Source organism: Sapajus apella, unplaced genomic scaffold (genome assembly GCF_009761245.1).
Source record: "Sapajus apella isolate SASKATOON/1434 unplaced genomic scaffold, GSC_monkey_1.0 scaffold15, whole genome shotgun sequence".
NCBI classification, from domain to species: Eukaryota; Metazoa; Chordata; class Mammalia; order Primates; family Cebidae; genus Sapajus; species Sapajus apella.
Window position 1 is genome coordinate 753,892 of NW_022436955.1, and position 68,387 is coordinate 822,278.

The 68,387-nt window shown below is 48.3% G+C and overlaps 6 protein-coding genes across 11 annotated transcripts; all 6 read left to right on the forward strand.

Annotated features, from left to right (window-relative positions):
• The first annotated feature begins 11,923 nt into the window (after positions 1-11,923).
• Positions 11,924-13,672, forward strand: MT3 (metallothionein 3). The gene is made up of 3 exons (XM_032283923.1): positions 11,924-12,260; positions 12,511-12,576; positions 13,424-13,672. The coding sequence occupies exons 1-3, from the start codon at positions 12,230-12,232 to the stop codon at positions 13,531-13,533; spliced, it is 207 nt and encodes a 68-aa protein (XP_032139814.1). The 5' UTR covers positions 11,924-12,229; the 3' UTR covers positions 13,534-13,672.
• An 18,109-nt stretch (positions 13,673-31,781) lies between these two features.
• LOC116555423 (metallothionein-2) lies at positions 31,782-32,832 on the forward strand. The gene is made up of 3 exons (XM_032283930.1): positions 31,782-32,026; positions 32,326-32,391; positions 32,599-32,832. Exons 1-3 carry the CDS (start codon positions 31,999-32,001, stop codon positions 32,688-32,690), a joined length of 186 nt encoding a protein of 61 aa, XP_032139821.1. The 5' UTR covers positions 31,782-31,998; the 3' UTR covers positions 32,691-32,832.
• Positions 32,833-36,233: 3,401 nt separating this feature from the next.
• LOC116555419 (metallothionein-1L-like) lies at positions 36,234-37,931 on the forward strand. The gene is made up of 3 exons (XM_032283924.1): positions 36,234-36,434; positions 37,291-37,356; positions 37,704-37,931. The coding sequence occupies exons 1-3, from the start codon at positions 36,407-36,409 to the stop codon at positions 37,793-37,795; spliced, it is 186 nt and encodes a 61-aa protein (XP_032139815.1). The 5' UTR covers positions 36,234-36,406; the 3' UTR covers positions 37,796-37,931.
• Positions 37,932-40,318: 2,387 nt separating this feature from the next.
• Positions 40,319-47,146, forward strand: LOC116555422 (metallothionein-1E-like). Of its 6 annotated transcripts, none has more exons than XM_032283926.1 (4): positions 40,319-40,689; positions 41,224-41,277; positions 41,633-41,698; positions 46,916-47,146. In XM_032283926.1, the coding sequence occupies exons 2-4, from the start codon at positions 41,250-41,252 to the stop codon at positions 47,110-47,112; spliced, it is 291 nt and encodes a 96-aa protein (XP_032139817.1). In that variant the 5' UTR covers positions 40,319-40,689; positions 41,224-41,249; the 3' UTR covers positions 47,113-47,146. The 6 variants fall into 6 exon arrangements, 3 of the variants coding, with proteins under 3 accessions (XP_032139817.1, XP_032139820.1, XP_032139818.1); XM_032283929.1 differs by lacking the exon at positions 46,916-47,146 and adding an exon at positions 42,225-42,443; XR_004270530.1 differs by lacking the exon at positions 40,319-40,689 and having other exon boundaries at positions 40,703-41,277; positions 41,633-41,847; positions 46,916-47,001.
• Positions 47,147-55,184: 8,038 nt separating this feature from the next.
• On the forward strand, positions 55,185-56,565 carry LOC116555424 (metallothionein-1L). The gene is made up of 3 exons (XM_032283931.1): positions 55,185-55,337; positions 55,922-55,987; positions 56,332-56,565. The coding sequence occupies exons 1-3, from the start codon at positions 55,310-55,312 to the stop codon at positions 56,421-56,423; spliced, it is 186 nt and encodes a 61-aa protein (XP_032139822.1). The 5' UTR covers positions 55,185-55,309; the 3' UTR covers positions 56,424-56,565.
• An 8,682-nt stretch (positions 56,566-65,247) lies between these two features.
• On the forward strand, positions 65,248-67,043 carry LOC116555421 (metallothionein-1X-like). The gene is made up of 3 exons (XM_032283925.1): positions 65,248-65,449; positions 66,046-66,111; positions 66,821-67,043. Exons 1-3 carry the CDS (start codon positions 65,422-65,424, stop codon positions 66,910-66,912), a joined length of 186 nt encoding a protein of 61 aa, XP_032139816.1. The 5' UTR covers positions 65,248-65,421; the 3' UTR covers positions 66,913-67,043.
• Positions 67,044-68,387: the final 1,344 nt, after the last annotated feature.

Here is a 68,387-nt window from a genome sequence, read left to right on the forward strand (position 1 = left end):
AATTAATTATGCAGTAGTTTCCCAAAAAGAAGCCACATAGAATACAAAATACTGAAATGAAATATACTAAAATGTTAACAGGGATTGTGTTGAGATCATAGTAAAAGATCATTTTTTCTGTGAAAGATAGAATTTCCCAAAATTTACCAAAGTACTACGTTTTAAAATAAATACATTCTGAAAAGGAAAAAAAAATAGCATGTATCCTTTGAGCCAGAAATTTTACTTTAAGAAATGTTGTATGGAAAAGGGAAAAAAATCATGAATTATACACATACAAATGCTCCCAAGATGTTTATCACGGCATGAATTATAATAGTGAAGATTTGGAAACAATCAAAATGTCTCAAAGTAGGGTACTGGGTAACTCAATTATGGAATGAATCTATTAAAATTGTAGAAGTGAAATTCATGTCATTGATGTTCACAATCTACTGATATGCAAGGAAGAAAGTCATTTATAAATCAGCATGTACTGTGGGCTTCTAATTTTATATTTAAGGGAATTATATATGTACTTTTCATTTTTTCCAGAATTTTCTACAATCAACAAAGAAGGAAGAGGAACTGGGGAGAAGAGCTAGACCCAGGTGGGGAACTAGACCCAGGTGGGGAACTAGACGCAGGTGGAGACCCAGGTGTTTTTAAAATCTGAGGCACAGATGGGATGAATTATTAAATTTACTTTTGAAGACAAGGAAAGGGTAGAATATTGGAATTGAAACCATCTTGGAGAAGTTGGGCCATTTGACAAGAGATATAGGCTAAATGGAGGAGTCCCCCTTCTCTGTGCCCAGCCTTACTGTTCTCCTTCCCTTGCAAATTACTTCCCCAAGTGTTCTCCTTTGATTTGTCATATTTGAGCCCCCAAACACCTTTGTCAAGGAGGCAGGGGCAGTCCATGACACTCTGCATTTGATAGAGGCCAAACACGCAAGTTGGCGATGAGGCTGGGATTGTGAAGCAGGCCCTCTGATTCCCTTGGCTCCCTTCCCTACATGTTTGAGCTGCTAAAAATCAAGGCTAGGTTGTTGCAGTATAAAGTGGAGCAGGATGTCTCTGCTTTGGCAATATTGACATTTGGGGCCAGATGAACCTTGGTTTTGGGGGGTTATCCAGTGCCTTTCAGGATGTTTGGCAGTATCCCTGGCTTCCACCCATTAGACACCAGAAGCGCCACTACCCCCCAATCCTACCACTATCAAAAATGTTTCTGACAGGCCGGGCGCGGTGGCTCACGCCTGTAATCCCAGCACTTTGGGAGGCCGAGGCGGGTGGATCACGAGGTCAAGAGATCAAGACCATCCTGGTCAACAAGGTGAAACCCCGTCTCTACTAAAAACTACCAAAAATTAGCTGGGCATGGTGGCGCGTGCCTGTAATCCCAGCTACTCAGGAGGCTGAGGCAGGAGAATTGCCTGAACCCAGGAGGCGGAGGTTGCGGTGAGCCGAGATCGCGCCATTGCACTCCAGCCTGGGTAACAAGAGCGAAACTCCGTCTCAAAAAAAAAAAAAAAAATGTTTCTGACATTGCCAAATGACCTCTGGGGGCAAAACCACCCACAGTTGAGAACCACTGAGATAAAAGAGGTGCGAGAGGAATCTTTGGTGCCCCAATGTCATTCCTGGGAGAAGGCAATGCTGTCTGTTCCTGTACCTGGGAAGCTCTTTCTTTTATTTATTTATTTTTTTTGAGACAGAGTCTCACTTTGTCCCTCAGGCTGGAGTGCAGTGGCATGATCTTGGCTCACTGCAGCCTCAACCTCCTGGGCTCGAGTGATCCTTCCACCTCAGCCCCCCAAATGCCTGGGACCACAGGCACACACCACCATACCCAGTTAATTTTTTGTATTTTTTTGTAGAGATGGAGTTTCACCATATTTCCCAGGCTAGGATTACAGTTGTGAGACACCGCAACTGGCGCATGTGTTGATCTTTTATTAAACAGCTCTCTCCTCACCCAAGCTGTGGGTTCTTGAAGAAAGACATTATCTTACTCATCTTTATGGATGGCGTCCCTAACATAAAGTCTGGATTAAGGCGGTGCTCCATAGATGTTTGTGGTTTGAAACAAAATTCACCACCATGTTACTCTTTTAAGCCAAGCAGGATGGGGATGGGGTGGGCTACAGGGTAACTTCATGACTCCATATTTAACTAAGCCTGACTCTTCATGACTCAACCTTCAAGGGATCCCACAAAAAGAATTAGCCCAAGGTCAGAATCACTCAATTCTCTCAGGCATTCATTCATTCAACATTCAAAGGACATTTCAGGTGTGTAGGGAACTTTGCTAAGCACAGAAGTGGGAGGGGAAAGAATCATCCCTCTTAACCCCTCACCTTCGGGGACCTCAGAGTCTGTCATGGAGATGTCAGAATATCTTGTCTCCTCTCCTATAGTGGAGAATATATCTAGATAACCCCACAGAAGTGCCGAGGAGAGGAGGTTACAGATTGCTGCAGGCAGGAGTGAAGACTTCCTGGAGGACGTGATATTTGAGCAGGGCCTAAAAGGGTACGTAGTTTTTTGTTTGTTTTCTGAGACAGGGTCTCACTCTGTCTCCCAGGCTGGAGTTGAGTGGCAAAATCTCAGCTCACTGCAACCTCCATCTCCCAGGTTCACGTGATTCTCCTGCCTCAGCCTCCTGAGTAGCTGGGATTACAGTTAGCCTCCCAAAGTGCTGAGATTATGGACATGAGCCAATGCACCCAGCCTGAAATTTATTTTAAAAGGAAATCTTGCATCACTACTATAGAGGAGATGCTGAATCATTTGCCATAAACAGGAAGTAGCCATGGAGACAAAAACAGAGAACATAAAGCCAAGTTATTAAATGTCTAGCTAGGTACTGTGGCATGGTGGGGCTTCCCTGTTCTTTCCTGCATCCTCTGCTCATTCTCTGTTAAAAAGGAGAGCTGGGCCGGGGACGGTGGCTCACGCCTGTAATTCCAGCACTTTGAGAGGGTGAGGCAGGAGGATCATTTGAGCCCAGGAGTTCCAGACCACCCTGGGCAACATGGTGAAACCCTGACTCTACCAAAACAACAACAACAACAACAAACCCCCAAAACACACACACACACACACACACACACACACAAATTAACCAGGCGTGGTGGTATGTGCCTGTGGTCCCACCTACTTAGGAGGGACTTGAGGATCGCTTGAGCCAGGGAAGTCAAGCGTGCAGTGAGCCATGATTGTACCACTGCACTCCAGCCTGGGTGACAGAGCAAGACCCCATCAGAGAGAGAGAGAGAGAGAGAGAGAGAAGCTGGGCCAGTATAAGAGAGGCACTGAAGACATCTTAGCTCCAAGCTGAGTCTCTTTAGAGCAACCAGGAAGATTCATCAAGAACTGAAAAGACGGAGAGAGATCCAAGATGGCTGATCACTAGCAGCTCGGGATTGTAGCTCCCAGTGAAAGCGCAGAGAACGAGAGGACGCCACACTTTCAGATGAGTTTTTGTTGCTCACACACCGGGAGATTCCCAGCAGAGGAGCCCCACGGATCGCCGGCGGGACTCTTGGGGCGGTTTTGCCGAGGCCTTGGTGTGGCGGTTCTTGGTGCAGACTCAGAAAAGCACCATCAATCAAACGCCGCTGTTTTGGCCGGTGCAGTGGGTTGCTTAGATTTTAGCTCCGGGAATCAACAAGTTGGACATCCACTCAGAAACCCAATTATAAAGATGGTAATTATAAAGACCACAGATGGATAAATTTATAACGAAGGGAAGAAAGTCTAAAAAGGCTGAGAATACCCAAAATCAGAACACCTCTCCCTCTACAGGGGATCACAGTTCCTCATCAGCAACGGAACAAGGCCTGATGGAGAAAGACTGTGTTCCATTAACAGAAGCAGGCTTCAAAAGGTGGATGATAAGAAACTTCTGTGAATTAAAAGAACTTGTTCTAACCCAACGCAAAGAAACTAAGAACTTTGAAAAAAGGTTTGATGAAATGTTAACAAGAATACACAATTTAGATAGGAATATAAGTGAATTAATGGAGCTGAAAAACACAACACGAGAACTTCGCGAACTATGCACAAGTTTTAACAGCCGAATCAATCAAGCAGAAGAAAAGATATCAGAAGTCGAAGACCAACTTAATGGAATAAAACGAGAAGACAAGATTAGAGAAAAAAGGATAAAAAGGAACGAGCAAAGTCTCCAAGAAATATGGGACTATGTGAAAAGACCTAATCTACGCTTGATAGGTGTACCTGAATGTGACGAAGAGAATCAATCCAAGCTGGAAAATACGCTTCAGGATATTATTCAGGAAAACTTTCCCAACCTAGCAAGGCAGGACAATATTCACCTCCAGGTAATACAGAGAACACCACAAAGATATTCCTCAAGAAGACCAACCTCAAGGCACATAATCACCAGATTCACCAGGGTTGAAATGAAGGAGAAAATACTGAGGGCAGCCAGAGAGAAAGGTCAGGTTTACCCATAAAGGGAAGCCTATCAGACTCACAGCAGATCTCTCAGCAGAAACCCTACAAGCTAGAAGAGAGTGGGGGCCAATATTCAACATCCTTAAAGAAAAGGACTTTCAACCCAGAATTTTACATCCAGCCAAACTAAGCTTCATAAGCGAAGGAAAAATAAAATCTTTTGTGAACAAGCAAGCACTCAAAGATTTCATCACCACCAGGCCTGCTTTACAAGAGCTTCTGAAAGAACCACTACACATAGAAAGGAACAACCAGTATCAGCCTTTCTAAAAAATACCAAAAAGTAAAGAGCATCAGCATAATCAAGAATTTATATCAACTAATAGGCAAAACAGCCAGCTAACATTAAATGGCAGTATTAAACTCACATATATTAATTCTAAATTTTAACCGACTAAATCCCCCAATCCAAAGACACAGACAGGCAAAAAAAAGCCAAAACCCATCGGTATGCTGCATCCAGACCCATCTCACATGCAAGGATACACAAAGACTCAAAACAAAGGGATGGAGAAAAATTTACCAACCAAATGGAGAGCAAAAATAAATAAATAAATAAAAAGCAGGAGTTGCTTTAAAGCAACAAAGAGCAAAAGGAGCAAAGAAGGATATTACGTAACGATAAAAGGATCAATGCAACAAGAAGAGCTAAAGATCCTAAATATATACGCACCCAATACAGAAATACCCAGATATATAAGACTTATAAAGAGATTTAGACTCCCACACAATAATAGTGGGAGACTTCAACATCAATATTAGACAGATCAAGGAGACAGAAAATTAACAACGATATCCAGGATTTGAACTCAGATCCGGAACAAGTAAACTTAATTAACATTTATAGAACTCTCCACTTTAAATACACAAAATATACACTCTTATCAGTACCACATCACATCCATTTACAGGTTTAAGTGAAATATTGGTTGGCTGCTTGTTAGTTATTTTCTTCCCTCATTTTTTTTTCATGTCTCTATTATTAAGCACAATTATAGGCATACCCGTTTTTAGACTGCATTCTAGCCCAGGCAATAAAGCAACACCCCTGTTCTCTCTCCCTCTTCCTCTTTCTCTTTCTTCCTCTCCTTCATTCTTTTTTTATTATTATTCTTTTTTTCTTCTTTCTTTTTTTTTTTTTCTATTCCTCCTGGGCCTGCCTGCCCCCACCAGCTCACCCCACCTTAAAAAAAAAAAAAAAAAAAAACTGAAAAGAGAATAACTTTTAATTACAATCATCTCACTTTGGGAAGCTAGGCCAGTGGAATCAGAGTTGGAGTCAAGAGACATGGTTCAAGTTCTGGCTTCATTACAACTTTGCTGTGTGACTTTGGACAAAAGCTATGCTGTCTCTGAGTTTCTTCATCTGCTAAAATAACACAGATGGTACTCGTGGGATGAGTTTTCAGAAAGAATCTCAGGATCCCTACTCAAACTCTGGTGTAAGAGGAGCAAGGATGTCATAGGTGAGCAACAGCTATCTGCACCAGGGACACGGGGGTAAAGGAATTTACCAAGACAGTTGTAGATAAAGAAAGGCAGATTTATCAAAGAAAGTATGAAAATACTTGCCAGGGAGCAACTGGCAAAAGCAGCAGAAGAGGAGCCGGCTGCAAGGAAGCAAAGGCTTGCTGAGGATTTGACAGAATGGAATTGGGCTGACTGATAACACCAATGCAGGGGAGCTTACCTTGAATTCTTCCATCCCCAGAGGCATTTGATGGTAAGTGGGAAGCATGCAAGTTATGTATGTCATCTGCACAGGAGGCCCATAAATCCTGGGCCAAGGTAGGCCGTAGACCTAGAGCTCATTTGCTTTATCTCTTTGCTTTCCCCTGGTCCCACCAGTCTGACTCTTTTTCCCTAGTTAGGATTCCACAAAGGGTAAGACAGGGGAGGAGGGACATTTTGCCAACTTGAGGGTAAGATCCTGGTGCATCAATAATCCAGTGGCAATTGGGAAGCCAATGTCACAAAAGACTTAAAAGAATTTAGGTCTCCAGAAGCTAGTTCCTCCGGTGACTGCCCCAGGCACAAAGACTTGGTCTCCTTCAGGTAAGTGCTGGGCCCCCTGCTGTTGTAGAATAGAACTTGGGCCAGGCTAGGATCTGCTTGGAATGGAGAGTGTACCTTCACGGAGAGGTCTAAAGTCAGTGTGGTTTTTTGGGTTTTTTTTCCTGTTTTTCGTTTTTGTTCTTTTGCGATGGAGTCTCACTCTGTCACCCAGGCTGGCGGGCAATGGTGCGATCTCAGCTCACTGCAATGCCTCCCAGGTTCAAGTGATTCTCCTGCCTCAGCATCCCAGCGAGGCTGAGGATTACAGGCACTGGGATTACAGGCACCGCCACTGTGGATAGCTGGGATTACAGGCACCCACCACTGTGCCCGGGCTAATTTTGGTATATGTAGTAGAGACAAGGTTTTACTATGTTAACCAGGCTGGTCTTGAACTCCTGACCTCAGGTGATCCACCGACGTTGGCCTCCCAAAGGCTGGAATTACAGGTGTGTGCAAACAGGCCTGGCCTAAAGTCAGTGCTTTGATGTCCTCTTGTGTGGGAGACCATGTACACTATCATGGGCCAGGCTGTGGGCTGAGTCAGGACTGGTGCAGGTCATGTAGGGCCTGAATGGGGCATTTCCAGAAGTTGAGGACCTGCCTTGTGGGTAGAGAGAAAAGGCAGGATGACTTTCTTTGCTGCAGACCTGAAGTTGCTGCAATTCCATAAAGTTTACTTGGGGTATCAAAGCATTGTCAACTATCCAGGAGCCTAGCAAGTAGCATGCCTAATAAATAGAATTCATAGTGGACCGAATTAAAGACATCAGGGCCGTCTGAAGAATGCACTTAGGGCCAGAAGCAGTGGCTCATACCTGTAATCCGAGCACTTTGGGAAGCTGAGACCGGTGGATCACGTGGTCAGGAGATCGAGACCATCCTGGCCAACATGGTGAAACCCCGTCTCTACTAAAAGTGCAAACATTAGCTGGTCGTGTTGGTACACGCCTGTAGTCCTAGCTACTTGGGAGTCTGAGGCAGGAGAATCGCTTGAACCCAGTAAACAGTGGTTGCAGTGAGCCAAGATCACACCACTGTTCTCCAGCCTGGCAACAGGGCAAGACTTCGTCTCAAAAAAAAAAAAAAGAGTAATGCACTTATATTTAAGTCTAGGGTCTGCCTCCAGGACAAGCCACTGAATCTCTCTGAGCCTCAATTTCCTTCCCTACAAAACGGAGTTAACAATGCCTGCCACAGGGTAACTGGAAGGTGTCAATGAGCTAATATATGAAGAAGTCAGTAAGATAACATGAGAGTAGCTCCCCACGGTGCTCTACATGGTACCTGATACGGGGTAAACTCCCAGCAGGTAGAAGACATTGTCCATAGTAGGCATTAGCAGTCATCTGATCAACCCATGTGAAAAGTGGGGCACAAACTGGGGAGAGGGGTCCTTGAGTTCACTACACCACTTACTAGACAAGCTGAAACTGGAAACCACGGGACTCCCACACCCGTGCTCGTTCTCTAGCTTCAGCTGCCCTGTGCACAAAATTGTTCACTCAACATTCATTCTACTCATAAATCTGGATTTCTCCAATAAATGACTTTATTTATAGGTTTGCAATTGCAAACTCTCTTTGTATACTGTTCACCCAGGTTCCTAAAATACTAGCCAATTGTTCAGTCCCAGAATAGTAAATTGGGAAACTCTTTGAGAACAATGCAACAGTGAACAAAAACAATCAATGATCCTTGCTCTTTCCTGCTTAAATTCTTTTCCTTTTTTTCAGAGACAGAGTCTCATTCTGTTGCCTAGGCTGGAGTGCAGTGGCGCGATCTCGGCTCATGGCAACCTCTGCCTCCCAGGTTCAAGCGATTCTCCCTGCCTCAGCCTCCCAAGTGGCTGGGACTACAGGTGCATGCCACCACACCTAGCTAATTTTTTGTATTTTTAGTAGAGACGGGGTTTCACTGTGTTAGCCAGGAAGGTCCCGATCTCCTGACCTTGTGATCCACCTGCCTTGGCCTCCCAAAGTGCTAGAATTACAGGTGTGAGCCACTACACTGGGCCTCCCTGCTTAAATTCTAGCAGAAGGAGACAGACAACATATAATCATGACAATAAGTAAATTATTTAGTTTGCTTGTAAATGACAGAACAAGGTAAAGGAGATGAGAAGTACTGGGGCGTTGAGGCATGTGCTGCAGTTTACATAGTGTGATCATGATGGGCTTCACAGAGAAAGCAGATTTGAGAAAAGACTCAGAAGTAAGGAAAGAAGGGAGTGACTTGCATGGATATCTGCGGAAGGAGAATCACAAGCCACGGAAAAATAGACAAAATAACTTCGAGCAGTAAGAATTAACAAGAGGTCAGAGGGGATAGAGGTAGGGGAGAAAGGGCCCTCCTGGAGTGACATTCCTACACTGCATGCTCCCCGTGGAGGCTGAGAACTGAGGCCACGTGGAGGATGAGGGGGAGAGGGTATCAGAAAGATGCTGTGGTTTTCAGACCCCACTATATCCTTGCACTCTTGGGGCAGGAGGGAGGTTGCCACGGCAGGGCTGAAGCCTCAATCCCAAAGAAATCGGAGAGGCCTGAGGGAGATTGGGGGGAGGCAACTTCGGTAGACTGCACCCCAAGCGTGAATGTCTTAGATACAGAAGCCCTGAGGGTTTGGGCCTGAGGTTCAGGGCCTAGGCCAAGGAAATTAGAGGCCAGAGTGTAGCCGGGGAAGGTAGGGGCAGCGTCCGGAAGACACTCCCAACTCCCCAGGCCGAGGTCCTTGGCCTCTCTTACCCCAAAGAATGGGGAACGGGTACCCGGAGGCGCGGTGAGCTTACCGTTGGAATAAATATCGTGGATCCAAAGAGTTTTACAGAAGAAGCAATTTATTAGGCATAAAGAGGGAGAGAAAAAGAGAGAGCTCGCTCCCACGCTGTTGTGGAATGGGAATCCGGAGGGTATATCCGTATAGGTAAGGAGCAGTGGAGTTTTAACCCGCAACAGAGTCCCTTCCTCCCAGAGCTTTCCGCGGGCTTTTTGGACAAAAAAGCCCACCTGGATTCCTCTGCCTAGCCTGCGGAAAACCTAGACAAAGAACTTTACGTTCCTGGATGGGGGCGTGGATGGAGGTGTGGCGCTGGGAAACTCTTGCCTTTGAAACCACGCCCCTCGTGCACCGGGGAACAGACGATTTTTTCCTTAACACAGTCCCTCAAGAGTGCCCTTAGGCAAAATGAAAGCAAAGAAACGAGTGACTGGGTGATGCTAGAGTTGGCAGATTCTGAGATCTGATATTCCAGTCATTGAGACGTATAGCAAGGACACCAACTGTTCAGTGGCTGGAACCTCCGCTGTCATTGTGAGCCTGCACTTGAATACAGCCTCCAACTCTCCATACAGGTCTCAGTTTTGGACCTTGGTTAGCCTTGGTTGGCGTGGGTACCCCTCCCCTGTGATGGCACAGCATACAGCTGCTCTCGCCCTGCCTAGGGCTTTGCTTTAAAAACTCTCATTTCAGGATGAATTTCCTTATTAGGTTACTCAGGTGTGTCTAGTTCTTTGTCAAACACCTCCTCTGTCTCTGCCTTCATTTGGGGGCCATCTTTTTTGCCAGGGGGTGGGTACAGGGTCTTACTCTGTCATCCAGGCTGCAGTTCAGTGGTATGATCATAGCTCACTGCAGACTCAAACTCTCAGGCTCAAGCAATCCTCCCACCCCAGCCTCCAAAGTTGCTCGGGGTACATGTGCTCCCACCACTCCTGGCTAGTTTTTAAAATTTTTATTTTATTTTATTTTCATAGAGATGGGGTCTCACTATGTTGCCCAGGCTGGTCTCAAATTCCTGGCTTCAAGTGATTCTCGCCTTGACCTCCCAAAGCACGGGGATTACAGGCTTGAGCCACCGGCCTTGGGAGCCATCTTAATGCTGGGCTCCATCTACCCGGAAACACAACCCCTTCTCTGAAAGCATTGGCAAGCAAGGCAGATTTTCAGAAAGTCTCAGAGGGACAACAGAGACAGTGACAGTCTCACGCTTCACAGTAACATTTTTTTTTTTTTTTTTTTTGAGACAGAGTCTTGTTCTGTTGACCAGGCTGAGGTGCGGTGGTGCGATCTCGGTTCACTGCAACCTCCACCACCCAGGTTCAAAGCAATTCTCCTGCCTCAGCCTCCTGAGTAGCTGGGACTACAGGTGTGCGCCACCACGCCCTGCTAATTTTTTGTATTTTTAGTAAGAACAGCATTTCACCGTGTTAGCCAGAATGGTCTCCATCTCCTGACCTTGTGATCTGCCCACTTGGGCCTCGCAAAGTGCTGGGATTACAGGTGTGAATCACCGTGCCCGGCCCACAATAGCATTTTTTAAAATGCCTTTTACAGAGATCCTCTCCCAGCTCTGGTCCCTTCTTTGCTGTTCCCCAAACTTCATCTAGGTCCCTGAATGGCTCTCCCATTTGAAGAACAATGACCTCTCTCTTCTCCACTTCTTGGGGTCTCATTCTCACTTGCACTACCTGCTCAGTCACAAATGATTCTCCTTGGCAGCTTAGACCTCTTTTCCTTTCATTTTGCACCCAGATCCCTTATATTAATATAAGCACTGATTAATCTTATTTTACCTAGACGCTCTTTTCTTTTTGAGACAGAGTCTTGATCTGTGACCCAGGCTGAAGTGCAGTGGTGCGTTAAGGCTCACTGCAGCCTCATCAACTTCCTGGGCTCAAGCAACCCTCTTGCCTCAGCCTCCCAAGTAGCTGGGACTACAGGTGCATGCCATCACACCCAGCTGATTTTTTAAGTTTTATAAAAGCAAGTCTCACCATGTTGCCGAAGCTGATTCCAACTCCTGGGTTCAAGCAATCCTCGCGCCTGGGACTCCCAAAGTGTTGGGATTACAGGCGTGAGCCACCACTTCCAGCCTCCTTTTTATAAACAGAAAAATCTCACGGAGCTGCCCTGATTTTAACATGCCCCCCACTGACAATCCCTCTAGGTATCTGAGTTATGAGTTCTAGGCCTGGCGTGGCCACAGGCTCATTCTGGGACCTACCCACATCCCCGATTCTCTGGCCTCACTTTTTCTTATTTGTATAATGGAGGGATAGGAGTCAAGGATCTGAAGATGCCAAGCAGGGCAGCGGGGAAATGGAACACACCGGTTGCCAGTGGCACGTGGAGGATGCAAGAGTCAGTGTCAGGCTCAATGTGAAGGGGTTCTTTCTGCCCCCAGCTCAGCAACCCATTTGAACAGATCTGCCTCCCTGGAGAATTCTAGAATGAAGTCGATGAGAGTCAGCGAAGCGCTGGGAAATACGCAAAGCGCCTTTCCCTCCACTTTCGCGGATGGTACGTGCGCGCTCGCGGTGGCGGCTGCTGCAGCGACCACGTCCCCTGCGGGACCCACGCGGGGAGTGGGCTGGCAGCGCGCGGCAAATGGACCGTGGCGGCGGCAAATGGACCCTGCATGCGGCTGGGGGGTGGGAGTGGGGTACACGCGCAGGCGTGGGCGAGCGGGCCCCGGCTGTGCACACACACTGCGGGAGCGGGCAACAGATGCCGCAGTGCGTGCGGCGGGCCCGAGCGCACAAACGGAAGGAGCGGGCGCAGTGCGCAGGGGCGGGCGCCCCGCGGGCTTGGCATGCGCGCCCCCGCCCAGGGCTATAAAAGCCTCCCCACCTGCTTCCACTAGCCACGCCGCGCGTCCAGTTGCCTGGAGAAGCCCGTTCACCGCCTCTAGCGGCTGCTCGCCTCGACATGGACCCTGAGCCCTGTCCCTGCCCTTCTGGTGAGCCCCCGTCCCCGCTCCCATCCTGCGGCTCAGCGCGCCCTGTACCTGCAAAGAACTCCACGCCCTGCGGCTTCGCTCAAGGACACTTGGGGGAAGGGCTTCTGATTCCCTATTCTTCACCTTGTGAAGGGCGGGCATGCCTGTGTCGCGAAGACCAGGGAGACTTGGCACCCTATGTCCTCGTGACAGGCGTGGGGACCCCTAAGTTTGTCCACATTAACCCTTCCTGTGGCGTCGCCCTCTCTAGGTGGCTCCTGCACCTGCGCGGACTCCTGCAAGTGCGAGGGATGCAAATGCACCTCCTGCAAGAAGAGTGAGTTCGGGGACCCCCCCCCGCCGCCGCCCCCTCTGCTCTGCGGAATCGGTGTCTCACTACGCAGGATGCGGGCCCCGATCCTGTGGTTTCTGACTCTTGGTGGAACAGAACCACCTGGGCAGACCTTAAAATACAGATACCCCTGCCCCATTCCCAAAAATTGATGGCCTAGGCGTGGGAGGCTCTATAAATGGCAGCTGGGATTGAGGGCTACTACGCTTGTCCAGCCTTTCCTGCCCCACCCTTAAAACCCAGGGAAGCCATTAGTGAGGCTGGGGATCAGCTCCGGAGTTCCAGTCCCTTGGTCTTTCTCAGACCTTATGGATCCCCTCAATCTGACCTCCTCAAAATCTTCCCCAGCTCACAGCAGTGTAATATGCACAGGGTGTAAGAGGTGGGAGGAAGGCTCCCTTCTTGCCTATGTATAAGACTAGGCACAGGTCCCCACCCCATCCCCGAGGCTTTCCTGGGCCCCCTACACCTGCACCATATCTGCCCCTCCCAAGTTTATCCTTCAAGGCCCCTTTCAAGGCCGTTTACCCTGTGATGCTTTCTCCTTAAGGCCTAACCTGGGCTTAAGCCCAGCAGCCCCCAGGACTCCCTGGCATCCATCCAGAGGGCCCTGGTCTATTTCCCGGGTACCCCTCTCCTGCAGTGATGCAGCATGCCACTGCTGAGACACAGATGTTGAGTCAAAGCAGGTGTGAGACTAGGAAGGGGGCTGACACCAGCCCTGGCTGAATGAACGAGAATGATTCTCCACCCAGCACCCTTCCCTTCCCTTTGTTGGGGACGGATTGGAGGGGGTGTGCACCAGACTGGGCATCTCCCATTTTATCTGCAGGCTGCTGCTCCTGCTGCCCTGCGGAGTGTAAGAAGTGTGCCAAGGACTGTGTGTGCAAAGGTGGAGAGGGGGCCGAGGCAGAGGCAGAGAAGTGCAGCTGCTGCCAGTGAGGATGCACCCCTCCGTGCGGAGCACGTGGAGATAGTGCCAGGTGGCTCAGTGCCACCTATGACCGTGGTGAGGTGGGGCTGGTGTTCCCTTCCCCTGCTGACCCTGGGAGAGTGACAATAAATCCCATGAACAGCATGAGCAGAGGACTGGTCTCTTCTTTTTTTTTTCCCCCTCCCCTCCCTAAGGACCAGTCTCTTCTTAAATCAGGGAAGGATGTGGAGCAGTAGGGGAGCCTATTTCAAGGGAGCCAGCCAGTTAAGAGTGAAACCCTGGCTGGGTGTGGTGGCTCACATCTGTAATCCCAGCACTTTGGGAGGCTGAGGTGGGTGGATCACCTCAGATTAGGAGTTCGAGACCAGCCTGGCCAACATGGTGAAACCCTGTCTCTATTAAAAATACAAAAAATAGCCAGGCATGATGGTGTGTACATGTAAACCCAGCTACCCAGGAGGCTGAGGCAGAATTGCTTGAACCCAGGAAGTTGAGGTTGTAGTGAGATGGCACCACTACACTCCAGCCTGGGTGACACAGCAGGATTCGGTCTCAAAAAAAAAAAAAAAAAAAAAAGTGAAACCCTGAGACTTGACTGGTCTGTTTGGGGCTGGGGTGGAGCCCGGGGACACAATACATTCTCCCCGACTTTCATATGGCACCCCACCCTCCTGCTAAGTCAAATTCAAGTCTGGAGAAACAGAAGAGTTCAGGCTCATCTAGGTTTGTCCCTCTCCAACCTCCTAACCTCACTTTCTTTATCTGTATGTTGGAATTAGGGGGAGTTAAGGCCAGCTTCTAGCCTGTAGGGCCTGTGAATTAACTGTCTGCAAAAACTAAACTATAGGTTAGTTAAGACCAGCCCCTAGCCCATAGGGCCTGTGAATTTGGGGATTTTCTAGTTGCTCCCTGTTTTCAGAGTTACTGGAGGAGTCCAGGAGGCCCAGGGGCTTGTCTTGGCTGACTGTCAGCTGCATTCCCAAGGTCACCACCCTGAATAGTCTGTTTCCCCAAAGCACATTGTTCGGTTCCCTTTCAAATCTCATTTGGCAGTTTGTCTCCAGCCCCTCCTGTCTTCAAGGGGAAGTAGGGTAATAAGAGCTTATCCATTGTGCTGTGATCCAGTCCTTGATGAAAGAGAACACTCAGGTTTACCTGGGTGAGCTAAGAAGGGAGAAATGAATTCTGGGAGACAAAAGTTTCCCAGTAAGAGGATACAATGCTGTGAACACATCACTCCCTCCAAGTTAGTTTCTGCGGACAGTTAATGCAAAAGCTCACCAGGACTTTTTTTTTTTTTTTTTTTTTTTTTTTAACCTAACAGGCTGAGTTTAGAAAAAGAGAATGCAAGGAAAGCCAAGCCAGCTCTGAAAAGGAACAACAAAGGGAGCTTGCTCTAACCTGCTAGCACCACTCATTCCAAAACTCTGGAAAGTGGTGGAGGGTCAGGAATGGATCAACTGGACAGAGGACAGTCTGAAAACAAACTGCTGTGTTGCTAGAAGTAAGAGATGATCAAACCAGTGGGAAAGTACACACTACTTAGTGAAAGGTGTTGGAACAATTTACATGTCATATAAAGAATACATTGCAATTGGCATAAATGCCTAGGAGGAAAATTCAAAGCTATAAAATAATTTAGAAGAGGGAAAATAGGAGAATGTTTATTACTTTGGAATGGAAATAACCCTTTACATAAGAAACAAAACATTGATAAATTTGAGATTACCTTGTATGAAGTTTTTTTTAAGTTCATTATCTTACCTGAGCCTTACAACTCTCAGTGTGATTTCATTTATTTATTTTGAGACAATGTCTCACTCCATTGCCCAGGCTGGAGTGCAGTAGTGCAATCATGGCTCACTGTAGCCTTGACTTCCTGGGCTCAGGTGATCCTCCCACCTCAGCCTCCTGAGTAGCTGGAACTACAGGCATGCACCACCATGCCTGGCTAATTTTTGTAGAGATGGTGTTTCACCACGTTGCCCAGGCTAGTCTCGAACTCCTGAGCTTAAGCGATCCACTGGCCTCAGCCTCCCAAAGTGCTGGATTAGAGGCAGGGTTTTTTTTTTTTTCTCTGAGACTGGAGTGCAGTGGTGCCATCAGGGCAGTGTTGACCTCCGGGGTTCAAACAATCCTCTCACCTCAGCCTCCCGAGTAGCTGGGACTACAGGCGCATGCCACCATGCCCAGCTAATTTTGTTTTGTTTTGTTTTTGGTAGAGGCTGGGTTTTGCCGTGTTGCCAAGGCTATCAGTATGATTTTTAACTTTGTTTTACAGTTTTACAGATGGGGCAGTAGGAGTTGGGGAAATTTGCTTGAGGACACACAGCTAGAATGGTGTGGAATAGCCAGGATTTGAACATAGGCTGTCTAACTAACGGGTAGGCCCCTAAACTTAAGCATGCATTGTTTTCTTGCTTCTGGCTTGCCTTGTGTTACAAAAAGCATAAAAAAGCAAGGCAAAATCACCTCATATACGCTAAGATGGCTAATATCAGAAAAACAAAAAGTGTTGGCCAGAATATAGAGACAATGGAACCCTTGTACATTGCTGGTCGGAATGTAAAATGGTGCAGTGCTGTGGAAAAGTATATTTCTCAAAGAATTACATATGATTCAGCAATTCCACTTGCAGATATACCCCAAAGAATTGAAAGTAGAGTCTTGAAGAGATATTCTTATACACATGTTCATAGTAACATTATTTATAATTGCCAAAAAGTGGAAGCAACCCAAATGTCCATTGACAGAGGAATAAAGTGTGTTATATACATGCAATTGAATATTATTCAACCTTAAAAAGCAAGGAAATTTGACATATGCTACCATATGGATGGACCTTGAGGACATTATGCTGAGTGAAATAAACCAGTCACCCAAAGACAAATTCTGTATGATTCCATGCATATGAGGCACCAAGAGCAGTTATAGTCTATCTACATAGAGACAGGTGTAAGTGTAGGCTGGAAGTTGCCAGGGGCTGGAGGGAAGGGTGATGTGGTTTTGCTCTGTGTCCTCACCCAAAGCTCATCTCGAATTGTAATTCCCACGTGTCAGGGGAGGGACTGGTGAGAGGTGATTGAATCATGGGGACGGTTCCACCGGGCTGTTCTCATGATAATGAGTGAGTTCTCATGAGAGCTGATGGTTTTGTAAGCGTTTGGCAGTTCCCCCTCTGTTCTCTCTCTCTCCTGCCACCCTGTGAAGAAGGTGTTTGCTTTCCCTTTGCCTTCTGCCGTGATTGTAAATTTCCTGAGGCCTCCCCAGCCATTCGGAACTGTGAGTCAATTAAATCTTTTTTCTTTACAAATTATCCAGTCTCAGATAGTATCTTTATAGCAGCGTGAAAATAGACTAATGCAAGGTGGGAATGGAGAGCTGTTTAATGAGTATGGAGTTTCAGTTTTGCAAGATGAAAAGGGTTCTGGATATGGGTTGCAGACAATCTGAATATACTCATCATTACTGAACTGCACACTTAAAAATCCTTAAGATGGCAAATTTTATGTCATCGTATTTTACAATTAAAAGAATAAACAAAGCTAAATAATGAAAGACAATAGTTGTTATTAATATACTGTGTGCTGTGGATTTGTGTCCCCTCCACAAAATTCATGTTGAAGCCCAAACCCCCAATGTGACTGTATTTAGAGACAGGGCTTATAATGAGGTAATTAAGGTTAAATGAAGTCCCAGGGGTGGGGCCCTGGAACTATAGGATTAGTGTCCTTGTTGAAGAGTCACCAAGAACTCACTTGCTCATTCTCTCCTCTTGTGCACAAAGAAGAGGTCAAGTGAATACACCTCTTGTTTGTGAAGATGGTGAGATGGAGGCGGCCTATGAGCCGGGACAAGGAACTGACCAGGTTGACACCTTGATCATGGACTTCCAGCCTCTGGAACTGTGAACATATAAATGTCTGTTGTTCAAGCTGCCCAGTCTACAGTATTTTGTTATGGCAGCCTGAGCTAACTCATATAGTGCGTGTATATAGTTGTCCTCCCGTATCCACAGTTTCACTTTCCAGTTACCTACAATCAACCGCAGTCCAAAAATATTACACACAATAAGATGTTATGAGACAAGAGAGAGAAAGATCACATTTACGTAACTTTTATCACAGTATGTTGTTATAATTGTTCTATTAGTTGTTAATCACTTACTGTGCCTAATGTATACATTATACTTTATCATACGTATGAACACATAGGAAAAAACATAGTATATACAGGGTTCAGTACCATCCACAGCTTCAGGCATCTACTGGGGATCTTGAAAATATCCCCTGTGGATAAGGGGTACTAGTGTCTATGCACATATTGATATTTTGTACACATACACACACACGTTTGACAAAAGATCAGTATCTACAATATATAAATGGTTTCTACAAATTGATAAGAAACAGACAACAATTTAAAAATTAGGCAAAAGGCCGGGTGCAGTGGCTCATGCCTCTAATCCCAGCACTTTGGGAGGCCAAGGCAGATGGATCACATGAGGTCAGGAGTTTGAGCCAACATGGCAAAGCCCCATCTTGACTAAAAATGCAAAAATTAGCTAGGTGTGGTGGGATCACATGCCTGTAATCCCAGCTACTTGGGAAGCTGAGGCAGGAGAATCACTTGAACCTGGGAGGTGGAAGTTACTGTGAGCTGAGATCGCACCATTGCACTCCAGCCTGGGCCACAGAGTCAGACTCCATTTCAAAAAAAAATAAATAAATTAGGTAGATGATATAACCAGGCAATTCATGGAAAAATAAACTTGAAAGGCTAAAGAACAAATGAGATGAAATAGATGAATGTTTTACTTCATTTTATCAAGGAAATGGAGACTAAAATAACATTTTGTCATTCATTTGGCAAAATCATAAGGTTGTTATTTTGTATTAATAGTGAGGGCTGAGGGACTGGTTACATATCTCCCTCCCCTGCTGGAGTGTAAACAGGTACATCTACTTTGGGCTGTACCTATTTAACAGTAGTTACTCAAATTTTACAAGTATATACCTTCACCCAGGACCGTATTATCATCTGTATCAGCAGAAGTCTCAAAATAAGCTAAATATCCTTTAGTAGAGAAGTAGTTTTCAAAAATGATCATAATGGGCCAGGTGCAGTGGCTCCTGACTATAATCCCAGCATCTCAGGAAGCCGAAGCCGGTGGATGACAGAGGCCAGGAGTTTAAGACCAGCCTAACCAACAGGGCGAATCCCCATCTCTACTAAAAATACAAAAATTAGCTGGGTGGTGGCGCACATCTGTAATCCCAACTACTCAGGTGGCTGAGGCAGGAGAATTGCTTGAACCTGGAAGGTAGAGTCTGCAGTGAGCCAAGGTCATCCCACTGCACTGCAGCCTGGGCAGCAGCCTTTCTAAAAAAAAATAATAGTAATAGGTGGGTGTTGAGCAATGAGAACACATGGACACAGGGAGGGGAGCACTACACACTGGGGTCAGTTGGGGGGAATAGGGGAGGGACAGTCGGGGGTGGGGAGCTGGGGAGAGATAGCAAGGGGAGAGATGCCAGAGGTAGGTGATGGGGAGGAAGGCAGCAAATCACACTGCCATGTGTGTACCTATGCAACAATCTTGCATGTTCTTCACATGTACCCCAAAACCTAAAATGCAATAAAATAAATAAATAGAAAATATATATAATAATAATAATAATAATGAACATCTAATAGAAAGAATGAGGTAAGACTTGGATACTGCAGTGGAAAGATCTCCACAACTTACCATTAAGTGAAAAAATGAAGAGAAGAAGCTATAGAACAGTGTGTATCATACAGTGCTATACAACACAAATAGTATAAAGCTAATTATGTAAAAAGAGAAATAAACACTTCACATTTGTGTGTATGTGAATATAAATGTACAGAAAAAGAATGGAATTTTCCAGGAGAATCGAGCGGGTCTTTAACTTTTCACATATTAATGTTTCACTTCTGTTTGACTAATTTTTAAGCATGTGCCACAGAAAGCATCATGGAATGGTTATATCATAGTTCATTTTGCAACTGTCTTACAGACTGATTGATGAACATTTAGGTGCCTTCCACTTTTTTCAATATGCAGACTGCACCTGTGCCAGTGAGTTTCTCTGAGTTATAAGCTGAGATGTGTAATCACTGAGGCACAGGAAATAGCCCTTATTACTTTTCACATATCCTGCCAGAGAGCCCTCCACTGAGGCTGTTCCGATTTGCATTCCACCAGCAGTGTCTGAGAATTTTATGCTTTATCATTTCATTAGCCCTAGGTATTAACCTTGCATGTCGTTGACCCAGCAGGTGAAAAACGACATCCTAGGTTCTAAATTGCATCTTTCCTTCTAGCAGTAACGTTAAGCATTTTCCCACTGGTTTATTAGTTGTCATTTTCTGTGAACTGCTGTTTCATGTTCTTTGTCCTTTCTGTATTCAGTTATTTGTCATTTTCTTATTGATTTGTTGAAGCTCTTTATATATTATAGTCTCTGATCCTCTGTCTTCCATCTGCTTTTTGTTTTTCAAAAGTTTTCAAAGTTTCTGGCCTTCTTGGGTTATTCTTTTATTTTTTAACACCCTCATCAATGTATAGTTTACATGTCACAAAATTCACCCCGGTGAGGGTACACTCTAATGATACTAGCAAATTTTTAGAGTTGTGCAACCATCTCCACAATCCAGTTTTGAACATTTCCATCATCTAAAAGTTCCCCTGTGCTTACTTGTAGTTAATCCCTGCTCCCACCCACCCCCCAGGCAACCACTGACTTGCCTTCTGTTTCTATAGGTTTGCCTTTTCTAGACACTTTACATAAATGAAATCATACAATATATAGTATTTTGCATTTGGCTCCTTTCACTTAACATACTGTTTTTGAGATTCATTCCACTTTGTTGTATGTATTAGTAATTCATTCTTCCTTTACACTACTGAGTAGTTTTTAGATATTGTATTTTGTTTATTCACCAATTGATGGACTTTTGAGTTGCTGTCATTTTTTGCTATTTTGGATGATAGCTATGTTTATAAATGGCTGTAAACATTTGTGCATGAGTCTTTGTATGGAGATATACATATATATGTGTGTATATGTATACATATAGGTATGTATGTATATTTTAGAGATGGGAGTCTTGCTATGTTGCCAAGCTGGCCTTGAACTCCTAGGTTCAATTGATCTTTCTACCTCAGCATTCTGAGCAGCTGGGAGTACAGGTGCGTACCACTGTGCTCTGCTTTGCTATATATTTTTATTTCTCTTGGGTTGATAACTAGGAGTGGAATTGCTAAGTCATATGGTACTTCTGTGTTTAACTTTTGAAGAAATTGCAAAATTGCTTTTCAAAGTGGCTCTGCCACTTAACATCTCCACCAGCAATGCATAAGCATTCCAATTTCTGCACATTCTCACCAACACTTTGCTCTATATCTTTTTTATGATAGCCATTCTAGCAAGTATAAAGTAGTATCGCATTGTGGTTTTAATTTGCATTTCCTTAGTGACTAGTGACATTAAGTATCTTTTCATGCGCTTATCAACCATTCGTGTATTTTCTTTGGTGATAAGTTTATTAGACTATTATGCCCATTTTTCCCCTCTTTTTTGTTATGGTAAAATATACATAACACAAAAGGTACCATTTCTAAGTGTACAGTGCAGTGGCATTAAGTACGTTTACATTGTTGTGAACTGTCACCATCATCCATCTTCAGAACTTTTCCGTCTTGCCAAGTGAAACTCTATATCCGTAAAACATTGACTCCACCATTCCCCTGCCCAGCCCTGGGGCCACCATTCTACTGTCTGTCTCTGTGGATTAGACTACGCTACTTACTTTATATAAGTTGGAATCCTATAGTGTTTGCCCTTTTGTGTCTGGCTTATTTCATTTAGCATAATGTTTTTAAGGTTCCTATACGTTGTAGAACATGTTAAAATTCCATTCCCTTTTAAACGGAATAAATTTTCCAGTGCATGTATGTATCATACTTTGTTTATCCATTCATTCATCCATGGACATTCAGGCTGTTTCCACCTTTTGGTTATCATGTATAATGCTGCTACGGATATTGTTACACAAGTATCTATTTGAGTCCTTGCTTTCAATTATTTTGGGTACGTATTTTTGCCAGTTTACTTTTATTTTTTGACACCGAGTCTCGCTGTTGCTTAGGCTTGAGTGCAGTGATGTGATCTCTACTCACTGCAACCTCTGCCTCCCAGGCTTAAGCAATTCTGGTGACTCAGCCTCCCAAGTAGCTGGGACCACAGGTGCATGCTACCACATCTGGCTGATTTGTTTTTGTTTTCGAGATGGAGTCTTGCTCTGTTGCGCAGGCTGGAGTGCAGTGACATGATCTCGGCTCACTGCAAACTCTGCCTCCCAGATTCAAGCGATTCTCTTACCTTAGCCTCCTGAGTAGCTAGGATTACAGGTATGCACAAGCATGCCAGGCTAATTTTTGTGTTTTTTGTAGAGATGGGATTTTTGCCATTTTGGCCAAGCTGGTCTCAAACTCCTGATTTCAAATGATCCACCTACCTCAGCCTCCCAAAGTGTTGGGATTATAGGCGTTGCCCTTTTTAAAATTCAATTGTTTGTATTATTGAATTGTAAGAGTTCTTTATATATTCTGGATACCAGTCCCTAATCAGGTATATGCTTTGTAAATATTTTCTCCCAGTCTTCTGAGACTGTCTTCTGATTTTATTAATGATTTCTTTGAAGCACAAAAGTTTTTAATTTTAGGAAAGTCCAATTTATCAATTTTTTCCTTGATGAATTGTGATTATGGTATCATATCTAAGACCTCTTTGCTTAACCTAAGGTCGTAAAGATTTCTCCTATGCTTTCTTCTAGGTGTTCTATGTTCTATAGTTATAGCTCTTAAATTTAAGTCGATGATCCATTTTGAGTTAATTTTCATGTATAATTTGAGGTGAAAATCTAATTTCTTTCTTTCTTTTTCTTTCTTTCTTTCTTTTTTTTTTTTTGCATGTGGATATCCAGTAGTCTCAGTATCATTAGTTTAAAAATCTAAGGCTGGACGCTGTGGCTCACACCTGTAATCCTAGCACCTTGGGAGGCCGAGGTAGGTGGATCACCTGAGGTCAGGAGTTCAAGACCAGCCTGGCCAGCATGGTGAAATCCCATCTTAAAAAAAAAAAGAGGCCGGGCGCGGTGGCTCACGCTTGTAATCCCAGCACTTTGGGAGGCCGAGGCGGGTGGATCACGAGGTCAAGAGATCGAGACCATCCTGGTCAACATGGTGAAACCCTGTCTCTACTAAAACTACAAAACATTAGCTGGGCATGATGGTGTGTGCCTGTAATCCCAGCTACTCAGGAGGCTGAGGCAGGAAAATTGCTTGAACCCAGGAGGTGGATGTTGCGGTGAGCCGAGATCGCGCCATTGCACTCCAGCCTGGGTAACAAGAGCGAAACTCCATCTCAAAAAAAAAAAAAAAAAAAAAAAAAAAAGAAAGAAAAAACGACCCTTTCTCTATTGAATCATCTTGAGAACTTTGTCAAAAATCAATTGACCATACACGATTCCCTTTTAGACTTTCCATTCTGTTCCATCGATCTATGCCTGTCCTTGTAGCAATATCACACAGCCTTGATTACTGTGGCTTATTGTAACTTTTGGAATTGGAGAGTGTGAGTCCTCCAACTTTGTTCTTTTACTGGTTGGGTTCTTTTTTATCTCTCCACCCAGCCTTTTAATGAATGACCTTTTCTGGCTTTGCATGGGATTGAGCATGCACAGGAGGCATGCATATCCACTGAGTCTGCATCTCAACCCAGCCCTCCACACTGTTTCATCTCAAAAATACTTATGGATGTCCAAAAGTCACCATGCCCTCTGCTGGTCACTGGGGATACATGAAAAGAAACGGTCTCTGCCTTTCAGGGAGCTCACAGACTGATGGGGAGGATAAGACCATTGCAAGGACAACTTGAGTGGAATCCCAGATGCTTTAGAGCTGGAAAAAAAGTCCAGGCCAAGGCACGTAGGCTGTGTTCATTTGATAGATGGGAAGACTGCAGCTCAGGGAGGGAGGGGACATGCAGACCAAAATCTCTGGGGCCTTTAAGAAGGGAGAGATGTTTCAGGCACAGTGGCTCATGCCTGTAATTCCGGCACTTTGGGCGGCCAAGGTGGGAGGATCATTTGAGTCCAGGACTTTGAGACCAGCCTGGGCAACGTAGTAAGACCCCTGTCTCTACAAAAAGCCTTTAAAAATTAGCTGGGCATACTAGGGTATGCCTGTGGTCCCAGCTACCCGGGAGGCTGGGGCAGGAGGATTGCTTGAGCCTGGGAGGTTGATGCCATAGTAAACTAAGACAGCACCACTGCACTCCAGCCTGGGTGACAGAGTGAGACCCTGTCTCAGAAAAAAAAAAAAAAAAAGAAGGGAGGGATGTCATCAGGTTGGGGACTCAGAAAAGACTCCTTGGAGGAGGGGGCATTTGGGGGATGGTAGAAAAGGGGCAAAAACCTGGAGTGTGTGTTTGGAGAAGGGTGTGGCATGGCAGGGGCAACAGCAGAAGCATAGGGCTTGGGGACCGGTAAGACAGAGAAGGAAAGCTGAGGCCAGATGGGTGAGGAAGGGATGATGCAATAGGAATTTAGCTTCTCCCTGACTTCAGGTTTTCCAGGATGGCTCTCCCCAAGGCAGGCCTTGCCCTTCACAGAGTCTCCTTCCAGCTCCTGGCAGGATCTGATTATTTCCATTCCTCTGCATTATTAAGCACCCACCATGAGCCGGGCACAGTGCCAGGTGCCAGAGCTAGGACAGTGAACACAGCAGACACAGCCCACAGCCTCATAGGAAGACAAGGATTAAACAAAAGCCACACAGCACAGGCTGCAGGGAGAGGCTGAGAGGCAGAAGGCCACGCTCTCAGGCTCTGGAGCTCCACTGCCTGGTGTGGCCTTTTCCTAGTAAGTGACTGTGGCAGTGTTACTTAACCTCTCTGAACCTCAGTTCAAATGTGGATAATAAGAATCCCCATCTTTCAGGGCTAGCAAAAGGATGGAGTTCACATGTGCAAATAATTGAACACGTGATATTAAAAAGTGTTAGCAGGTGGGGTAGATTTGTGGTGATTCACACCTGTAAGCCCAGTGCTTTGGGAGGCCGAGGTGGGAGCATCGCTTAAGGCCAGACGTTCAAGACCAGCCTGGGTAACATAGCAAGACCCCATCTCTATTAAAAATAAATAAAAAGAAACGTGTTAACTGCTTTCCTACTAGCAAATGTAATTGCAATACATGCTACAAAGAAGGTATGTGCTTGTATCAGAGGGATTTGGCCTATTTGAGGTTCCAGGAAGGCTTCCCTGAGCTAATTGCCTTTAAACGGAGACCCAACAGATGAGGGAGAGAAAGGGTTAGGGACAGTATCCAAGACAAAGGAAACAGCACATACAAAGAGGCTGAAGTTACACACATACCAGCGCCTTTGCCCAGTGGTAGCCAGGCTTTGAAGATGGCCCCAGTGATGCCAGACTCCGGTATTCATGTCCTGGTGTGATCCCCTCCCCTTGAGTATGGCCCGGACCTAGTGACTTGTTTCTAATGAATGGGGTACTGAAACAGGGATGGAAGATCACTTCCGTGATTATGTAACAAAAGATGATGCCTTCTTAATTCAAATATTGGAAGAAAAAAAGAAGGAAGTTGTTTTCCAAATAATTTGGGAAAGGGAGAAATGCCTATTTTATGGAACAATGGAGAGTACTGAGAGAAGTGAAAATTTACAAAGAGGATTTCTACTTTATGGAAACAATCTTCTAGAATGAAAACCTTCATCTGGATTGACTATAGGTTGTCAATGGTATAATTTTTCTGATTATTTATTTATTTATTTTTGAGATGGAGATTTGCTCTTGTTGCCCAGGCTGGAGTGCAATGGCGCAATCTCAGCTCACCCCAACCTCCGCCTCACAGGTTCAAGTGATTCTCCTACCTCAGCCTCCTGAGTAGCTGGGATTACAGGCATGTGCCACCACGCCGGCTAGTTTTTTGTATTTTTAGTAGAGATGGTGTTTCTCCATGTTGGTTGGGCTGGTCTCAAACTCCCAACCTCAGATGATCTGCCCACCTTAGCCTCCCAAAGTGCTGGGATTACAGGTGTAGGCCATTGTGCCCAGCCTATTTTATTTATTTTTGAGGCAGAATCTTGCTCTGTTGCTCAGACTGGAGTGCAGTGGCACAATCTTGGCTCACTGCAACCTCTGCCTCCCCGGTTCAAACAATTCTCCTGCTTCCGCCTCCTAGGTTCAAGTGATTCTCCTGCCTCAACCTCCTGAGTATTTGGGATTACAGGCGCTACCACCATGCCTGGCTAATTTTTCTATTTTTAGTAGAGATGGGAGTTTCACCATGTTGGCCAGGCTGGTCTTGAACTCCTGACCTCAGGTGATCCACTCACTTTGGCCTCCCAAAGTGCTGGGATTACAGGTGTGAGCCACCACACTTAGCCTATTTATTTTATTTTATTTTTTTAATAGAGTAGAGTGCAGTGGCATAATCATAACTTACTGTAGCCTCAACCTCCTGGGCTCAAGCAATTTTCCCACCTCAGCCTTCCAAGTAGCCGAGACTACCGGTGCATACCACCACACCTGGCTACTTTTAAAAATTTTTTGTAGGGACGTGGGTTTCACTATGTTGCCCAGGCTGGTTTCAAACTCCTTGACCTCAAGCGTTCCTCCCGCCTCAGCCTCCCAGAATGCTGGGATTACAGGTGTGAGCCATCGTATCCGGTCTAATTTTTCTGATGTTTTAAAATGAAAAATTTCCTCTTCATTTCCTCCCCATATGGCAGGGAAGAGAAGGGGACAGTATCCTGCCCTGGGCTGCTATCATATTTCTATTTGGGGGCCATGTGATTGAGATCCCATGCCTTGGATGCCTCTTGAAAATTTTAGTATCATCTTTCGCTCAGAATGAACAAATAAAAGGCCATGACTATACAAAATTAGCCGGGCGTGGTGGCGCACGCCTGTAATCCCACCTACTGGGGAGGCTGAGTCAGGAGAATTGCTTGAATCCAGGAGGTGGAGATTGCAGCGAGCCCAGATCTTGCAATTGCACTCCGGCCCGGGCAACAAGAGCAAAACTCTGTCTCAAATAAATAAACATAAAAAAATAAAAGACCATGACTTCTCTTTTGCTCCCACCCTTGCTGCACTCTCTTTGGCCCTCTCGGTGGCTGTCCTGCTGTGAGATGCTCTGTGGAGGGGCCCACATGACTAGGAAGGAAGCCGCAGTACCATAGCCTACAAAGAACCAACTTCTGCCGACAACCACATGAGGGAGCTTGGAAGCAGATCCTGTCCCTGCTGACACTTGAGATGACCGCAGCCCTGGCTGCCACCTAGATTGCTATGAGGCATCCTGAGCCAGAGGGCCTAGATAACCCTTGTCTGCTTCCTGCCCACAGAAACTATGAAATAGTGCATGTGTGTTGTCTTAAGCTGCTAAGTAATTTGTAATGCAGCAAGATAACTAATACACCTCCAAAATGACAGCAGGGGCTATAGAAGGAAGAACAAAGAGCAGATTGATGGTATGTGTGATGGGAGCCACTGAGTCACAGAATCTCCTGGGGAAGAAGGAAACTAACCTCTTCCTGTCCTCCTATTTAATGCTAGAATCTGCTGGCCTTGGCTGTGATAACAGGGAACTATCTCCCAAGCTGTCCCTTCCACTCATAACCAACTCTACTTGCAAGAAAGCCCTTTTTGGCTGGGAGCAGCGGCTCACACCTATAATTCCAACACTTTGGGAGGCTGAAGCGGGATAATTGCTTGAGTCCAGGAGTTCGAGGCCAGCCTGGGCAGCATAGTGAGACCCCATCTCTGCAAAAAAACACACAAAAATTAGCCAAGTATGGTGACACACACCTATAGTGGCAGCTACTCAGGAGGGCTGAAGTGGGAGGATCCCTTAAGCCCAGGAGGTCAAGGCTGCAGTGAGCCATGATCATACCACTGTACTCCAGCCTGGGCAACAGAGCTGAGTCCCTGTCTTTAAAAAAAAGAAAGGAAAGGAAGGAGATGGGAGGAAAGGGGAGAGGAGGGGAGGGGAGGAGAGGGGAGGAGGGGAAAAACCCTTCTACCTGGAGCACAACCTTTATTCCTGTAACCTTACCCCACCCACTGTGATTGTCCTGATTCTGCCCTTAGGGCCACAGAAAGCAAGACTAATTTCCTCTTTTCAGCATGACAGCTCATGTAGGTATGGGTTCAAATCCCAGCTCTGCCACTTAAAAGCTGTGTTACCGTGAACAGATCCCATAACTCTTCAGTGCATCATCTGTAAAATGGAGAAAATAAGAGCATCTGCTTCATAGGGCGGTGTTAGGCTTTAAGTAAGATAAACTCATAGTGTTCTTAGTACAAGTCTTGACTCAGAGCAAGTGCTCAATGTTATTCTCCATGCCTACTACAGCGGATTAGACATGCCTGAAATTCGTTCACTCCTCCCTTCAAGACAGGGGGTCTTGGTTCCCTCCTTTTGAATCTGGGCAGGTTCTGCCACTGCTTGGCCAATAGAACGTGGTTCAAGTGACCTGTGCTAGTTTCAGGGTCCAGGGCTTAAAAGACTTGCAGCTACCCCTGTCATCTCTTGCGACGCTCACCTATGTGACCTGAGCCTAACTGCCCTGAGGCCAACCATGCTGAAGAAGCCACATGTGGAGCTCTGGTCAACAGTTCCAGCTGAACCCAGCCTCCAGCCATCCCTACCCAAGTGCCAAACGTGGGGATGAAGCCGTCTTAGATTCTCCAGACCAGCCCATCCACCAACTGAGCAGCACCAAGTGACTTCAGCTAATGTCACATGAAACAAAAGAATCGTCCAAATGAGCGCTGCTCCAACCCCTGACCCACAAACCCAGGAAAGACAATAAAATGGTGGTTGTTTGAAGCTGCTAAATTGTGAGTGATTTGTTGCATAGCTGTAGATAACTGGGGAAACCATTGTCAAATATTTGAAGGTAACTGTTCGCTTCCACATTGAAACTACCTCTCTCAGCTGATGCTCACATGATAGGGTTTTGGGCCTTAGGACCCCCGTGATCAGCTGTCTTCTGGACAACTGAGCCCAACAATGAACATAGCCCTCAGGGCAGGGGGGTCTGCTCAACTGCGCCAGTTAGGACTCCATCTAGAATAATTTAAGCAAAAAAGAAATGATTGGCTTCAGGCATGGCTGGATCCAGGTGTTCCAAGATATTGTCAGGCTCCATTTCCTTTGTGATTATTTTATTTTTGGGCCTTCTCACAGAGCCAAAAAGCTTTAGAAACTCAATCAGCTTCACATCCTCTCAGGTTCAAGTCCAGATGGAAAGAGTATCTGCCATTCTCCCAACATTCCCAGCAAAAGTATCCCTGATTCTCTTTGGTTTATGACTGTGTGCCCCAATCAGAGGCAATCACTGTGACTAAGTAGGTGGAATGGCCTAGGAGTTCACAGATGGGACCTACTCCATCAAAACCACATGGACTGGGAATAAAGAGAGGCGATTCTTCAAAGAAAAACCAAGGATATCATCACAGGGGAAGGATGAGTGGATGGCTGGGCAGCAGACCCATGCATATCCACCTCTGCAGTTAAAAGGTGAATGAAAAGCATAACCTCTCTCATTCTACATGGGCCACTTCTCTTAATGCAGCCCAGGGCCACATCGTCATCTCACATTGATGACTCACACCAGATATTCAGGGGATGTTTTTCCTTATCCAATGTTGCTCGGTTTTACTCCCTCATCCCCTGCCAAGTCAAAGATGCAAATGTGCAAGTGGGTCCTCCCTCTTCTCTGCCCCAAGCACAGTGCAGTGGCTCACACCTGTAATCCTAGCACTTTGGGACGCCGGGGTGAGTGGATCACCTGAGGTCAGGAGTTCGAGACCAGCCTGGCCAACATGGTAAAATCCCATCTCTACTAAAAATAGAAAAATTAGCCAGGTGTGGTGGTGGTGCATGTAATCCCAAATACTCAAGATGCTGAGGCAGGAGAATCACTTGAACCCGGGAGACGCAGGTTGCAGTGAGCCAAGATTGTGTCACTGCACTCCAGCCTGGGCAACAGGGCGAACCTCTGCCTCAAAAATAAGTAAAATAGGCTGGGCATGGTGGCCCACACCTGTGAGGCTTCTGGGGGCATGGAGATGAACAGACTAGGCCTGTGGACTGCTCCACCTTCCCTGAATCATTATCCCTCCCTCCCCTCATACAGTCAAAGTGATTCAAAGGAGACAGCTCAGGCCCAGAGCAAGTTTTACCGCCAATATGGCTGGCACAAACCCAGGGCTAGAACCAATGCTTTTGAGGGCAAAATTAGCCCTTCTGTTTCTTCACAGAATTGGATTGTTTGCCTTGAGTGGATAGGTGACCATCTGAGTTATTAGCAAACAGGGATTTGGTATATATTGTGTGTATACATAAACAACAACAAAAAAAATCAGTCCACTGCCCAGAGAGCTCTCATCCACGGGGCCGCCAGACACCATGAGATTTCAAAGAGGTTGGCTTTAAAATCAGAGGATATTTGGATATAAATTCTAGCACAACCCAGTCATTTGATAGATGTGTAAACCAGGGTTCAGAAGAGTCCAGGCATGTAATTGCCCCACGGTCACTGAGCAAGTGAGTGGCAGAGTGATCACTGGAATTTAGCGCATCTGAGAGCTCACCCCTCCTGCCCTGTTTGGTATTTTTACTTAAGTGGGCACACAGGTTCCAGGGTGGCGAAGAGTTGTTTGTTTTCATTTTGTAATCGGCCTTCATACAAGGTGGGGGCTGGGAAGCGAGGAACAGTCCAGGGCATTACCCCCATTAATTCATTTAACAAATATTTATTAAGCGTCGACTGCAAACGTGGCCCTGTGCTGGGAGATGAAGACACAATTCCAGAGCAGGGGGGCAATGACTGCCCTTGGAATTTCCAGTGATCATGGGTTGGTGAGGAAGAGCAGAGACACCAATCCAAGAGTCACGGCAGTTCATACATTCCACAGGCCGGGAAAGTGCCAGCAGGGGAAAGAACAGGCTGTTTACTAGCACCTTCCACAGGCAGCCACGGGCATGGGGCCCAGGACAGGGTCCCCAGAGGAAGTGATGGTTCATCTGAGCTTACAGTAAGAGCTGCAAGGACAGGCTGTCCTCCCCCGCCCACCACCTCACTAAACTCCCACGACAGCAACTTGTACTCCCTCAGCCTTCCAGGAAGCTTCCAGTAACCACTTCCTGACTCCTAGCATGACACACTTCGGGCAGTCCGAGGCTGGTGACCTAAGACGGTAGCACAGCGCCAGACGCATGCAGGCAGGGAAACAGGATGTGCCTCTCCAGACAAGCATGTGGACGCCACCTGGGCTCTCCCCCTCAGCCTCCGCAGGGAAAGAACATTCCTGTGGGGTTTTCCCCTTCCAAATGTCTCAGAGCCCTTCCAGCTAGCTCCTGCTCGTTCCTTCCTCCTCAAGCTAGAACACAAATCCTTCCCTTCCCTGCCTGGCAAACATTTTCTTACCCTCAGACCCCAGGCAACGGCCCACCTTCTCCCAGGCTGGACAGGGTCTCCTCTTCTCTGTTCCCCCAGCCCCTGAGCTTCCTGGGACCAAGCTTGTGGCTTCTCGCCCTTATCCTCCCTCCTTGGTGTCTCTATGTTAGAGGGCCGTCAGCATCTGCGGGGGCTTGGTGGCGGTCACTGCACTCTGCCACTCGCTAGTTGTGTGACCCTGGACAAGTAACTTCTCTGCGTCTGCAGTTTCTCCTCTCTGCAGTGAGAATACTGGAGAGTCCTTATCTTACGGGTTGTTACAAGATTAAGTGACATCTCACACACGACACACTTTCTACAGTCCCTGTTGCACGCTAAAGCACTCAACATGCAACGGATATGTCACCAGTAACCACCCCATGGGTTTACTATGATGCTGCACAATTAATTATTAAGCCTTGACTGCCACAGAGTTGTAACCTGTGTGCACTTTGAACCGGTTTACCGTGCAAACAGCATTCCCAAGTCTCGCTTTCACCTGCGCCCTAGCGGCTCAGCTTCAAAAGTACAGGACAGGGGGGGAGGGCAGCTGTACACAAGGCGGAGGGCAAGGGGCAGGGTGCTGGGCGCGCGGCGTGGGCACCCGGCACCGGGAACACTACGTCTTCTCGCTGCACCCAGCCCGGGGCGCACGTGGGCCGGCTTCCGGGAACTGACCGGCCGCGGCCCGTGTGCAGAGCCGGTGCGCCCGGCCCCCTGAGCGCAGTTTCACGCGGAGCAGCGAGTGACTCAGCAGCGCTGGGCGGGTGCAGGCCAGGGCGGGGATTTTGCACTCGCCCCGGCTCTTTCCAACTATAAACACAGCTCGCGGCGCTCAGCCCCACCACGCCTCCTCCAAGTCCCAGCGAGTTCTCGTGCAGCCGTGTCCCGACTCCAGCCGCCTCTTCAGCTCGCCATGGACCCCAACTGCTCCTGCACCGCCGGTAAGGGGCTGGGGATGCCCTGTAGCGCCAGAAAAGCAATTTCTGATCCCGTTTTCTTTCTCTGATCACTCAATTTCAGGGCAGGAATTGCTCCTTCCCAAAGCGTTTTGGGGTGTCTTTTTCCCTATTCTAGGTGGTTCGGAGCCCCCTTTTTACCGTTAAGGAGATCTGAGTTAATGGCTTGCTCAAGTTACCAGGAATTGGTTGTGGACAGAGAAACTCGGCCCCGGGCTCCTAGCACGCCGTCCCGCCTTCAGGTATCCAGGGACCGTTCTCACCTCTGTCTTCTCTCCTTTCAGGTGACTCCTGCACCTGCGCCGGCTCCTGCAAGTGCAAAGAGTGCAAATGCACCTCCTGCAAGAAAAGTAAGTGGGATCCTCTCTTTCCTCTACCCCCTCACTGTCCTCCAGCCTGTCCCCAGCCCTCTACATCATCCTCAGGGGAAGTAAAGCAGTCTGAGGATGCCCCATTGCATGGAAGTTGTTGCCTCCTCAGTGATTCTTACTAGGGAGAGCAGGAATCCTTCCCTGTGTCCCTAGTACTCATCTCTGCTACCTCCTCTCTGTCCCCAGGCTGCTGCTCCTGCTGCCCTGTGGGCTGTGCCAAGTGTGCCCAGGGCTGCATCTGCAAAGGGGCATCGGACAAGTGCAGCTGCTGCGCCTGAAGCCAGGACAGCCCTGCTCCCATATGTAAATAACATGACCTCTACAAACCTGGATTTTTTTTTTATTTACAACCCTGACCCGTTTGCTACATTCCTTTTGCTATGAAATAATGTGAGTGATAATAAAAGAGCTTTGACTTGATTCTGCCTCTGGTTTCCTTTATATGCCTTAAAAATAAGGGACTGGGGTGAGGGGTTGAACTAGGAGGGCAGAGACCTGGCCTATGGATGGAAGTGTGAGCTGCTAAGAAACAGTGTATTCTGGCAAGCCAGGCTACCACACTGAGTTTCATCTTCTGTAAAACTGAATGGTGTTGTGCCAGATCATATGGGGGCAGGAGGGACACATACACGATCAGTTTCAGTGTCATGTCAAATGTGGCACAGAAACTTTGCCATTCCTCATTTTTGCTTTCTGATTTCCCTGCCCAACTTCAGTTATTTATGGGATTTTAGACTTGAAAGTGACTCCAAGGGGTGATATCCAACTCCCCAGTGGCTAGAATCTGACATTGGATTTCCAAAACTCCCTGCGGTGAATGACCAGTTTTGTTTTGTTTTCCATTAGTCATAGACCTAAATTCTGGTAAAATAATGAGTTAACAAGAAAATGACACAACGACCATTTTTTAGATTCAACAGGAAAATTTCAATAAATATTCAAAGAACAAACTACATAGGAAAAATAAAAGAATTAACCAGCACTACACATGTGTCTAGGGGTTTCCAGGTTTGCGTCCTGGAAACAGCTCTGAGACTGGCCTGAGTGTATGGCTGGCACACCCTGAGCAGGACTGATCCAGACATCCCCACAAGGAACCATCAGGCTTGGCCTGCCCAGTGTCACTGATGACACTCGCAGACCCCTGAGAGCTCCTTGTCGGGCCTTGGTTCTGAATCTTTGTGAGTTCCTCCCAAGGTCAGGCTGAATTTACTCCTCTCAAATTTCAGCCGTTGGCTACTTAAACCAGCAAAATAGCTGGGGATGTGACGGGAAATGCCCAGCATGTTCCCAGCAAGATGAAGTGTGTGTGATCGTGGGTGGCAGATGAAGTTCTTCCTGTTTGTCCACAACTGGGGTGATGGCATTCAGCAGTTTGGAGAGTGTGGTGGCACTCATTAGAAAGGAGTGAAGCTCTGAGAGACTTGTAATTAAAGCCAACGTTAGTCCCCCTGGCTATGTGGAGGGAATGTTATTTGATGTTCAGTCAAAGAGGATGATGAGTCACTTGGCCCAGGAATCAGGAGCATACTTGCCTGAAGCTGCTCCGTATAGAGTTTTAAAGGCAGCCTGTGCCAAGGGCTTGGGTTTTCATGTCAGGCAGTGCCTAGCTCACAGCCCACTTCACCACTTACTGGCTGTGTGGCCTGGGCAAGTCACTCAACCTCTCTGAGCCTCCATGGCCTCATCCGTAGAAAGAAGATGGTATCCCTGTTTATGGATTAAATGAGATATTGGCCTGGCTCCTGGGTAGGGTTTAATGACCATTAGGATCACTCTGTTTACATGGACGTTCTTGGAGACAGAATCTCTCTTGATAAGCTCTTGGTGAAAAACGGGTCTGGGAAGAATTACTCCAGGTGGGAGGCTGGGGAGTGGAGTAAAGCCTTCCTGACTGTGTACCAGGGGAGGATGGATGACCTTCTACACAAAGTCTTCGGGGATTAAGATGCTGCCACAGCATTTGAACAAACATAAGAACCATTCTAATTCTTCCTGTCATCTGAATACCCCATGAGCCAGTCAAAAGTGAATGTGCAGGAACAAAAGTGATTATGTCACCTTCCAGAGTGGTTAAGCAACCTGCCCAAGGTCACACAGCTTAGAAGTCAGAGGTCAGAACCTCCATTACAGCTGGCCTCTTGTCTTGGCTACAGCTGGCAGATCATGTTGTCAGTCGGTGCTAAGCCCTGCCTCTCAGAGTTCAGAGCTGGGTCAGTCCTTGGTCAGTTAGCCCAATTGTGTCCCTGGCTTGAGAGGTGGCATACTGAAACTGAGGGGTCACAGAGCTACACAGGGGGCATGACTGCCAGCTCAGTGCCCTTGCTACTGCTGTGTCTGTGCCAGATGTTCAGTGTCCTTGTTTTTCACAGAATTACAGGTGTGAGCCACGCGGCCCAGCCCTTGTTTAAAATATTTCTGGCCATAGAGAAGTGTTGTTGACATACCTGGGCCAGAGAACGCTTTATCACGGACACTTCCCTTGAAGATGCTGGCTGGATTTAAATCAGTGCACAACTTTTCATCTCTTGATGACTAGCCAGTTACTTGAACTCATTCTTTGTAAATTTTCTCTGACTAGCAAAACCAGTTCATAAACAGTATTTCCATTTAGGATGCTGTGAGGATTCAAAGAATGAAAGTGTTTGAAAAGGGACTAGTGGTGGGGCATGGTGGCTCCTGCCTGTAATCCCAGCCCTTTGGGAGGCTGACGTGGGCAGATCATGAGGTCAGGAGTTCAAGATCAGCCTGGCCAACATGGCCTAACCCCGTCTCTACTGAAAAACACAAAACTATTAGCCAGGCGTCGTTGGTGGCACCTGTAATCCCAGCTACTCAGGCGGCGGCTGAGGCAGGAGAATCTCTTGAACTGGGAGGCAGAGGCTGCAGTTAGCCGAGATCACGCCATTGCACTCCAGCCTGGGCAACAGAGCCAGATATTGCCTTAAAAAAAAAAAAAAAGGACTTGTATAGATTTAAGGTTATGCAATAATCAGGTATAATGAAGAGAAGTAACTGGATGTCTTTTAAAAAAAATTTTTTTAGAGACATTGACTCTCTGTCTTGTCCAGGCGTGATTCAAACTCCTGGACTCAACTGATCCTCCCGCCTCAGCCTCCTAAGTAGCTGGAACTGCAGCTTCCCACCACCTCTCCCATCTTGCTTTCTAATTTAAAGCAGGGTCTGCGTATCACCTTAAGTCATCTCTCCTTGGGGACATCTCACATGTCCAGAACTGCCATTCCGTGGTGGGGCCGCCCTAAGGCTGTGGGGAGCGTGGAGGCTTATGTGCAAAGGAGGACCTGGACAAATGCGCCCCCATATCCTCTCAGGTGAGGAGAATGGACTGGAGAGAGAGGCCGACCTGGACGGAGGAGCGAGTCCGAGGTACCTAGGTGTGGACGGGGACAGGCATGGCAGGGAACGAGGAGAAAAGAAAGCCACATTGCTGGCAGTTGCTCTGCACACAACTGGCTCGCAACCGCACCCTCCCCTCTCTGCACTCAGCAGACCCGGGGACTGAGGCAGGAGGCTGCACATGGACTCCGGGACAGGCCGAGCGGAAAACCGTGGGGAGACGAGTGGGGTGGACACGACCGCGACGCCAAGGCTGGGTTCCCGGATCGCGCGGGAAGGGGGGGCGGGGGAAGGCAACCTCAGGGAAACTGGGAAAGGCTGCCGGGATCTCGGGGACACCGCGTACCGCCGGGCGCACAGCCCCTCCCGCGCGAGCGAGCGCCAAAGGTGCCGCTGTGTGCACCAAGCAGAGCTCAGGGGATTGTGCGCCCAGCCCCTCAGCTGCGCACAGCACAGCCCGGGACCGCGGGCCACTGGAACTCTGCGGAGCGGGTGCAAGCGCGGGGCGGGGCCTCTGCGCCCGGTCCCTGCCCGAACTCTAAAAGCGGCGGCGGCTGTTGGGCCCCACTACGCCTTACAGGTGCCTCAGAGCCTCTTGACTTCTCGCTTGGGATCTCCAGCCTCACCGCAGCTCGAAATGGACGCTAACTGCTCCTGCGCCACTGGTAAGGGAAGCCCGGCTCTGCGCCTTGGGATCCCCATTTCCGAGGCCCAGGACAGAGGATCTCTGGGTTTCAGGAGGTCGCTTTTTTTTTCGGGGAGGGGTTTGGGGGGAGGGCGCCGGGAGGGAGTCCTGCTCCGCCTCCGGGTTGAAGCAATTCTCTGGGCTCAGCCTCCTGAGTAGCTGGGATTACAGGCGCATGCCACCACGCCCGCCTAATTTTTGTATATTTGGTAGAGGACGGGCTTCACCGTGTTGGTCAGGCTGGTCTCGCTCTCCTGATCTCGTGATCCGCCCGCCACGGCACTCCCAAAGGTGGATTACAGGCGTAAGCCACCACGCCCAGCCTGGAGGTCATATTTGGAGTTCTGAGAGGAAGGGGATTCCTTTACTTCTTTAGGTGTTTTCTTCCTGATCACACCCCTGAGAGCATTGCCCTCCTCCCTGGGCCTCTAAGTAAGAGTTCAGGATACTGAGGCTCAAGGCTGTCCTGCTGCAAATCACCCAGTTGGTCAGGGGACTGCTGGCTGGTCCCCAATGCTCTGTCCAGGCTCTGAGCAATCACGGTGGATGGGGGCTGGAGACATTGAACCCTCAGGGTTCAGGACAGAAGGTTCTGGCTCTCAATCTCAGTATTCCTGGGTTGTGTGTGCACCTGGGACCTTCCTGGTGGGGTAAAACAGGAGAGTGCTTCCCCTTCCCAGCGTGAGTGGAGAGGACATGGGGCTTCTGTTCCTCTGTCCTGAGTGGGAAAGGAGCTCTGAGGGCTGGCCCTGCACAGAGGAGGCGACACTGGAGACTCATTGACTCACTGCTTCTGCATCTCACTCACTGCCCACTGCCTTTTCTCTTCCTTGCAGGTGGCTCCTGCATGTGCACCAGCTCCTGCAAGTGCAAAGAGTGCAAATGCACCTCCTGCAAGAAGAGTGAGTGTGAGGCCATCTCCAGGAATCTGGGGCTGTGGCTAAGGTTGGGAGGGAGCCCGAGGCTGGCCCTGAGTGCATCCTTTTGAGGAACTGGGCTTTCTTTGTCCTTGTTGGCCGTGTCATTTTCTCTCCATGCTTTGTGCCCTGAGTTGAGACAGAACAGCAAATATTTTTTCTGTTGCGACACAGACCCCAACTGTACCACCCATGGTTTCAGAACAGAATTGCAGTAAGCTAAAAAAGCATCCTCTGGGTCTGGGGTCTGAGCTGGAGCCAGGCTTGCTATTGGGGCAGGGAGGTGCCTGGTCAAGTCTACTGCCACCTCTCACTCTCCCCCTCTTCCCCAGGCTGCTGCTCCTGCTGCCCTGTGGGCTGTGCCAAGTGTGCCCAGGGCTGCATCTGCAAAGGGGCATCGGAGAAGTGCAGCTGCTGCACCTGATGTGGGGACAGCTCTGCTCCCAGATGCAAACCAACCTGCACAAACCTGGATTTTTAAAAATACAAACCTGAATCGTTTGCTGCATTTTCTTTTTCTATTAAATATGTGAATGACAATAAAACAATTTTGACTTGAATCTTACTCTGGTCTTCTTTGTGTGGCCTTGGCAAAAATGGACTGTGGTGGGAGTTGGACAGGGAGTTTAGAGACCAGGCTCTGGGTGGAAATGTGAGCCACTAACAATGTGAACAGCTTCAGGAAGCCAGGCTACCTCACTGAGTCTACACTGCTGTAAAGTGGCATTGCACTGTGCCATACCACATGGGTGGGGGCCATACATGGCCGCTTCCAGTCTCATGTTAAATGTGGCACAGAAACTTCATCCCTGATTTTTGTTTTCTGATTTTCCTGCCCAACTTCGATCCACATTGGATTTTAGGCTCTAAAGTGTCTACAGTGCTGGAACCCAACTCCTCAGTTCCTTGAATCCTACATGGGTGCTATGATTCAGATGTTTTGTCACTGCCAAATCTCATGTTGAAATGTGACCTCAATATTGGGTCTAGAGGGAGGTTTTGGGATGATGAGGAGTGATCCCTAAAGAATGGCTTGGTGCCATCCCATGGCGAAGAGGGTTCTTCCTCTGGTAGGTCACTCTGCAGCTGGTGGTTTAAAAGAGCCAAGCACCGTCCCCTTCTCTCTCTTGCTCCCTGTCTCTCCATGTGATGTGCCTTCTCTCCTTTGGCCTTCTGCCAGGATTGTAGGCTTCCTGGGACCCTCACCAGAGATAGATGCCTGCACCACACTCTGCACAGCTTGCAGAAGCAGAACTCGAAACAAACATTTTTTCTGTTTAAATTCCCTAGTCTCAGGGATTCCCTTCCAGCAAAGCAAACAGACTAACACAAAGGGGCTTTTCAAACACTATGGTGAAGGGACAGTGTTTATTTCCTATCCATCGTGACTCAAACCTTGGTAAATGTAATTGTATCGATTATGGAGATAATGAAATAAAAAAAGACACAAAACCAATATTTAATATTCAACTAGAAAAAAATTCAATGAATACATGAAGGAATAACAGAAAATGAAAGATGTACAAGCTTTGAACACATGATGATGTTCACTGCAGACAGGAAACAGCAAACTAGACCAGGTGCAGTGGCTCAGGCCTGTCTCTAATCCCAGCACTTTGGGAGGCCATGGTGGGTGGATCACTTGAGGCCAGCGGTTCAAGAGCAGCCTGGCCAACATGATGAAACCTCATCTCTACTAAAAATATAAAAATTAAACGGATATGACATCATGTTCTGGTAATTCCAGCTACTTGGGAGGCTGAGGCATGAGAGTTGCTTGAACCCCCGAGGTGAATGTTGCAGTGAGCCAAGATTGCACCATTGCACTCCAGCCTGGGCAACTGAGGCTGTCTCAACAAAAAAAGAAAGAAAAGAAAAGAAAGAAAAGAAAAGAAAGAAAGAAAGAAAGAAGGAAGGAAGGAAGGAAGGAAGGAAGGAAGGAAGGAAGGAAGGAAAGAAAGAAAGAAAGAAAGAAAGAAAGAAAGAAAGAAAGAAAGAAAGGAGCAAACAGGCTCCAGTGTGTGACTCACACGCCCTGAGCAGCACTGCCCACCACATCCCCACAAGGGACCATCAGGCTTGGCCTTCCCAGAGTCACTGACAGGACACTCCCTGACCCCTGAGAGCTCCCTGTTGTGAAATGGCTCTGAATATTCAGGAATTTCTCCCAAGTTCGGGCTGAATTTGTTCCTCTTTCAAATTTCGGCCCCTGACTACTTCAAACCAGTAAAGTGACTGGGAATGTGGAAGGAAATGCCCGGCATGTTCCTGACACAATGAAGTGTGTGTGATCATGGGTTCCACATGAAATACTTCACGTCTGCCTAAGCAGGAATGATGGCGGATTCTGCAGTTTGGAGAGTGTGGTGGTGCTCATTAGGAAGGAGTGAGGCCCTGGCTGACTTGTAATTAAAGCCAACAATTAGTTCCACTGGCTATGTGGAGAGAATGCAATTTGATGTTCAATCAAAGTGGAAGATGATCCTCCTGGCCTAGAGGTGAGGACCAGGCTTGCCCACTGCTGCCCTGTGAAGAGATTTCAGAAGGCAGCCTGCGCCTGGGGCATGGGTTTTGGTGTCAGGCAGTCCTGGTTCACAGCCCACTTCTCCATGTACTGGCTATGTGGCCTGAGTGCATCACGGAAACTCTCTGAGCCTTCACTTCCTTATTTGTAGAAAGCAGATTGTATCTCAATGCAGGGATTAAATGACAGCATGGTCTGGCCCCTGACTAGGGTTTAATAAATAGTAGCAATCATGATCATTCTCTGTACACTGGCTTTTTTGGAGAATGAATCCTGTTAAATAGCAAAGCTAAGAGAACGCCTAAAGGTTTGATGTCAGATACAGAGGAATGACTGCCCTTTCTGTTACCACCTGCACCATCTTTTAGTTAATATTTTACATTGAAATTATTAATGTTTTCTTAAACATACTTTTATGCGGTCCCGCGGTGTGCACCAAGCAGAGCTCAGGGGGTGGTGCGCCTGGCCCCTCTGCCCCGCGCAGCCCAGCCCAGCCCAGGACCTCTTTCCTTGAAGTAAGCATTTATCATGCTTCTTAATTTAATGCACAGTCACCACATCAGGGCAAAGATCTCTCCCTTGGTGACGTCCCAAGCTTTGGACGTCCTTGGTCTTGGTGGGCCAGCTAGGCTGTGGGAAGCCCAAAAGAAGTTAAAAAGCAAAAGAGGTCTTAAACAAATGTGCCCATCACCCTCTCAGGAGTGGAGAATGGAAGGGAGGGAGGCGGGGCCCTGTGTCTGGCCTGTTGCTGTGAAGAGGAGAAACGAGGCCAAAGGACCTGGATGACTATGCAGGTAGGCGGAAGGTCACATGGGAGGCCGGTCCTCTGCACACAACTCCCTTGCTGCGCTTCCCACCTCGGTCCTATCTAGTAACGTGAGCATTAGGCTGGGGTTGCATACGGATTCCCACGGAGGCGAAGTTCAGGTCACTGGTGCGGGGTGCGAGGGTGGGGATACCGCCACCACCTGAGGCTGGGTTCCCGGACCACAGGAGTGGACTGCAATCTGCGGGAAATTCCGGAGGGCCGGGATTATAGTCAGGACGCCGCGTAACGCCGGGAGCGCAGCTCCTCCAAAGCGAGAGAGAGCCAAAGGGCCGCCCTCAGGGTGCCTCCTGCGCCCGGGGAGGATACTGCGCCCCGCCCGCCTGCAGCGCACAGCCAGGCCCTGAACCCGGGGGCGGCGCTGACGCTGCGCGGGGCGGCTGCCAGACCTGGGGCAGGGTGTCTGCGCCCGGCACCCTGCCCTGACTCTAAAGTCGGAGGCCTGATCCTGGGCTCCGTTCTGCCTCCCACCGGCCAGCCTGTTTTTTCGCCTCTGGTTTAGGAACTCCAGCCTCATCTGACCTCCAAATGGACCCCAACTGCTCCTGCGCCGCTGGTAAGGGACGCCGGGCTTCGGGTCTTAGGGTCTTCATTGTCGTACTACAGAATAGAAGGTCCCTGGGAGAGGAGGCAGGTGCATTTTGAGCTCTACCTAAAATGGACTCCTTTGCTTTGCACTTCTCGAGCTTTCTCCCCGCCAAGCACCTTCCTCACTACTTAGAACACTGCCATCTTCTCAGGGCCTCCCATTTCTGAGGCGAGAGGACAGGCTGAAAATTGCCCGACTACAGGTCACCCTCAAGGCCAGAGGGGTGCTGAACTGGGACCCAGTGCTTTGTCCAGCATTTGCGCTGCCTGAGGCCGATGGGAAGCACGACACTCACCGCTCACTGCCTTTTTCTTCCTTGCAGGTGGCTCCTGCACCTGTGCCAGCTCCTGCAAATGCAAAGAGTGCGCATGCACCTCCTGCAAGAAGAGTGAGTACAGGACCATCTCCAGGAATCTGGGGGCTGGGCAGAGTCAAAGGAGGGATCTCCACAGGCGGGAGCAGACCAATGATGAGCCTCCCACATCTCCTTGCTTCAGCAAATGACTTAGGATCACAACTGGAAGAACACTAGAGATGGTTAATTCCCAATCTTCATTCTTACCATGGGGAAGCTGACACCAGGTGCGCACACCAGCATCCCAAGCACAGACCTGACACTTGAGGACTTTCCTCACTTAAGTGTATCATTCTGGGAGACTGTCCTTCCTTTTACTGCAAAAGGCATGTCACTCCCTCTCCAGGCTTCTACCATGTCCTGGGCACAGGAGGGGTGGGCAGCTTTTTCATGGCAAGACCCTCACCCCAAATATTCAGGAGTTGTCTACTGACAAGCAATGCCACCCTGAACTAAGGGTCCTTGGGGCTGGAGGCAAAGCTTGAGCCAGGCCTCTGTTGGGGCAGGGAGGTCTCTGGTTGAGTCTGCTCTGACCTCTCACTCTCCCCTTCTTCCCCAGGCTGCTGCTCCTGCTGCCCTGTGGGCTGTGCCAAGTGTGCCCAGGGCTGTGTATGCAAAGGGGTATCAGAGAGGTGCAGCTACTGTGCCTGATGTCAGATGTAAATAACGCAACCCTTACAAACCTAGAGGTTTTTTTTTTTAATACAAGCATAACCCATTTACTATGTCTGTTTTCTCAAGTGAAACATAGGAATGACAGTAAACATTGTTGGCCTTATTCTGCCTCTGGTTTTTTTGAGGGGTGTCCTGACATAAGAGACCCCAGACCCAGCAGAGCTGGGATCATCCTATATACTGAGTGCCCTAAAGCAAGTTGGGTTACCTGTCTCTGGTCAGTTTCCTAGCTAAAAATGTAACAGCATCATGCCAGATGATTTGAGGGCACAGGAATCAGTCATGGACCTAAGCTTTGGTGAGATAAATTGAATGAGTATGAAAAATAAAAATACAAAGTTCATTTTTCATATTCAACAAGGAAATCTCAAAGGGACATTAAGAACAAAATAACAGAAAAAATAACTACTAATGCTGCACGTCTGTTGTAAGGTGTAGTGATATTCAGTAGGAAGGAGGAAGGTCCTGGGTGTCTGGTAATTCATGGCAACTGTTAGTTATCTGGCTATTTGGTGAGGCAATTGCTATCTGATGTTCAAAAAGGAAGAGGAGTCACGTGGCCCAAGAGTAAGCATCGTGCTGGCTTAAAGTGCTTTGTGAATAAGGGATTTCAGAAGGTAGCCTGGCCGGGTGCAGTGGTTCACACCACCTTGGTGGCTCACGTCGTGCTCTGCTCAAACCAAGGCAGGAGGATTGCCTGAGGCCAGAAGTTTGAGACCAGCCTGGGTAACATAGTGAGAACCCCTCTCTATGTAAAACAAAACATTAAAATAAAACAAGAAGAGAAGGCAGCCTGGCCAAGTACAGGTGGTTTGGTGTCACACAAGTAGGTTCACAGCCCACTTCATCCCTTACTGGCTGTGCAACCTGGGCAAGGTGCTTAACCTCTCTGAGGCTGCATTGGCTCATTTGTAGAAAGAAGGTTCTATCTCTACTTTGGAATGAAATGTGGCAGTGGCCTAGCACCTGGCTAGGACTCAGTGAAGAGTGCTGTTATAATCATTTGTCCACATGGACTTTGCAGACAAAGAATCCTATTAGATCTCATCAAGCTCCTTGGGAAAGGACCACCAGGTCCTTGGAAGCATGACTGTGGAGTGGAAGTTGGGAATGGGTTTGGAGTCTTACTGATCTGGTCTTAAGGATATGTGGATGACTTCCTGCACCAACTCTCCAGCATAAGACACTGCTCCAGCATTTGGACAGAGAACAAGCCTTTCCCACCCTTCAAGTCATTTGATCTTCGCACAAACCAGAGAGACAAGTGTGTGCAGAAGCTGATTATGTAGGGGAACACTGTCCTCTAGAGTAGTTAAGAACCTGCCCAAGGTCACACAACTCACAAGGTCATCCAGCTACAGGTTGGATGAACTTATGGTACAGCTGTCCTCAAGCCCTCTCCAGAGCTGGCAGATCATGTGTAAGTGGATGCGAAGGCCTCCCCATCGCAGTTCTTAGCTGGAAGTGCCCTTGGTGAGTTGGCTCAATTGTGCCCTGACTGGAAAGAGGCATACTGGTGCCCAGGAAGGTTAAGAGCTATGAGAGGGATTGAGTGTCAGCTCATTGCTCTTCCCTCTGCTGTCCTTGTGCCAGGTTTTCCATGTCATCGTGTTTTACATGACATAGGGTGGTGGTTGAGGCAATGACGTTGCATGAGTGCAAATTTCAGCTCTGTCATTTATACCTGGGTAACACAACCTCTCTGTGGTTCAGGCTCCTACCCTGTTCCCGTGCATAATAACGGGGTCTGGCTGGGAGGACCACATCAGTTAATACATATAGAGAACTTAATATAGTGTTCCGTGTGTCTCAAGTAGTCTGTAATAGCTATGATTTCATTATCTTTATTCGCAGCAAAGGAACATTTTAGTACCTCCAGACAAATAAGCCAGTCCTGATGGGCTTACCTGTGTGTTCCATGTTGTTCCCATCAATAACATGAGCACATGATGCATGGATCAGAGAGGGAACCCTACCCATCCACAAATAGGGATCTACACTGCATATAAAGCCGTAAGCAAGATAGTCCGTGTCCGCATAACAGATGTGAAAGGATTCTTGCCATTTCTGCCAACACCTGCACTGTTATTTTCCTTAACGTTTTCCTTTAAAGAATCCTATTTCCTTAATGTATTTGCAGAAAAAGCAAACTCTCTGGCACTACTGAAAATAAGAATCAGTCACCTTGCAGACATGGAAGGTAGCCACACAGTTATATACATCCCTCTGTATCACTTCTATTGCTCTCCGGATTGACGTTGTTGACATTTGTTTTTGTTTAAAGATTTCAAACAGTGAAGAGGTGCTGAAGACATAGTGGGGGTGAAGGGAAGTTTTATCACTGACCTCTTTTTCTTGAAAAGCTGAGTGGCTTCACACCTGCAGCACACTTTCACTCTCTGTCCTGGGCTAGTTACTTATCTCCTTGTGTTGTCCTTGTCTGATGAGTAAGATGCTGTCATAAAGAGTATTTCCCTTGAGGGTTGCTGTGAGGGTTGAAACAGCCAAAGTGACTAAACAGGGTCTGGCTGAGTCCAAAAGCTCCGTAATAGTTAAGAATCCTGAAAGTAATAACTACTTTTCATGCTTCTTAATTTAATACAAGGGTGAGTACATCAGGAAAATGATCCCTCCCTTGGGAACATTCCAAGTTTTGGGAAGCTCCATCCTTGGGCTTGGTGGGCCAGCTAGGCTGTGGGAAGCCCCAAGAAGTTACAGCAAAGGAGGATGTGGACAAATGTGCCCATTACTTTCCCAGGAGTGGGGAATGGAATGGAGGGAAACAGGACACTATGTCTGCTCTGTTGCTATGAATAAGATAAACGTGGCCAAAGGACCTGGGTGGCAATGCAGGTGAGGCAAAGGTCACATGGGAGGCTGGTCCTCTGCACACAACTCCTTCACGGCACTTCTCTATCTGGGGATGCAAGCACTAGGCTGGGGTTGCACATGGACTCCAACAGAGGAGAGGCTCATGTCACTGGTGCAGGGTGCTGGGCTGGGGACACCGCGACCACCTGAGGCTGGGTTACCGGACCACACAGGGGCAGGAGTGGACCGCAATCTCTGAGAAATTCGGGTGGGCCAAGATTATAGCAGGGACACCGCCTACCACCAGGCACGCAGCCCCTTCAAAGTGAGTGGAGGTCAAAGGGCTGCCCCGGGGGTGCGCACCAGCCGTGCTAGGGAGGATCCTCCACTTGGCCTACCAGCCGCGCACAGCCGTGCCCTGAACCCAGGGCACCTCTGACACTGCGGGAGCCAGAGCCAGACCTGGGGCGAGACCTCTGCACCCGGCAACTCTCCCTAACTACAAAGCCAGAGGGGGGCTCCTGGGCCCTCTGTTCCACCTCCCACTGGCTTGCCCGCTTCTTCACCTCTGGCATAGGTACTCCAGCCTCACCTGCTCTCCAGATGGACCCCAACTGCTCGTGCGACACTGGTAAAGTTTGCCAGGTTTCCGGGCCTTTAGGACCCCCGATTTTTAATGGGGGATTTAAAAATGCAGGAGGCAGGTGCTTTTTGAGCTTTACCTAAAGTGGATTTTTTTTTTACTTTGTACTTCTGATGCTTTTTTTCTTACCAAGGACCTTTATTATTATCACTGAAAACCTTGCCATTGCCCCAGTGCCTCCCATTTCCAAGGAGAGAGGAATGAGGCTCAAAACTGCCCCTACTCCAGGTCACCCATAGGCCATAGGTGTGCTGAGCTGGGACCCAGTGCTCTGTCCAGCATTTGAGCTGCCTGGGCTGGTAGGGAGGTGGGAGACATTGCTTCTTCAAGATTCCCCTCTTAAGTCTCTATGTGGTATGAAAAAGAGGGCACCTGCCCATCTGAGCCTGTGGGGAGGAAAGGCGGGCTTCATGTGCCTGGATGGAACAAGGTAACAGGTTTCCTGTGCAGTGAGCAGGAGGATGCTGAGGGGCTGCTTCTAACCCTGTACCACACTCACTGCTCACTGCCTTTTTCTCTTCCCTGCAGGTGGCTCCTGCACCTGCACCAGCTCCTGCAAATGCAGAGTGCACCTGCACCTCCTACAGGAAGAGTGAGTTCAGGGCTTTCCCTGAGAATCTGGGGGCTGCACAGAGTCAGAGGAGAGAATCCAGAGCCTGGCAGGCAGGAGCAGGACAGTGACCACCTTCCACATCTGCTTTCCTGGCAACTGATTCAGGATCACAGCTGGAAAAACACAAGATGGTTGATTCCCAACTTTCATTCTTAAAATAGGGAAACTGAGGCCACACGAATGCACCAGCCTGCCAAGCACAGACCTGATACCTCAGGACTTTTCTCACTTAAGTGAATGGTTCTGGGGAACTGGTTTTCCTTTGTCCCTGTAGCCCCAGCCACTGCCTCTCCAGTCTTCTGTCCTCTCCTGGGCATAGGTTGTGCTGGGCAGCTTTTTCACTGGAAGACTCTCACTCCAAAGATCCAGTTGACTCCTGGCAGAGCAATGCTGCCCTGAACTAAGGGTCCTCTGGAGCTGGAGGTAGGGCTTGAGCCAGGCCTCTGTTGGGGCAAAGAGGTCTCCAGTCAAGTCTGCTCTGACCTCTGACTGTCCCCTTCTTCCCCAGGCTGCTGCTCCTGCTGCCCTGTGGGCTGTGCCAACTGTGCCCAGGGCCGCATCTGCAAAGGGGCATCAGAAAAGTGCAGCTGCTGCGCCTCATGTCAGGACAGCCCTGCTCTCAGATACAGAAAGAATGACCTAAACAAATTTGGAATTTTTTTTCCAGACAACCATGGCCTTACTATATTTGTCTCTCTTTTATAAAATACGTGAGTGATAATAAAAGTTGTTGTCTTTATTCTGGCTCTGGTTTTCTTTGTGTGCCTTGGAAATAGGGGACCCCATACTCAACAGAGCTGGCATGGGTGATTGCATTGTCCAGAGATGTGGGTGCTGGGACCATGTCCTATCATCCTGCATGCTGAATGGCTTACGGAAAATCAGGTTCCCTGTCTCAGGTCACCTTTTCAGCTAAAAGAGATTCCTGTAAGATGATAATATGGTGTGTGTTTTTTGTGCCTTTCTATGTTGAGCTACATAGTCCAGTTAATCACTGGCAGATGTGAGAGGAGTGAGGCAGATCATAAAAGGGCAGAGGAATCTGTTGCACACCTAAGCTCTGATAAGATAAACTGCTTTAGTATGATAAAATCATAAGAGAAAATCCACTTTTATATTCAACAGGTAAACAAGTATCTACAAACATATGAATATATGAAAAACAAAATTACATGAGAAATAAAAGAATTACAAACACTACCCACTTTTTCTGGAGTGTACATTTCACACTGGAGACTGTTATCCAATCAGTCCTTGTGCGTGGCTAGCACAACTTGAGCACCCCTGGAGGGGACATTCCCCCAGGACCCATCAATCTTGACCTGCCCCATGCCACTGATGGGAGTCTCCCTTCACCCTGAGACTCCCTCCTGTGACTTGGCTCTGAATCTGCACCTCTCCCAAGGTGAGGCTGAAATTGGTCTCTCCCTCAGCCCTTGGTTACTTCAGGCCAGCTGAGTGAGTGGGAATGGAGGAGGAAGTGCCCAGCATTGTTCCGGCAAGATGTCTGTAGATAGAGACTGGTTTCCAGGTGATGTACTTTGAGTCCACCTATGCGGGGTGTGATGGCATATTCTGTGGCCTGAAGATGCTTTGCTGTTCATTAAGGAGGAGTGAGGACTGTGACTGGTAATTAGGACAACAGTGGTCGCCCTGCTTATTTGTTGAGGGAATTGCTATTTGTTTTCCATATTTTTTTTCTTTTTCTTTTTGAATTGCTATTTGATGTTCAGCCACAGGGGAAGATAAGGCCTGTGGCCCAGGAGTCAGGACCATGCTTGCCCACAGATGCCCTCTGTGAAGAGCACATTTCAGAAGACAGCCTGGGCCAAGTGCAGGTTTTGGTGTCACACAACTGGGTTCACAGCCCGCTGCACCACTTACTGGCTGTGTGGCCTGCACAAGTCATCTGATCTCTCTGAGTCTCCATTTCCTCATTTGTAGAAAGATTATAGCTCCACATTGGGATAAAATGTGACAGTGGCATGGCACCTGGCTGGGGTTAATCAACAGTCCTGTTATAATCATTTGTCCACATGGACCTTCTGGAGAGAGAATCCTGTTAGCTCCCATCAAGCTCCTTGGGAAAGGCTCATCTGCAAGTCATTTGATGTTAACACAAACCAGAGTAACAGTGTACAGAAGTTGGCTATGCATGTGTGCACTGTCCTCTACAGTAGGTAAGAACATGCCCAAAGTCACATAACTCAGCAGTATAGGAATGCATTAACTTATGGTACAGAGGTCCTCATGTCCTCTCCAGAGCTGGCAGATATGGTGTCACTGGTTGCTAAGCCTTGCTCCTAACAGTTCACAGCCAGAGGGGCCCTTGGTCAGTAAGGCCAGTTGTGCCCCTAGCTTGAGAAAGAATACACCAAAGCCCAGAGAGGTCACAGAGCCATGCAGAGGAATCTGAATGCCAGCTCCACGCTCTTCCCCCTGTGCCTCTGTGCCAGATTTCACTGTCCTGGTCTTTCCCCTGACAGGGTGACATAGGTTTTTAATTGAGGGCATTACGCCGCAGTCAGCCTGCATGAGTGCAAATCACAGCTGTGCTGCTTACAACCTCTCTGTTGCTCCGCCCCCTGCATTGTGAAAGAAGTATAATACAGTCATGCATCACGTAACATTTTAGCCACGGATTGCATACAGCATGATGGTTCCGTAAGATTATAATATGTTTTTTGTTTGTTTGTTTTTGAGACCGAGACTTGCTCTGTTGTCCAGGCTGGAGTGCAATGGTGTGATCTCAGCTTACTGCAACCTCTGCCTCCCTGGTTCAAGTGATTCTCCTGCCTCAGGCTCCTGAGTAGCTAGGATTACAGGTGTGCACCACCACGCCTGACTAATTTTTGTATTTTTAGTAGAGACGGGGTTTCTCCATGTTGGCCAGGCTGGTCTTGAACTCCTGACCTTGTGATCCACCCGCCTTGGCCTCCCAAAGCGCTGGGATTATAGGCGTGAGCCACTGCGCCTGGCCTATTATATGGTATTTTTACTGTACCTTTCTATGTTTAGCTACACAGATACTTACCATTGTGTTAAAATTGCCTAACAGTATACAGGTTTGAAGCATAAGAACAATAGGCTAACACATACAGCCTACGTGTGCAGTAGCCAGTATTCATCTAGGTGTGGGTATGTTCCACAATGTTTGCACGGTGACAAAATTGCCCAAAGACACATTTCTCAGAATGCATACCTCTCATTAAGCGACACATGACTGTAATAGGGTTGGACTATTAAAGATAAATGATTTCATGGATGTAAACAACTCAGAATGGTGCCTTGTACTTGAACAGTGGTCTATAATATTAACCACTATTTTGTTATTATTATTCATGGCCACTATGGCCTGAATGCTTGTGTCCATGCAATAGTCACGTGTTGAAATCTAACTTTCATTGTGTTGCTTTTAAGAGGTAGTGCATCTGGAAAGTGACTATGATATTCGTATTCGGTATGGTATTCGGTATTCGGGCCAAGCACCCATGAATGGGATTAGCACCTTAATAAAAGAGGCCTGAGGGAGCCTGTTTAACCCTTTCCAGCATGTGAAGACCCAGCAAGAAAGAGACATCCATGAGGAACGGGGCTCTCACAAGACTCCAAATGCTGGTGCCTTGACCTTGGACTTCCATGCCTCCAGAACTGAGAGAAATAGATTTCTGTTGTTTTAAGGTATCCAGTCTAAGATGTCTGGTTATAGCCACTCAAATGAACTCAGGCAATAGCATACTTGAGATTTTTACTCTAGACAAAAAAGCCAGGCCCGGTGTCCCTCCCTGTGTGTCCTCTTTCTTATCAGCCATGTGAGCATTGCCTGTGGTCCTGAACAAAGTGCTTCACTCTTCCCACAGAATAGAGATTCACACCAGAAATGTAAAGCCACAAGCAAAACAGTCCCTGTCCCCATAGCAGAAACAGAAGGATGCCTGCCAGTTCCACTACCACCTGCACCAATATGTGATGCAACATTTTTCTTTTAAATGATTCTATTTTCTTAGATATATTTACATGAAAAGCAAACACATTAGCACTGCTGAAAAAAGAATCAGTTTAACTTCCAGACACAGAATGTTGCCATCAAACTCTCCCTATTCATATCCCCTCTGCATCTCTGTTTTGCTTCCAGGACTGACCTTGATGTTTGATTTTGTTTAGAGATTTAAAGCCATAAGAGATGAACATACCTAGACCAAAGGGAAGCTTCACCACTGCCCTCTCTCCCGTGGGAAGCTGAGAGGATTCAGATCTAGCAGTGCCACTTCCCAGCCCTCTGACCCTGGGCTCGTGGCGTGACCTCCTTATATTGTCACTGTCCAGATTAGGATATGGGTTTATAAATAGAATGTATGTCCCTTTTCCATTGCTGTGAGGGTTCAAAGATGGAAAGTGACTAAACAGGGCCTAACACGGATTAATGTTACATAGCGTAACAGGAATATGGAAGGAAATTGCTTTATAATTGAAGACAGAATCTGCATGATCCCTTTTCTGGAGACATCCCACATTTTCCAAACTGCCATTCTGTAGTGGGTTGCCCGGCTAGGCTGTGGGGAGACCCTGGAGAGATTTACGCAAAGGAGGACCAGGACAAATGTGCCCATTTAGCCTCTCAAGAGTGGAGAATGGAAGGGAGGGAGACAGAGCCCTGTGTCTGTCCTGTTGCTGTGCACAGGAGAAATGTGGCTGAAGGACCGAGGTGGGGACAGACTCAGGTGAGGCTGGAAATCCAAAGGTCACAGCCTCCACCAGTCCTTTGCACACAACTCTCTCCATATGCTCCCACTACTGCTGATCCTGAAAGTTAAACATGAGGCTGGGGTTGCACATGGTATCCAGGGAAGGTGAAGGTGATGACAGTCCTGAAGACCAGGTCACTGCTCACGGCCCAGCCAAGGACCACGGGCAGTGCAGATGCAGCTGGGTGGGTGCAAGGCCCAGGATGGGGCCTCTACTTTCTTAGACAGACAAATTCTGTTAAATTCCAACAACCTCCTGGAGAAAGCCTCATGGGTTTGGAAGCATGACTCTGGATTAGATGCTGGGAATGAGACTGCAGCCTGGTGATCCTGCCAGGAGGAATGTGATGTTGGATAAGATGCTGCTGCTTGGCATTTGTACAGACAGCCTTTCTCACCCTTCACATCATTGGATCTTCACACAACCTTGGGAATGAGAGCCACAGGCCTCAGAACTAGGACAGCAAATATGCAGGGCCTGGAGTGCCTGTGTTGTCTTCCAGAGTAGTTAATCAACCTGCCTAAGGCCACGTAAAGGGATGAATGAACCTCTGCTACCCTGGCCTGTTGTCCTGGTCACAGCTGGCAGATGGTGATCGGCTCATCACTAGATGCTAAACTCTGCCTATCCTGGTTCAAATCTAGAAGGATGCTTTGGGATAGATCGATTTTGCACTGGACTTGAGAGACGAGAACTGAAGCCCGGAGAGGTCACAGAGCTGTGCACCGGGACAATGACTGCCAGCTGAACTTGCTTCCCACTGCTGCCTCGGGGCCAGATTTTCCTTGTCCTCATCTTCATTGCGACTTGGTGGCATAGAGTGTTGGGTGAGGGCATGATGCTGCCGTCAGCATGCATGAGTGGAAATCCCACCTCTGCCACTTAGCTGTGCTTCACGACCTCTCTGTGGCTCAGTCTCCTCCCCTGTAAAAGGTGCATAATAATGGCATCTAGCTTGTAGGATTAAACAATTTAACACATGTAAGAAACTTGGAATGATGCCTGGCAAGTGGTGAGTAGTCTGTACCACTAGCTATTGCTTTTTTAAAAAAATCATTACACATAGCATGGGGGTATTAGTTTATTCATGAACAAAGCAGCCAGGCCTGGAGCGCCTAGCTGTGTATGCTGTCATTGTCATCTACCACTCAAACACGGGTCCTGCGGCCCAAAGAGAGCCATTCACTGTTCCCACAAATATGTCATCAATACAGGGTTATAAAGCTATGAGCGAGTTGCTGCACCTCATGTCAGATATAGAATGACTGCCATTTCTGCTGCCACGTGCACATTTTATCATTTCACATTGAAATCACTAAACTTTTCTTAAATACATTTTTATGAAAAGCAAACTCTCTTCCACCACCAAAAAAGAAAATCAGTCTTATCCATATGTAGAAGATAGCCAGAAAGGCATATATATGTGCATTTGTATGTATGTATGTGTGGGTGTATACACATACACACACACACACACGCACACACACACGCACGCTTATTATACTTATGGATTGCCTTTGTCATTGTCCATGGTTGAGTTGGTGACTTGCCATTATTATTATTATTATTATTTTGAGACAAAGTCTCTCTCTGTCACCCAGGCTGGAACACAGTGGTGCAATTTTGACTCACTACAATCTCCACCTCCCAAGTTCAAGGGATTATCCTGCCTCAGCCTCCCAAGCAGCTGGGATTACAGACTTGTGCCACAATGCCCGCCTAATTTTTGTATTCTTAATAGAGACAGGGTTTTGCCATGTTGGCCAGGCTGGTCTTGAACTTCTGGCCTGCAGTGATCTGCCGATGTCGGCATCCCAAATTGCTGGCACTACTGGTGTGAGCCACCGTGCCCAGCCTTAAGTTTTTCTTTGAATCTGGGGCTGTGTCTAAGTTTGGGAGGGAGCCCAAGGCTGACCCTGAGTGCATGCTTCTGGGGGACTGGCATTCCTTTGTCCCCATAGGCTGTCACTGCCTTTCCAGTCATCTGCCCTGTCCAGGGTGCCTGTGGAGCTGGGCAGCTTTCTCACTGGAGGACCCACCCAAAATATCCCCCAGTTGTCTCCTGACAAAACCATGTCATCCTGAACTAAGGGTCTTGTGGGGCTCGAGGCTCCAGCCTGGCCTCTGTTGGGCAGGAAGGTCCCTGGTCAAGTCTGCTGTGACCTCTCACTCTCCCCTTCTTCCTCAGGCGGCTGCTCCTGCTGCCCCATGGGTTGTGCCAAGTGTGCCCAGGGCTGTGTCTGCAAAGGGACATCAGAGAAGTGCAGCTCCTGTGTCTAATGCCAGGACAGCCTTGCTCCCAAATGTAAACAGTCATATTTACAAATCTGGATTTTTTTTATGCCACCGTAACCCATTTGCTAAATTCCTTTTCCTATGGAACATGTGAATGATAATAAAACACTTTAGACCTGATTCTGACTTCAGCTTCTCTTGTGTGCTTTGGAAATCAGACACTGGGGTGGAGGACTGAACTGGGGGTAAAGACTCCCAGACTCCAGATGAAAATGTGAGCCCCTAACAATCCGAGAGCCTTAAGGCAAGCGAGGCTGCCTCACTATGCTTCATCTTCTGTAGAACGGAATATCCCTGTGTCAGGTCATTGGTGGAAATCTGGGATACAGGACCATCTTCATTCTCAAACTTGGCACAGAAACTTCTCATTGCTTCCTGTTCCTTCTCTGATTTATCTGCCCAACTTCAATTCCTCTTTGGATTTCAGGTTCAAAAGTGACTACAGGGGATGCAATCAAACTCCTTAGTTATTTTAATCCTACACGGGGCTTCTCAAACTCCTCTGTGAAGGAGAGGTTTTTAATTCCTATCCATTCCACACCTAAACCTTGGTAAATGAAATAATATTAATAATGGAAATCATGAGATCAAACACAAAATACAAAACCAGGCCGAGTAGGGTGACTAACACCTATAATCCCCATGCTTTGAGAGGCTCAAATGAAAGGATCACTTGACACCAAGAGTTTGAGACCAACCTTGGGAACACAGGGAGACATCTGTCTCTAAATAAACAAATAAATGCTTAGCAAGGTGTGGTGGTGCAAGTCTGTAGTCCTAGCTACTTGGAGGCTAAGGCAGGAGCTTCCATCTAGCTAAGGAATTGGAGGCTGCAGTGTGCCATGACTGCACCATTGCACCCCAGTCTGGCTGAGGCTTCATACCCTTGTCTCAGCACTTGCGGGGTCTCCCACTCACACACCGAGCTGCCCTCAGGGGACCTTTTGCCCGGCCTGTCTGCTGTGCACAGCCCAGAGTAGGACCTATGGGGGCGCTGACTAGCCAGGCGGGTGCAAGGGCAGGCCGGGGTCCTCTGAGCCCAGCCCCCTTCCCTGACTACAAACGCAGTGGCCGGCTGTTGGGGTCTATGAGAGTTCATACATGGAAAATGACTAGGCTGTGGGGAGACCCTGGAGTGATTTATGCAAAAGGAGGACTCAGACAAATGTGCCCATTCAGACTCTCAAGTGTGGAGAATGGAAGGAAGGGAGGCAGGACCCTGTTTCTTCCGTGTTGCTGGGCACAGAAGAAACGCGGCCAAAGGACTGACATGGCAAAGGGGACAGGGACAGGCAAAGCCAGAGATCCGAAGGTCACATCCTCAGCCTGTCCTTTGCACACAATGTCTTGCTGTGCTCCCGGCTCCCGCCAATCCAGACAGTTAAGCACGAGACTGGGGTTGCACTCGGACTTCAGGAAAGGCTTAGCTGTTGACATGGAACCCGGGCAGACCGGAGGGTGTGGGGCGAAGGTCAGAATCTTGGCTCAGGCGGAACGCCAAGCGGGGGAGTAGCAGGTAATCTCAAGGAACTAGGAAGGCCTGGCAGATGAGAGAAGCAGCTCACCCGGGTGCACAGCGTCTCCCGCGTGAGCAGGTGGGAAAGGGGCGGCCCCGCGGTGTACACTGAGCTGCTCTCAGGCTACTTTGCGCCCGGCCTATTTGCTGCGCACACTCCAGCCAAGGACCCTGGGCCGCACAGACAGAGTGGGGCGGGTGCAAGGGCACGGCGGGGTCTCTGCTCCCGGCTCCCTCCCCTGACTATAAATACACCCGCCAACTGTCGCGCTCCACCAGGCCTTCCACGAGCTCCGCTGTCTCTTCGCTTCTCGCTTGGGAACTCCAGTCTCACCTCGGCTTGCTATGGACCCCAACTGCTCCTGTGCCCCTGGTAAAGGACGCCCGGGTTCTGTGCCTTGGGATGCCAAATTCCCAGGCACCGTAGAGTTCCTGGGTTTGAGGAGGTTGCATTTTGCGATCTGCGCTGTAGGAGACTTCTTTACTTCGTCCAGGGCTCTCCTCTTGGCCAGGCTCCTAAATGCATTTTCCTCCTGCCTATGCTTCTGTGTCAGCGTTGAGGGTCCTGAGGCTCAAGGCTGTCCTGCTCCACATCACCCCGTTGGTCACGGGCTGTTGGCTGAGCCCTAATCCTCTAACCAGGCTCTGAGCAGCGGCTTTAGATAGGAGGCAGGGGACATTGCCGCTTTGGGGTTCAGGACAGAAAGTCGAAGTCACAGTCTTCCCAAGCTGTGCCCGGAGCCTGGGACTTTCCTCTGGAGTGCAAATAGGAGGGTACTTGCTCTCCCCAGCATGAAGGGAGAGGACAGCGGCGGGTTTCTCTTCCTCTGCTGAGTGAGAAAGGAGCTGTGCGGGCTGCCCCTGCACACACAGGAGGAGGCACTGGAGACTCACTGACCCACTGCTATACCTTCTGCATCTCACTCAGCGCTCAATGCCTTTTTCTCTTCCTTGCAGGTGGCTCCTGCGCCTGTGCAGGCTCCTGCAAGTGCAAAGAGTGCAAATGCACCTCCTGCAAGAAGAGTGAGTATGGGGCCATCTCCAGGAATCTGGGGCTGTGGCTAAGGTTGGGAGGGAGCCCAAGGCTGGCCCTGAGAGCATGCTTCTGGGGGATTGGCCTTTCTTTGTCCCTGTAGGCCATCACTGCTTTTCCAGTCTTCTGCCCTGTCCAGGGCTCCTGTGTGGTTGGGCAGCTTTCTCATAGAAAGACCCACCCCGACATCCACCAGTTGTCTCCTGACAAAGCCATGCTATCCTGAACTAACATCCTCTGGAGCTGGAGGCAGGGGTCAAGCCAAACCTCTGATGGGGTAGGATGGTCCCTGGCCAAGTCTGCTCTGACCTCTGCCTCTCACCTTTCTCCCCAGGCTGCTGCTCCTGCTGCCCCATGGGCTGTGCCAAGTGTGCCCAGGGCTGCGTCTGCAAAGGGGCATCGGAGAAGTGCAGCTGCTGCGCCTGATGTCTGGACGGCACTGCTCCCAGATATAAACAGAGTGACACAAAAAATCCAGGATTTTTTTTTTCTACAACCCCGACCCATTGCTACATTCCTGTTTCTCTGAAATATGTGAATAATAATTAAACACTTAGGCTTCAATCTGGTTCTGGTTCTCATTCTGTTTTTTTGCAATAAGGGATTGGGGTGGGGGATTGAACTGGGAGTTTAGAGACTGGGCTCTAGATGGAAATGTGAGCCCCTAACAGTCAGAGCGCCTTCAGGCAAGCCTGGTTAACTCACTGAGCTACATCTTCTGTAAAATGCCCCTGCACTCTGCCGGGTCACATGGGGACGGGACATACACGATCACCTCCAATCATGCTAAGTGTTGCACCCAGCCTTCTCCATGCCTCATTTTTATTCTCGGATTTCCCTGCCCAAGTTTAGTTTGTCATCAGATTTTAGTCTTAAAAGTGACCACAGGACGTTGATTCTAAGCCTCAGTTGCTTGAATCCTACACGAGGCTTCTCAAACTCCATGGTAACGGGACAGTTTTTATTGTTTATCCATCCCAGACCTAAACCTTTGTAAATAAAGTAGTATCAGTTATGGAGATAATGAAACACAAAATACAGAACCCATTTTTTTACATTTTACCAGAAAAAATCAATAAATATGTATGGAAATAATAGAGAAATTGAAGATTTACAAACTCTGCACGTGATTTGCATTGAAGACTGGAAACAGCAGACTGGCCCCACTGGGGACCACACACCTTCAGCAGCACAGGCCGGGACATTCTCATGAGGAGCCACCAGGCTTGGCCTACCCAGTGTCACAGACGGCACACTCAGGACACTCTCTGAACCCTGAGAACTCCCTGTTGGGACTTGGCTCTGAATCTTTGCAAGTTTCTCCTAAGGTCAGGCTGTTTCTTCCTCTTACAAATTCCAGCCCTTGACTACTTCAAACCAGCATGCTCTCGGCAAGATGCAGTGTGATTGTGGGTTGCAGATAAGGTTGTTTTGGAATTTTGCTTTTGATTTCATCATCTCCATAATTAATAATACTTTATTTACAGAAGTTCTCAGAACACAGCTATGGCAAACTGTGCAGGTTGCTGAGCGTGGTTTAGGAAGGAAAAAGTTCCTGGATGTCTTGATAATGGCACGTTAGTCCCTCCATTTGCGGAGGGAATGCTGTTTGATGTGCAGCACTGCACTCCAGCCTGGGCGAGAGCAAGATTCTGTCTCAGACAAAAAAAAGAAAGACTAGAAATGTATGTTTTGTGTACACATATAAAGATACATATATTACACATATGGATTTCTTTTGTCACAGCCCATGGTTGAGCTTGTGGCTCGACATTGTTTAAAAGATTTCCAGCAATAGAGAAGGGCTAACGACATACCTGTGCCAAAGCAAGCCTTGATCACGGACACTTTCTCTTGAGAGGCTGGCTAGATTCAAATCAGTGGCAAGTTTTCAGCTCTGTGATGCTGAGCAAGTTACTTAAACCTTTTGCCATAGTTGTCAGATGAGTAAAATGGGTTCATAAATAGTATTTCCCTTTAGGATTGTTGGGAGTGTTCAGGGAATTAATGATTTTAAAAGGCCTAGCACAATCTAAATGTCACATGATAAAACATTGAGGAGAAATACCCACTTCTCTCCTTGATCTTGATTGAAAGCAGGGTCTGCATGTCACCTAAAGTCATCCTCTTTGGAGAGCATCTCTCATTTTCAAAACTGCCATCCTGCAGTGGGGAGGCAGGCAGGCCTGGGGTAGTCCGGAGAATCATATGCAAAGAAGGACCCGGACAAATGTGCCCGCGATCACCTCCGAGGAGCATGGAAGGAAGAGAGAGGGGCCGACGCATGGTCGCCGCGTTCTGTGTTCAGGCGGAAAGAGTTTGAGGGTCCTAAGTGGGAAGAGTGACAGGCAATGCGGGGGCAGGGCGGGGGAAAAGCAAACGTCACCTCCGCCGCCGCTCATCTGCACACAGCTCGCTAGGTCTGCTCCCGGCTCCCGCCTAAGCAGAAGGTGAGCACGAGAATGGAGCTGCACACGGACCCGGAAGGCGAAGCGGGGCCGTAGCGAGGGGAGGACTGGGGGGAGGGGAGTGGGTGGATAGCGCGACCACCTGGGAATGGGAAATGGCCCTCAGGGTGGCAGGAGCGCCGCATACCTCCGGCAGCACAGCCCCTCCCACGCGAGCGGGGCGCCAGAGGGGCGGCCCCCGAGGGCCCACCTTGGGACACTCAGGGGATGGTGCGCCCGGCCCGCCTGCTGCGCACAGCCCAAGCCAGGACACCTGGAGCTGCGGATTCCGCGTGGGGGTCGGGAGGAGTGCTCTGCACACGGCCCCCTCCTCTGACTGTGAATTGAGCGCGCGCTGTTCTTAGAATTGACCACGCCTCCCAACTGCCCCACTGCGTCTTCCCCTCTTGCTTAGGAACTCCAGTTTCGTCTCCCCTCGAAATGAACCCCAACTGCTCCTGCTCCAGTAGTAAGAGATGCCGCGTTTCGGGGCCTACGATCTCCGTTTTCATGCCAGAGAACAGAATGTGCCTGGGGCAGGAGGGAGGTGCATGTTAGCTCTTCCTAAAGTGGACTCCTTTACTTTGCACTTCTGGTGCTTCCCCCGTCAAGCGCCTTCATCACCACTTAGACCATCTTCCCAGTGCCTCCCATTTCTGAGGCGAGAGGACCAAGACTCAAAACTGCCAGGCCACCTTGATAGCCAGTGGGGGTCCTGGGCTGGGACAAAGGACCAGCATTAGAGCTGCCTGAGGTGGATGGGAGGCAGGGAGCATTGCCTCTTAGGGATTACTGACATAAGGTCTTGTGGAGTAAAATTAGGAGTGCACCTGCCCATCTGAGCCTGTGGGGGAGAAAATGGAGGCTGGGCTTCTGAGTGCCTGCGTGGAACAAGGTACCAGGTTTCCTGTGCATTGAGCAGGGGCCTGCTGAGGGGCTGCTCCTAACCCTGCACCATACTCACCATTCACTGCCTTTTTCTTCGTTGCTGGTGACTCCTGCACCTGTGCCAGCTCCTGCAAATGCAAAGCGTGCACATGCACCTCCTGCAAGAGTGAGCGTGGGGCCTTCCATGGGAATCTGGGGGCTGGGCAGAGTCAGAGGAGGGATTTCAGATGTCCACAGGCAGGAGCAAGCCAATCACCAGCTTCCCACATCCCCTGAAACGGATTCAGGATCAGAGCTGGAAGAACATTAGAGATGGTTGATCCCCACCCAACCTTCATTCTTACAATGCAGAAACTGAGGGCACGAGAATGCACCAGCTGGCCAAGCACAGACCTGATACTTGAGGACTTTCCTCACAGAAGTGTATGGACCTGGGGAATTGGCCTTCCTTTGTCCCCACAGACCCCAGTCACTGCCTGTCCGGTCTTCTGCCCTGTCCTGGGCTCAGGTGGGGTGGAGCGTCTTTTTTATAGTGTTGTAACCGAGCGAGTTAGAAGGAACGCGCCACGCTCTGAGTTCCACATTAAGAGTCCTTTATTAATTAGCCAGCGACCGAGAAGGCTAACACTCAAAATTCTCTCTCGGCCCCAAGGAAGGGGCCTGATTATCTTCTATACCTTGATTTAGGTAGGGGAGGGGAGAACCTAGCTGAAGTGGAATTTTACAGAAGCAGAAAAGCAGGTTAGAGGAAGGTCTGTAGGCACAAGTGGTTTCCATGCAATTACCAAGAAGGGGGCAATCAGCTTTCTTCTACACAATGATCAAAGGAAAGCTTTTTTCTTACAATAGGGGGTGGGGGGAGATATGCCAAGCAGGATACAAGTGTTAAAAACAGTACGCTTCAATGCTTCCAAGTGCAGCATGACCCAGTTATGCATCCAAAGGGGCTGTGATAAGGAGGGGGAAGCCAGGTTGGCGTTTACAGCTAAAATGGAGTCCGTTATGCTAGCCCAGGGTAGGTCATTACAATAGGAAGACTTTCACTCCAAAAATTGATGCATTGTCTCCTGATGGAGCACACCATCCTGAACTAAGCCTCCTTTGGGTCTGGGTGTGAGCTTGGGCCAGGCCCGCTGTTGGGGCAGGGAGGTGCCTGGTCAAGTCTTCTGTGACCTGTCACTCTCCCCTTCTTCTCCAGGCTGCTGCTCCTGCTGCCCTATGGGCTGTGCCAAGTGTGCCCAGGGATGTGTCTGCAAAGGGATGTCGGACAAGTGCAGCTGCTGTGCCTGATGTGGGGAAAGCCCTGCTCCCAGAGGTAGAAAGTGTCCAAAGCCGGAATTGTTTTCCATATAATCCTGACCCAATAGTACATTTGTTTTTTCAAAAATAAAATATGTTAATCATAATAAAAGTTGACTTTATTCTGGCTCTGTTTTATATTATGTGCCTTGGATAAAGGAAGCTGACACCAAACAGAGCTGGGACGAGGGACTGCACTGAGACCAGACACGTGTGTGCCAGTACCATGTCCTATCATCTTACACAGAGTGCCTTAAGGCAAATCGTGTTACCTATCTCAGCTAAAAAATGTAAAAGCATTATACAGTAGGTCGGGCATGGTGGCTCACACCTGTAATTGCAGCATTTTGGGAGGCCTAGGTGAGCGGATCACCTGAAGTCAGAAGTTCAAGACCAGCCTGGCCAACCAGCCTGGCCAACGTGATGAAACCCTCATCTCTACTAAAAATACAAAAGTTAGCTGGGAGTGATTTCAAGTGCCTGTAATCCCAGCTATTCAGGAGGCTGAAGCAGGAGAATCACTTGATCCTAAGAGGCAGTGGTTGCAAGGAGCCAAGATCATCCTACTGCATTCCAGCTTGGGTGACAAGAGGGAAACTCCATCTCAAAAAAAAAAAAAAAAGGCATTATACATGTAAGAGATACAATGGCATGGGCATCTGTAACAGACCTAAGCTTTGGCAAAGTGAACTAAAATGAATTAGTATGAAATATAAAAACAAAATCTACTTTTTATATTCAATAGGCAAATTATTAATATAAATATGTGAAAATAAAATACTTATGAAAATCAAATATATGAAAATATGTACGGCTATATTTAAATACACATATGAAAAACAAACTCACAGAAAAATAAAAGAATTTACAAACATTGCATATTTGTTCTACAGTGTATATTTCAGACTGGGAACGGTTTGTAGACTGGCCCCAGTGCGTGGACACACACCTTCAGCAGTGCTGGCCTTGACATGCCCAAAAGAAACTATCAGTCTTGACCTGCCCTATGTCACTAATAGAACTCTCGCTACATCTGAGAGCTCCTTGTTCTAACTTGGTTCAGAATCTTTGGAAGTTTCTCTCAAGGTCAGGCTGCATCTCCTTCAAATTCCAGCCCTTGGTTACTTCAGGCCAGTACAGTGAATAGTGAGACGGAGCGAAGTGTCCAGCATTATCCTGGCAAGCTGACTATAGATAGCAATTAAAGTTCCCAGGTGAAGTATTTTGACTCCACCTATGCAGGGGTGATGGCATATTCTGTAGTTTGAAGGCATGTGGTGGAATTGAGAAGGATGAGGACTGATCATTGCTACCAACAGCTGGTCCCTCCAGCTATCTGCTCAGGGAATTGTAACTTGATGTTCAATCAGAAGGAAGATGAGACAGGAGGCCCAGGAGTCAGGACTTAGATGGGTTGCAGGTGCTCTTTGTGAAGAGGGAATTTCAGAAGGTAGCCTGGGCCAAGTGCAGGCTTTGGTGTCATACAACTGTTTTACAGCCCGCTTTACTCCTTACTGGCTGTGTGGCCTGCAAAAGTCACTTAACCTCTCTGAGCTTCCATTTCTTCATCTGCATAAAGGAGATTATATTTCCATATAGGGGTTAAATGGGACAGTGGCCTGGTACTAGTGGCCTAGGGCTTACTCAACAGCGCTATTATAATTATTCGTCCACATGGACTTTCCAGACAGACAATCCTGTTAGCTCCCATCAAGCCCCTTGGAAAAAGTCCATCTTCCTGGAAGTATTATGTGGACTGGAAGTTAGAGATGGATCTGGAGTCTTGCTGATCTGGTCTCAAGGGCATGTGAATGACCTCCTGCACCAGCTCTCCAGGATAGACACTGCTCCAGCATTCAGAGAACAAGCCTTTCCCACCTTTCAAGTCATTTGATCTTCACACAAAGAGACAGTGAGTGCACAGGGTTTGGTGAAATGGTTCTGTTTTCTAGAGGAGTTGCGCTGTCTTCTAGAAGAGTTAAGCAATCTTCCCAAGGTCACATGGTTCAGAAGTAAAGGCATGAATGAATCTATGCCATGACTGTCCTCATGCCCTCGCCATAGTGGGAGATCATGCTGTCTGTCAGCAGATGCTAAGCCCGGCTCCTCGCAGTCCAGAGCTGGAAGCGCCCATGGTTAGTTATCCCGATTGTGCCCCTGACTGACAGCTGGGTGACTGAAGCCCAGAGAGGACATACAACTATGCAGAGGCTCTGACAGCCAGCTCAGTGCTCTTCCCACTGTGCCTCTGTGTCAGAATCAGTGTCTTCATGTGTCACATGGCAGGGTGACAGAGGGTTGTGGTTGAGGGCATTACCCTATGGTCAGCCTGTATGATGTGTCATCAGGTATACCTGGGTGACTCAACCTCTCTCTGGCTCAGTTTCCTGCACTGTGAAAGGGTAGAATATAGTAATACATCATGTGCTGTGTAAGGACATTTTAGTTATAGATACACTGCATATAGCATAGTGGTCCTATAAGATTATAAGGTAATTTTACTGAACCTATGTTTAGCTACATCTAATTACACAAATACTTACCACTATGTTATAACTGCCTTCAGAATTTAGTACAGTAGCATGTGGTACAGGTTTGAAGCATAGGAGCAACAGGCCGCATCACAAAGCTTAGGTCTGTGGTAGGCCATAATATCTAGGTTTGTTATTATACGCTTTATGATATTTTTACTACCATGAAATCACCTAACAATGCATTTCTCAGAATGCATTCCCATCACTAAGCAGCATATGACTGTAATGGGGTCTGACTTGTAGAAATAAATGATTTTGTAGGTATAAAGAACTTAGAATGGTGCCTTGTTCATGGCAAGTGATCTATAATATTAACTATTATTTTGTTATTATGATTCATGGCTGCTCTGGCTGAAATGCTTGTGTGCCTCCACTATTCACGTGTGCAAATCTAATTTTCAATGTGTTGGGATTGAGGTGGTGCATTTGGGAGGTGACTGCAATAAGAGAACAAGGCGCTCATGAATAGGATTAGTGTCTTAATAAGAGAGGCCCGAGGGAGCTTGTTCAACCATTTCCACTGTGTGAAGATCCAGCAGGAAAGAGACATCCATGAGGAATGGGGCTCTTACAAGACTCCAAGTATGCTGGTGCCTTGACCTCGGATTTCCATGCCTCCAGAGCTGAGAGAAATAGATTTTTGCATTTTAAGGTACCCAGTCTAAGGTATCTGGTGCTAACAGCCCAAACAGCTCAAATAATGGCATAGATAGATGACATTTTTACTCCAGACAAACAAGCCAGGCCTGGAGTCCCTCCCTGTGTGTCCTTCGTCTTTCTCATCAGCCACATGAGCATGGCCCTGGGTCCTGACAGGGTCCTTGCCCTCTTCCCACAAAACAGGGATTCACACCAGAAATATAAAGCCATGAGCAAGGCAGTCCCTGTCCCCATAACAGAAAAGGAAGGATGCCTGCCAGTTCCACTACCACCTGCACCAATATGTGACATAACATTTTTCTTTTAAATGATTCCTATTTCCTTGGATATATTTATATGAAAAGTAAACTCATTAGCACTACTGAAAAAAGAATCAGTTTAACTTCCAGACACAGAATGTTGCCATCAAATTCTCCCTATTCATATCCCCTGTTTTGCTTCCAGGACTGACCTTGATGCTTGGTTTTGTTTAAAGACTTCAAGCAGTAGGAGATGATACCTAGGCCAAAGGCAAGCTTCATCACTGCCCTCTCTTCCAGGGGAAGCGGAGAGGATTCAGACCCAGCAGTGCCACTTCGAGGCCCTCTGACCCTGGGCCAATGCGCTTGACCTCCTTGTATTGTCATTGTCCAGATTAGGAATATGCATTCATAAACAGAATGCGTGTCCCTTTAGGATTGCTGTGAGTTCAAAGATGCCAAGTGACTAACATGGATTCATGCTATGTAGAGTAATAGGAATATGGAAGGAAAAACATCCAGGTTTCTTGAATTTTCATTTAATCCAGGATCCGCATGTCACCTAAAATGATCTCTCTTCTGGGAGCATCCCACATTTTCCAAACTGCCATCCTGTAGAGGGGTGCCCTGCTAGGCTGTGGGGAGACCCTGGAGAGTTTTATGCAAAGGAGGACCCGGAAAAAATGTGCCCATTCAGCCTCTCAAGAGTGGAGAAAGGAAGGAAGGGGGTAGAGCCCTGTGTCTGTTCTGTTCCTAGGCATAGGAGAAACGTGGCCAACAGACTGAGGTGGCGACTGGGACAGAGATCGGCAATGCAGGAGATCCCAGGGTCCCGTCCTTGGCGTCTCGTTTGCACACTGCTCTCTCGCCCTCTTCCGCCGATCCAGGGACGTGATCCAGTGTCTCTGGGAAATGCAAAGCTACACACAGCGGAGTGGGGGCTGGGGGTGATTAGACGGGCGGGATTCCGAGTTTCCCAGCACGCCTAGGGAGGGAGTGGCAGGTAATGCCGGGGAAATTGGGAAGGCAGGCAGGACAGCAGGGACAACACCTACTGCCAGTTTCTCAGTGAGCTGGGGCCAAAGGGGTGGGGCCAAAGGGGCGGACTCCGCCGCGCGCACTGCGCTCAGCCGGTGGGATGGTGCACCCGGCCCGCCTGCTGCGCACAGCCCAGCGCGGGACCGCGGTCATCGCAGAATCTGCCGGGCGGGTGCAAGGACGGGGTGGGGCCTCTGCGCCCGACCCCCACCTGAGGCTATACAGGGAGCCGGCGGCTCCTGGGCGTCACCACGCCTTTCATCTGTGTCGCAGCGTGTTTGCTTCTGGATTAGGAACTCCCGCTTCTCCTTGCCTCGAGATGGACCCCAACTGCTCCTGCTCACCTGGTAAGGGACACCTGGTTCTGCTCCTTAGGATGCCCGCTTCTCAGGCACAGTACAAACTGTTTCTGGGTTTGAGAAAGTCGCATTTTAAATTCTGAGCTGAAGCGGACTCCTTTACTTCGTTAAGCGCTTTCTTCCCGATCACGTCCCTGAGACCACTTCCCTCCTCCCTGTGTCTCTAAATCAGAGTTGAGGGTACTGAGGCCCAAAGCTGTCCTATTCCATGTCACACAGTTGGTCAGGGGGGCTGTTGGCTGAGCCCCAATGCTCTGACCAGGCTCTGAGCAGCCAGGGTGGATGGAAGGTAGCGGACGACTGCCTCTTCGGAGTTCAGGACACAAGCTTCGGGCCTCCAGTCCCAGTCTTCCTGGGCTGTGTCTGGAGCCTGGAACCTTGCTTATGGAGTAAAAGCAAGAGGACACTTGCCCTTCCCAGCATGAAGGGAGAGGAGATGGGGCTTCTCTTCCTCTCCCATGAGTGGGAAAGGAGCTCTGAGTGCTGGCCCGGCCCCACAGAGGAGGAGGCACCAAGGGTTGTTGACTACCGCTGTGCCTTCTGCATTTCACTCACCGCTCACTGCCTTTTTCTCTTCCTTGCAGGTGGCTCCTGTGGCTGTGCTGGCTCCTGCAAATGCAAAGACTGCAAATGCACCTCCTGCAAGAAGAGTGAGCATGGGGACTTCCCTGAGAATCTGGGGGATGGGCCAAGTTAGAGCAGGGAACTCAGAGCTCCCCAGGCAACGGGTGGGCCAGTGACCAGCTTCCCCAAACACCTCCCTCTGCACCTGATTCAGAATCAGACCTCAAAGTGCCTTAAAAATGGGTGAGTCCTAGCCTCTCCTTACTAAACTGGAAACTGAGGCCCAGAGACGGTACCAGGTAGTGCTGGGGACAAAGCTGGAACGTGAACCTAGGTCTCCTGCATCCTGATGCAGCCTTCTTAACCCTTCAGGGTCCTGAAGCACTTCAGGCGCAGGATCTTGGTGACCCCGTGTGGTTTCTAATCTGATGATGCAGCCCAGAGCTACCCGGGCCCTCCCCAGAACTGCTATGTCAGGGGTTTGCCACCTGTGGGATTGTGAAGACTTTCCTCACCTAAGTGTGGGTTTTGGGGGAACTGGCCTCCCTTTGTTCTCATACCCCCAATCACTACCTGTCCACTCTTCTGCCCTGTCCCGGACTCAGGTGGGGCTAGGCAGCTTTTTCACATAAAACCTTCATCCCAAAGATCTACCTGTTGTCTCCTGACAAAGCCACACCATCCTGAAATGAGGGTCAGCTGGGGCCAGAGGCAGGGCTCGAGCTGGGCCTCTGCTGGGGGAGGGAGGTGCCTGGTGGAGTCTGCTCTGACCCCTCGCTCTGTCTTCTTCCCCAGGCTGCTGCTCCTGCTGCCCTGTGGGCTGTGCCAAGTGTGCCCAGGGCTGCATCTGCAAAGGGATGCCAGACAAGTGCAGCTGCTGTGCCTGATGCCAGGATAGCCTTGCTCCCAGATGTAAATAAAGCAACCTGTATAAACGTGGATTTTCTTTTGTACAACCCTGACCCATTTGCTCCATTTTCTATGAAATGTGTAAATGACAATACATTCATCTAGACTATTCTGGCTCTGGGCGTCTCATTTGTTGTTGGGTAGATCGCACTTGGTTTAGTTGGGTTGTAGGGAACCCATATCGTGGGGCATTTCAGAGAGGGGACCATGGCAGTGGGGTTCTGGGTGCAAGGTGTCCTGCAATCCTGCCAGGCCTTGGCTCTCCTTTGTGAACTATGGCAAACTAGGGTGTTTATTCTACCGCCCTCTAGCAACAGTTAACTGGTAGTAGCTGCCCTTTTTGTGTATCAGTAGCACAGCCTATATTCAACAGCCACCTATGGTGCGCCTACTGCATACACAGTTAGGCATGGGATTCTTGGTGGTGAGGGGAAAAGGGGGCTTGTGGGTTGCTGGGGAGACAGATGGTAAAGAATCTTGTAAAGAAGAAGGTGCTAAGGCTGGGCACGATGGCTCACACCTGTAACACTAGCACTTTGGGAGGACAAGGCAGGGAGATCACCTGAGGTCCAGAGTTCAAGACCAGTATGGCCAACATGGCAAAACCCCATCTCTACTAAGAAAATAGCTGGGCACAATGGTAGGTACCTGTAATCCCAGCTACTTGGGAGGCTGAGGAAGGAGGATTGCTTGAACCTGGGAGGCAGAGGATGCAGTGAGCTGAGATCACACCACTGTACTCCAGCCTGGGTGAAACAGCGAGAGTCCATCTCCAAAAAAAATAAAGGTGCTGTGACTGAATGTACTTGAGGTGAGCCTGAATGAAGAATTCTTTCCACCGGGTCTGACAGCTGCATTCCTGCAGGGGGCACAGCTCTAGCAAGGGTCCAGAAGTGGGGAAGAGCCTGGTGCTTGGAGAACAGAAAGAAGGCCAGTGTGTGATTGTGATTGTGTGAAGGGAGAAGCCCATGTTCCCTTTGGAGAGGGGAGAGCAGAGCAGAGTCCTCATACATCTGAAGGACTGCCTCACTGGCTGCACAGTTGAATCACTTGGAGGGGGGTTGGAAAATTACGCAAGCCAGTATTCCACTTTCCCCACCCCTGCAGCCCTCTTTTTGATTTTTTTAGGGCTAAGTGGGCCCAGGGAACTTACATTTTTAATAAGTACCTAGGTTTGAAGCAGTCACATGGAATTATTTGGTGAAATAAAATGGCCTCTGCCAGTTCCTCTCTGGTTTCAGGACCGGGAGATGTTTTCCAACCCAGTTGGTATTTGGAGCAACTCTCCAACATGCGGCTGCCTGTACTGGTGACCGAGGGAATCTGGAAGTGCCCAGCTCCTGGCTGGCTGCAGAGGGAGAGGCAGGCAAGCCTCGCCATGCAGTGTGGCAAGTATCTTCATGGAGACCAAACCAAGCTGAGCCGCCTTGGGGGCTCATGCTATGGAGACACC

What these genes read in the sequence shown, in the direction of transcription:
- LOC116555419 (XM_032283924.1), top strand. Translation starts at nt 36,407, where the DNA reads ATGGACGCTAACTGCTCCTGCGCCACTG. An exon ending in TAACTGCTCCTGCGCCACTG is followed by an intron (nt 36,435 to 37,290) that starts GTAAGGGAAGCC and finishes TCTTCCTTGCAG; the next exon opens with GTGGCTCCTGCATGTGCACC. An exon ending in ATGCACCTCCTGCAAGAAGA is followed by an intron (nt 37,357 to 37,703) that starts GTGAGTGTGAGG and finishes CCTCTTCCCCAG; the next exon opens with GCTGCTGCTCCTGCTGCCCT.
- LOC116555423 (XM_032283930.1), top strand. Translation starts at nt 31,999, where the DNA reads ATGGACCCCAACTGCTCCTGCACCGCCG. An exon ending in CAACTGCTCCTGCACCGCCG is followed by an intron (nt 32,027 to 32,325) that starts GTAAGGGGCTGG and finishes CTCTCCTTTCAG; the next exon opens with GTGACTCCTGCACCTGCGCC. An exon ending in ATGCACCTCCTGCAAGAAAA is followed by an intron (nt 32,392 to 32,598) that starts GTAAGTGGGATC and finishes CTCTGTCCCCAG; the next exon opens with GCTGCTGCTCCTGCTGCCCT.
- LOC116555422 (XM_032283926.1), top strand. Translation starts at nt 41,250, where the DNA reads ATGGACCCCAACTGCTCCTGCGCCGCTG. An exon ending in CAACTGCTCCTGCGCCGCTG is followed by an intron (nt 41,278 to 41,632) that starts GTAAGGGACGCC and finishes TCTTCCTTGCAG; the next exon opens with GTGGCTCCTGCACCTGTGCC. An exon ending in ATGCACCTCCTGCAAGAAGA is followed by an intron (nt 41,699 to 46,915) that starts GTGAGTACAGGA and finishes CTTCTTCCCCAG; the next exon opens with GCTGCTGCTCCTGCTGCCCT.
- LOC116555421 (XM_032283925.1), top strand. Translation starts at nt 65,422, where the DNA reads ATGGACCCCAACTGCTCCTGCTCACCTG. An exon ending in CAACTGCTCCTGCTCACCTG is followed by an intron (nt 65,450 to 66,045) that starts GTAAGGGACACC and finishes TCTTCCTTGCAG; the next exon opens with GTGGCTCCTGTGGCTGTGCT. An exon ending in ATGCACCTCCTGCAAGAAGA is followed by an intron (nt 66,112 to 66,820) that starts GTGAGCATGGGG and finishes CTTCTTCCCCAG; the next exon opens with GCTGCTGCTCCTGCTGCCCT.
- LOC116555424 (XM_032283931.1), top strand. Translation starts at nt 55,310, where the DNA reads ATGGACCCCAACTGCTCCTGTGCCCCTG. An exon ending in CAACTGCTCCTGTGCCCCTG is followed by an intron (nt 55,338 to 55,921) that starts GTAAAGGACGCC and finishes TCTTCCTTGCAG; the next exon opens with GTGGCTCCTGCGCCTGTGCA. An exon ending in ATGCACCTCCTGCAAGAAGA is followed by an intron (nt 55,988 to 56,331) that starts GTGAGTATGGGG and finishes CTTTCTCCCCAG; the next exon opens with GCTGCTGCTCCTGCTGCCCC.
- MT3 (XM_032283923.1), top strand. Translation starts at nt 12,230, where the DNA reads ATGGACCCTGAGCCCTGTCCCTGCCCTTCTG. An exon ending in GCCCTGTCCCTGCCCTTCTG is followed by an intron (nt 12,261 to 12,510) that starts GTGAGCCCCCGT and finishes CGCCCTCTCTAG; the next exon opens with GTGGCTCCTGCACCTGCGCG. An exon ending in ATGCACCTCCTGCAAGAAGA is followed by an intron (nt 12,577 to 13,423) that starts GTGAGTTCGGGG and finishes TTTTATCTGCAG; the next exon opens with GCTGCTGCTCCTGCTGCCCT.